Genomic DNA, 72,089 nt, shown 5'->3' on the forward strand with positions numbered 1-72,089 from the left:
CCGGGGGATTGCCTGCAATAGAAAAAATGTAAAAAGAGAAACATGGGAGAGACAACAGTATTAAAACATTAAACATTTCCTTGCTGCGTGGAAGCTTTCCACTCTTTCGTTCTGCGTGGAAACTTTCCACTCTTTCGTTCTGCGTGGAAACTTTCCACTCTTTCGTTCTGCGTGGAAACTTTCCACTCTTTCGTTCTGTGTGGAAACTTTCCACTCTTTCGTTCTGTGTGGAAACTTTCCACTCTTTCGTTCTGCGTGGAAACTTTCCACTCTTTCGTTCTGCGTGGAACTTTCCACTCTTTCGTTCTGCGTGGAAACTTTCCACTCTTTCGTACTGTGTTGGAAACTTTCCACTTTTTCGTACTGTGTTGGAAACGTTCCACTCTTTCGTACTGTGTTGGAAACTTTCCACTCTTTCGTACTGTGTTGGAAACTTTCCACTCTTTCGTACTGTGTTGGAAACTTTCCACTCTTTCGTACTGTGTTGGAAACTTTCCACTGTTTCGTACTGTGTTGGAAACTTTCCACTCTTTCGTACTGTGTTGGAAACTTTCCACTCTTTCGTACTGTGTTGGAAACTTTCCACTCTTTCGTACTGTGTTGGAAACTTTCCACTCTTTCGTACTGTGTTGGAAACTTTCCACTCTTTCGTACTGTGTTGGAAACTTTCCACTCTTTCGTACTGTGTTGGAAACTTTCCACTCTTTCGTACTGTGTTGGAAACTTTCCACTCTTTCGTACTGTGTTGGAAACTTTCCACTCTTTCGTACTGTGTTGGAAACTTTCCACTCTTTCGTACTGTGTTGGAAACTTTCCACTCTTTCGTACTGCGAGGAACTTCCTCTCTTTCGTACTGCGTGGAAACTTTCCACTCTTTCATACTGCGAGGAACTTCCTCTCTTTCGTACTGCGTGGAAACTTTCCACTCTTTCGTACTACGTGGAAACTTTCCACTCTTTCGTACTACGTGGAAACTTTCCACTCTTTCGTACTACGTGGAAACTTTCCACTCTTTCGTACTACGTGGAAACTTTCCACTCTTTCATACGACGAGGAACTTCCTCTCTTTCATACTGCGTGGAAACTTTCCACTCTTTCATACTGCGAGGAACTTCCTCTATTTCATACTGCGTGGAAACTTTCCACTCTTTCATACTGCGAGGAACTTCCTCTCTTTCATACTGCGAGGAACTTCCTCTCTTTCATACTGCGTGGAAACTTTCCACTCTTTCATACTGCGTGGAAACTTTCCACTCTTTCATACTGCGAGGAACTTCCTCTCTTTCATACTGCGAGGAACTTCCTCTCTTTCATACTGCGAGGAACTTCCTCTCTTTCGTACTGCGAGGAACTTCCTCTCTTACGTACTGCGAGGAACTTCCTCTCTTACGTACTGCGTGGAACTTCCACTCTTTCATATGGCGTGGAAATGTTCCACTCTTTCAAGCTGTGAGGAACTTCCCCCTGTGCTGCGTCCATGGAATTTTTGATGTGGAATCGATTGGTCCTGATATAGCTTTGGAAAGCGTCAGAAGACCATCTCCCGAGAGCTTGGATCTGCTGTTGGGAGAGGCCTTTTTGAGCTGCTGAGGTTGTTACCCCAATACGGAAGGAGTGGCTTGAAAAGTTCTTTGCTGAGCCCCTGATAGTTGGAGAACGGATTTGAGGTGTTTCTTTGAGGATACCAGCGTTATAGGTTGTCTGGTGTCGGGACGGGTGGGCTGGGATCTTTAAATCCCTTTGATCAGAGAGGGTTTGGTGAATTGTTTATTTCGGGGGAGGAACCGCCGTACATCAATTGTGGAAAACTGGATGCAGCTCAAGTAACCTTTGATGTATTAAGGTAGAAAATAAATGAGGTGATAGAAAGGAGAGAAAAATCATGGAACGGTATGTTTATAAGAGAAGTGAAATGCTTTGAACATCTCCAGGCCGTCATGTAGGATTGAGGTTTCTGGGAAAGAACATCACTGCTTTGGCAGTGGAGAAAATTAGCCAGAGAAACTGAACTCCTGGGAAAGCAGAGGGAACATCACTGCTGTAGTAGTGGAGAAAATTAGCCGGAGAAACTGAGCTCCTGTGAGAGCAGAGAAAAATGGCACTGCTGATGCAGTGGAGAAAATTAGCTAGAGAAACTGAGCTCCTTTGGGAGCAGAGTGAACAGCACTGCTGTAGTAGGAGAAAATTAGCCAGAGAAACTGAACTCCTGTGGGAGCAGAGGGAACAGCACTGCTGTAGTAGGAGAAAATTAGCCAGAGAAACTGGACTCCTGTGGGAGCCAAGGGAACAGCACTGCTGTAGTAGGAGAAAATTAGCCAGAGAAACTGAACTCCTGTGGGAGCAGAGGGAACAGCACTGCTGTAGTAGGAGAAAATTAGCCAGAGAAACTGAACTCCTGTGGGAGCAGAGGGAACAGCACTGCTGTAGTAGGAGAAAATTAGCCGGAGAAACTGAACTCCTGTGGGAGCAGAGGGAACAGCACTGCTGTAGTAGGAGAAAATTAGCCGGAGAAACTGAACTCCTGTGGGAGCAGAGGGAACAGCACTGCTGTAGTAGGAGAAAATTAGCCGGAGAAACTGAACTCCTGTGGGAGCAGAGGGAACAGCACTGCTGTAGTAGGAGAAAATTAGCCAGAGAAACTGGACTCCTGTGGGAGCCAAGGGAACAGCACTGCTGTAGTAGGAGAAAATTAGCCGGAGAAACTGGACTCCTGTGGGAGCCGAGGGAACAGCACTGCTGTAGATAGGAGAAAATTAGCCGGAGAAACTGGACTCCTGTGGGAGCCGGGAACAGCACTGCTGTAGTGGGAGAAAATTAGCTAGAGAAACGAAGCTCCTGTGGGAGCCAAGGGAACAGCACTGCTGTGGCAGTGGAGAAAATTAGCCAGGGAAACTGAACTCCTGTGGGAGCCGAGGGAACAGCACTGCTGTAGTAGGAGAAAATTAGCCGGAGAAACTCAGCTCCTGTGGGAGCAGAGGGAACAGCACTGCTGTAGTGGGAGAAATTAGCTAGAGAAACAAAGCTCCTGTGGGAGCAGGGGGAACAGCACTGCTGTAGTGGGAGAAAATTAGCTAGAGAAACAAAGCTCCTGTGGGAGCCGAGGGAACAGCACTGCTGTAGTGGGAGAAAATTAGCTAGAGAAACAAAGCTACTGTGGGAGCCGAGGGAACAGCACTGCTGTAGTGGGAGAAAATTAGCTAGAGAAACAAAGCTCCTGTGGGAGCCGAGGGAACAGCACTGCTGTGGCAGTGGAGAATTAGCCAGAGAAAACTGAGCTCCTGTGGGAAAAAAGGAGAAAAAGTTAGACGGACAAATGGAGAAACGCATTGTGTAACCGAAAGGACTCTTATTTTGAAATGTTTATGCCTTATTATTGCGGGATGCTCATTCAAATTCATATGAGATAAAACAACAACAACCTTTATATCTATAGCACGTTTAAAAACGACATGAGTTGACCAAAGTGCTTTACGCTCTCAACGGTACTAATAAAGCATTGACAAAACACCCCTACATCAACACACAAAACACAAACACACATCTCAAACTCCCAGTCCTTATGGGCAGTTTTAAGCATGAGAGAAGAGATGCGTTTTCAACACAGATTTAAACCGTCCTAACAAGTCACAAGATCTGATACGCCGAGGGAGGCTATTCAAGAGGCGTGGCGCAGCCACAGAGAAAATACAGCCTTACAACTGTATACACCGTTTTCTTTACAGTGATTTATCGTAATATGTTGTCGTTGATACAAATTCGCTTTGCATAAATGTATGCTATTCATTGATTGTGAAATGCTCTGAACTCGAGCATTGTTCAATCCAGTAGAACGCACAATGGTGCCACATTCAGGTTTTGAAACGTGATCGCTCACGTTAATTCAGTGAAATCATAGCCTTTAAATTTCTTCTGTTTCATAATAAGATGGTAGGCTATAACAATCATTGATATGCTTGTTATACGATAGCCTGCCCTACTATAAAGGTATATTGATGTTACATTTAAGAAAGCGGGTGCTCCCAAATACATTGTTCAGTTCGCACACGTCTATTTATAGTCACAAGAGCGAGTATGGTCGCACTGTGTTGAGCCCTGTGTGCCCGAGCTTATGTGAGCGTCAAGTTGAGAAGTATTGAATCAAGGCGGTGATTATCAGCTGAGTCCAACTGGTAGCTGATTGTTTGGCGTAATATGCCCTGTTGCATTGACAGCATTTTAGTGATTTAGCCTCACAATACGTTCGCTCGCTTTACCAGCTGCAAGTAAATTGATCGTTCATCACCACGGCGACCGCGTGCACGTACATGATGAACGCACTTTTCCTGTGTGAAAAGTATCTGTCTGAACTGTAGTACACAGAGGCGGAAAGATCGCAAGAAAAAGTAAAAGAGTTGTAATACTTTATCTTAAGACAGGAACTGTTGTAGTTCTCCCTGTTGCAAGTCTGTGCTGTGTGCACTCCTTTACATTGTCCGAGCACTGCTCTTGCGGTTGGCTCGTGAATGCTTATGGAAGCGGCCGAAAGGGGTTTTTTAGATAGCTTATAACTTTGTAAGGAAAAAGTATTGAAGTATTGTAGAGTTGCTTCGAGCCGTGTAGACAGCGTGGGCGGGCGGGGCGAACTGCCGTCCGTGCTAGAAAACTTTCAATGAATGGAGGTAAGACTGCTGCGTGTATATATACCTCTTACTGTTGATTAGCTGAGTGCTCTCCACCTGTGTCAATTATCTGAACGTCCTCCTCCCGAACTTTGTTTATAAAACATCATTTAATTGTGAAGTCAGTCAGGAAATGTGCAAAAATGTAAAGTGAGGAAAAGAAACAGAAGACCTTAACAATACATTTAGGAATTGTAATTTAATTACAAGCCCACAGTGTACTTTGATTCAAAAGTAGGTCTTAAAAACAGTATGTGCTACAGGCAGCAAAATCCAAGTTGTATTAGAACACATACATCAAATGTACTGGTAAATCGTGTGTTTTATCAGAACAAGTCTGTGTATCAGTTGGAACAATCAACACTTACATTTCAGTGTTTATAATATTAAGAACTTTTTTTAAACATCTCTCAGTCTAAAAAAAAGGTTATATGATAAAAAGAAATATCCCTGGATTTTGATGTCGTAAAAGGCTTATGCTAAACACGGGAGATTGTACTACCCCACAAGACCAAAGCAAAAGAAGCCACGAAACAGAACATAGAGTGTACAGTTCAGCACCTTTAAAGCATCATAAACCAGCCGATTCGGTGATTACATCCCACATGCGTTGCTGGGAATAACAAAATGATATCAAAATACTCATCAGTAGTATGTGCACTGAGAGCATGCACATCATGCATGTGCATATGAGAGGCATCTGGAGCTGCCGTTGTTGATTAAAGTACACTTCTACAACAATAAAAGCTATGAAACATGAATAATAAATAAATATGTACATTAAAGAAACGTATGCATAAAATAAAGCTCCTTTTATGGATGGTGAAAAGGGTATAGACTTTGGAAATCATAAGACAATTAACTTCAGTCAATACTGAGGGAAGTTTATAAAATTACAGAGTGCAATATTATTAGCTATTCATGGCATTGTACTTATTAACTTATAAGTCACCATTATAATGGTTATATAAGTTTTGCATATTGATAAAAAAAAAAAAAAATCAACAAGCATTTAAAGTTAAGCTTTCTATGAGATTTTGGAATCCTACCGCACAACTTGTGCTGCAACTTTGGCGATAATGCATATAATCAGCATCCAAGTTTCCTTAGAGGTGAAAATTTGATAAATATGCAGGTTTCTACCCAAACTTCCCTCAGACATAACCAACATCGCCCTCCGCGATTTGTATCTTGATGAAAAAATAAATATCCCGGTAATGCAAGAAAAACGATAGCCAGATTGAAGCAAGACACCGGAGTTGGCTTCAAGTCAAAATCTGTGGAAAAAACAACAACTAGAAAGCCAAGTTGTGGAGCTTTTGGAGTTTGATTAAGGTAACACAGTGAATGTACTGACAATGCAATAAGAAGAACCTGTAATTCCTTTCATAGGTCAGGGTGCTTGGAATTATGGGTTCGCTGTCAGTCTGTTCTCATTTACCAAAAATGGTTTTGAGGGCTGCAGTGATATATGGCTTCAGCAAGTACACAAGCAGCTCAAAGCCCACTGTAGCTGGCCTGAAAAATCTATGTATTTATTTCTTTAAACGAATGCCACAATGAGTTAAAAACAGACCCCAAACCTCACATCAAAATGAAACCGAGGTGACCAATGCAGTAGAAGAACTGGGGAGTGAAAAAAGAAAGCATGTCTTTTTCTAAAAACATCAGAATATGTTGTAGTTGATCAGAGTTTCATGTGTTAAAATAAAGATGATATACCTAAGTTAAAAAAAAAAAAAAGTTGTATTTATTAAGTGGTTCACTGCCTCCTTTCGGAGAGCAGAAGATGAGCAGTGCACATTTGGTTCAGATAGGAAGTATGTCACTCTTCGTTCTCCTCGTATGTGGTCTCGTCAAAGGGCCGGTCCAATGAGGGAAGAACTTTACGCCGTGAATACTTCAGCTGCAGCAGATCGCCTACTTCACTGATCACATCCAGCGCCTGAAAACAATCAACACGCTCCATTACTTTCAGGGCTACACATGTAAGTCATAACATGCTAATGCTGAGAAACAGCTGCCACCTACCATGCAGTCCTTTAAAAGCTTGATCTAATATAGTCATGGTGGTGCTAGTTGCATTATTTCTAGTTCAAGTTACCATGAAACATCATAAAAAGTAAATTATTAAAGAAACCTGTTTATTTTAAAAGAAATTTAAGACTATGCACTAGGGCGGATCAACATTTTCTATATTCATGGTACATTCACAATGATTAACTGAACAACACTGAAAACTAAAATGATTTTAAATGCACTTTTTAGACGAATTTCAAGATCATTTTTGTCTTGCGACACATGAGAGCATTTTAGACATTAATAGGGTCTCTGACTTAAACATCTGTTGGAAAAACAGCATTAGAGTTGGTAGGTTTGATTCAGGATAAACGGTTCTAAACTTTGATTCAACGTTTGCATCATCATAAATGTTTATAAGTCTTTGCTTGACATCTGTCATATATTGCCAGTGTTGGGGAAAGTTGCTTTTAAAAGTAATGCATTGCAATGTTGTGTTACTCCCTAAGAAAGTAACTAATTGTATTAGTTACTTTTTATGGAAAGTAATCCATTATGTTAGCCTGACAGCCAGACCCTCACCATTGGCAGGGCTTAAAAACGCTTGTCTTTCAAATTCCCTCTGCACGCAATAGGATAGCGCTACAACCAACCAGAGCAAGGAAGGTGAAGCAGAGCTAGTTGATAGATTAAACTTTCGACGTATCCGGTCGGCAAAACTCCGAACACATCTTCCTTTCTTAAGAATGACTTCAGTGCCGTTCTCTGTTCTTTTATCAAAGAAAAGCAGTTTCGAAAGACCACTGTTCACCAGCTTCTTTGTTTACAAGTAGCACACGGAACCGCCGCAACTCTGCCGTCATTATGTTAAGCCCGCCCACCGACTCTATACACGATGTGATTGGCCTGACCAGAGTTTGGTTTTTACAGCTCGCAAGCCAAAGGAGAGTTGCTAGACTACCCTGGGCCGCTAGGGTGCGTCTAGATTTCTAGGCTAGCATTATGTTACTTTTGCATTACTTTTACTTTCATCTGGTACACTTTTCACCTGACAGCAGTTATTTAATAACAAATAAAAAAAGTTCTCTTTTTTTTGGCAAATGTAAAGGCCCTTTCACACCAAGGGCCAGATTTACTAACAGCTTGCGCCAGCGCAAACCCTCTTTTAGCGTTAAAAAACTGCTGTCAGGATTTACTAGACACGCAGCGATAAATTAGCGATGAAAAGGCGTGGACAGAGTTATTTTTGCGACTGACCTTATTGCATATGCATTTGTAGGAGTTTTCCTTTCAGATGCAAAATGTATGGGAGGAGACGATTTACATGTGCTGTGTGTATGAATAGCTATGTTTCCATCCACCTATTTTTATGCGCATTTTGGGATATCGCATTAAATAATGCTGAATGGAAACACCAAGATGCGCATCAATTCTAAAAATGCGCATAAAAAACATATGCGCTCGTTTGAGTAGGATACATTTTTTATCCGATACGAAAACATGCGCATAAACTACGATGGAAATGCATTATCAAATAAATTCCTTGATGCGCATAAAAAAAAAATCATGTGACTTTCGCGATGAAACAGCATAACTGTAGTAACCAGGGGAAAAATCTTGTTTGCAAAACATCTTAAATGTTGTTTTGGTCATTCAGAAGTCTGTTGTCAAAGATGCTCGGTATATTTCCCTCCTAGAACTGCTTTCTAGTTTCTCTGAGAGGCAAATAATTTATTATATACGAAAATTATTATATATGGTGGCTTCTCCTATGTTTCTTAGTGATTTTTAGCGGTAGTTTATCAGGAAGTGACGATTATGTTCCCTTCGACTCACTGGATGGAAACGGTGCTTTATTCGCAAATGTTTTGTGCGATATTGCATTTTTGCGCATAAATTACATTCGCAACTTTGGATAGAAATATAGCTAATGACAGCTAGTGGTTGAAATGGGTACTGGGTACATAGTTTTGTACGCACCCAAATATGTGAATTGTGTGACATTTTCCACCTGCTGATCCCTGACAATGATGTTCCCAATATTGGTTCAGCTACCCAGGTGTAGGCCCAGGTGGGAAGCCTCCAACTCGAGATGCTCAAGGGATATTGCCAGTTTTGATGTAGACTCATCTAACAATGCGACATCATCCGCTTAATCAAGATAAGTGAAGTAGTGTTCTGGCAGCCTAATACCATTCCGTGATGCTATTCGCTCGAAGATCTAGTCCGTAGCTCTGCAGAAATGTGCCGGAGCCAGAATGCAGCCCTGCCTGACTTGTAATGACTTGGCTGTAATCTCCTCGGAGAGTGTATCCTCACTTCCATTGATTCAAACGCAGCCTTAAGGTCGACCGTAGTAGTGTTCATTTCGTCAGACGAGACGAGACTAAATATGTTCATTAACAACCTTTTTTTCCATGACGAAGACGAGACGATGACGAGACTGCACCAATGTCCAAAAACACTGACTAAGACTAAATTAACATGCATTATTGTTGATGAAAAAGGACGAGACTAAAATGTTTTGCATAAAATAAAAACTAAGATAAAATCTCTCTTCATTTTCGTCTACAATTGTCTCTACTTTTACATCATGAGATGAATATTCAGCTGTTCAAAATATTCAGAAAGAGTTCCCGCTGTTGCTGGAGTACAGGTCTCTCTCAGACTCCGCCTGTCATCTCGCGGCCGCGCGAGTGTGGTCACGTGGTTCCCGGAGCGCTCAATACCTCTAGCGCTGTGTCAGTATATTTGAATGGCTTAAGCCGCGCAAGTTACACAACAGCTTCACTTTACAGGTGTTTGCAGCAATTTTTGGTAAACAGTACAGCATAGTGTGCGTCAGCCACATTTACAGTATCATTTTATTATGGAGTGGTAGAGATCAACATTGTTAACATTAATATTAATGTTTTTCTTGTTTTTAGCCCTCATGTATTCCTTACTAATTAAGTCACACTTGTACTCATTGATGATCAAATGTGACACCTTAACCATTCACCTTAACTATTTCAAAAATAAATAGCCTATATTTTAATTCAATAATATTTATTGAATATTTTGAGGAGATCTTTTGGTACTAAATACTATTTGTGCAATACTTATGGTCCATTAATGATCACTTAAAATATTTTTCTTCTAATATTTTTATTATTTATATTACAATTAGTGTATTAATTAAGGTTAAAATAGAGAATTCCACTGCAAAGAGGCAAATTAGAGACATTTTGTGGCTGGAAAAATAAAAAAATTCACTTGTAATGCCATTACCCACTGGGTGCCTGTATGGCTCTTTAATACATACACAGATCATAACTGGTTACTTATTTGTGAAATTTTGAAATGTTAATAATAGTGAATAGTAAAGAATGCAAGCAAATATAATATAACCCCAAAAAAGTGTAAAAAACATATTTTCCCTTATACTATGTACAGTCGGCTATATACATATGAATTCATACTGAATCAAGATCGAACTCGATATTTGTGCCCATCGTATCATAAGCTAATGCTGATCTACGCTGTAAATCAACCAGTTAGCTATGGTGTTGTGGCACAAACATTATGCAGGTTATATGTACTTTATGTAACTTATTTTGCCACAAAATATATTGAGTTTTCCTTTGACTAAAGCTAGACTAAAATGACTAGACTTTTGGTCGACTAAAACTTGACTAAGATACCTTGAGTTGTCTTTTGACTAAAACTAGACTAAAATGACGATACTTTTAGTCGACTAAAACTTGACTAACAAAAAAAGATATGTGAATGACTAAATATGACTAAAACTAACAAGGACATTTGGCACAAGACTTAGACTAAGACTAAATTAAAAATAGGTGACAAAATTAACACTACGACATAGGTTATAAGTGGATGGTTAAACTCGCAGTGTATTTCTGACAGAAGCCTGAGAGCGAGGATGGCGTCTGCTGTAGATCTGCCTGGGGTAAAACCTGATTGTTGAGGGTGGCGCCGAGACCAGGGAGAGGTTGAATCCTTGCTAACAGGATGTGAGCAAACACCTTTCCCGGAACCGACAAAAGTTTAATGGGTCTATAACTGAAACATTCAGTCCTTGGCCCCTTGCCCTTGTACAGCAGCATTATGATTTCTTCTTTCCACTGAGTGGGAATGCGTGTCAGAAGACCACACCCACAAAAAGAGTTAGTGGAGAGCTTTGTTGACAGGGCTTATGGTGCATTTCAACCTCTCCCCGGTCTCGGCACCACCCTCACCTACATTATACCTCGCATCAGGTACGCTTTTTCTATAAGTTGAATACGGAAGGCGGTCTGGCGGAAGCTAGATATTTTACTTTGTAAGAAATCTCATCGATTCACTTCAGAAGGCCTTTATTAATCCCCCGGAGCCGTGTGGAGTAAGTTTATGATGGATGGATGCACTTTTTCCGTTCACTGCCATTATAAAGCTTGCAAACATCGGGGTATTTTTTTATATAAATACGATTGTGTTCATCAGAAAGAAAGTCATATACACCTAGGAGGGCTTGAGGGTATGTAAATCACAGAGTAATTTTCATTTTAAAGTGAATACATTTTTTAAACACTGGCATAAATTTAACTAAACTTGTCAAAATGTTAGCTTGAAATAATGGTCCCTCTAATTAAAAGTATAAATTATAAAATAAAAAAAAAGGAGGACAAATACATAACATCAAGATATACAGTAAATAGAACCTTCAAACTTTTGTTATGCACTTCGAACAATCTTAAGTCATTCCGAAATGAAAGAAATGCAAGAAAACATGTCAGAAGGACACTTAAAAATGTGTTGACGTGATAACCGGTCACATCAAAGTACATGATGTTTTCTTAAGCACGGGGAAGGGGGCCGGCGGCCGGTGTGCTTTTCACCATAGTTAAATCAAAGTGTCCTTGGGGAGGCAGATTAAGATGCTCTTTGATCTCCTGCCAGTGCAGACCCCTGTGGCAGGCGCTGCTTATGTAAACGGCCTCAGCCGAGACCTGTATTAATTTATAGCACAGGACAGTTTGAGGAGGAGCCTGGAATTCTTTAGACAGCGATTCTTTTCAAACATAAAGGGTGTGTATCAAGTTTGAGATACTAGATTTCAGAAGATTGATGGACAGGGGTTTGAACTTGACATACAGAGACCACAGACTCATCTGGTCTAATTCCTGCTGAAAGTCATCCTTTCATCCATCTTATTTGAAATACAAAGCATATTTCAACCAAACTCACCGTATGGGGCTCTATACTTCGACTTTAACATCAGTATGTCATCAAAGCTCACAGCTTTTTCCATCAAGTCAACATATTCCATTGTAAACACCAAAATTTATGGCATGAGAAACAAAGGCCAATAAAAAGGGCATAATGCTGCTTTGAAGTAATCTAAATTATTGGATGTATTCACTGTGGTGAGAAAATGAGTAGTTACCCTGTCCAGCATTTCCTTGGAGTGGGCCGCAGAGATACAGAAGCGGGCTCTGGACTCTATGATCGGCGTGGCTGGGAAGCCCACCACCACTACGCCAATGTTTCTCTTCAACATCTCCCGACCAAACGCCCTGGAAACACACACACAGCCTCATCAATTTTCAAGAAGTTCTTTCCAAACTAAGCTTTCCCCTGTTTCTGTTCTATTATGAGGAACTATTATGACTCTATTACGAGTGTAATACATATACATTTGGATTTATTTGGACAGTTATAGACCTGAAATCTCGCTAAACAAGAAATTTGTCATCAATAATATTGCTTTAAAGAGATGGTTCGCCCAAAAATGAAAATTCTGTCATTAGTTAATCACTCTCATGTCATTTTAAACCAGTATACTGTTTTGGGTTTTTTTGGTAATTAAAATAAAGCTGAATTAAAATAGAAATATTAGATGAAAAAAAGAAAAGAAATACTAATTACAACTATATGGAAATAAAACTGACAAAAGCACAAAACTACATAAACATAAACTAACTACAGACATAAACTAAAATTAAAACAAAGTATAAAAATAAAAGCTAATTCAAAATATGAATAAATACTATAATGGTATTTAATACTAAAATAACATTGAAACTCAAAGGATGAATGCTGAAAAGGATGAAAAAAAAAGTACTATAAAAGTAGTCCATACAACAAAACACTATACAAGTCTTTGGAAGACTTGAAGACAGAATGAAATAAAAAACTAATTACTTTCCCTTTTAATAATACTTCACTTTTGGCTTGTTCATCACACAAAGCTATCATGAGGCTTTAAAACACTTGTAATACAATGTATAATAAGTTGTATAGACAGCTTTTATTATGATTGTATGACCTTTTTAGAGCATTTTAGGAAAACAAGAGTCGAAAATTATTCAAAATGTCTCCTTTTGTGTTCCTTTGAACAAAATACCAGGATATGGGTTTGGAACGACATGAGTGTGAAGAATTGTTTTGTGAACTATTCCTTTAATAGTGTGTAGAATTATACTGAGAGATTGGAGAGAGACTGAGAGGAAGACTAACCCGATTTTGGCGGGCATGTAGAGCATCATGGGTACCACAGGTGAGTCATTGTTGCCATAGATGATGAATCCCATCTCCCGCAGTCTCCTACGGAAATAGACTGTGTTTTCAGCCAACCGCTGGATACGAGAACGGCCTGAAAACAAGAAACGCAACCAAAACATTAAGCTGAAGTTTTCAGAGGAAAAAAGTAAGATTCTGTCTTCTGGCACTCCACATCTTTTTCCACAGCCTTTCATGCGATCAGACAATTAAAATTTACCAAGCCACACAACTCATTACTTCAGATACTAGGAAAGTCGGCCACCTGAGCTATAAACTTAATACTTTAAGCCTCCATGATCGGTAGATCTGAAACTGTTCAAGAAGAAATCTTTAAAACCTGCTGATTTTAAACCACAGCTTAACTCTCCCCCACGATATCAAGGCACAGAAAAAGTATCATATGTTTACCATGTCTGTTTCCAAAGTGTTTTTTTTATCACAATTCAGATCCATCAAAGCTTGATATCTAATGCCCGAGAGTTTTTAATCAGCTGGATAAACAAAGCCCTGGTGCTGCAGGTTACAAGAACATGCAATGATCCAATGCGTGATTGATGCGGAAGAAGAATACAGTAATGAGACTTGTACTGCAAACAATCTTCCGGAATGGTTCCAATAATCTTGACAAAAACAGGAAAATTAGTGTCTTGATTTTTCATCAGCTCCCACTTGAAGTGGGACATATGTTCCCTGGGGGAGGATTGCTTAGCGATCCACGTCAATGGAGCTCTTAAAACACTTAGTCCACCGCAGTGATCTGAGAGCCATGCTAAAGGTTTTACGTTTCCGAAAGCCTTGGTTCTGCTTCGTCAAACATTCCACGCATGCTAAAAGCTTGAACAGAGGAATTTCCTACTCTGTGACAATGTCTCACCCCGGTGTCATCCAGACGCCTAAAATCCAGCAATTGCTGTGCTGTGCCGTGCCTACAAGATACTAAAAATTTGCTTTGCTGTGGTGTTTTAGCATTCTGTCTGGTCTTGTAAAATTCTGCTTTTTAGTGGGTTTGCAAAACAAGGGTTATAAAGACAAAAACGGTTGAACAATTTGGCCTGGTCTATAATATGACGGGGCTATTGAGGTTCTATCTGATGAGCTCTTGTGAAAGGAGACTTGACTGACTGTGAAACTGGACTCCTTCCTCAATCCCCCAATGTAAATTGGCCACTGACAGATAAAGCAGGTTCCACGAGTCATGACCGGGTCAGCCGCTCTGTGGTAAGGAAATTAAGCCAGGCCATGTGTAATGCTAAACACTCTGGAAGCCCAATTTCGCTCCTGGTGATTCCTCCAATTGGTTCCTCGGCCGAATAAAGTAGCGCTATGATCTTTGGAAGTGGTTCTCATTTTTCAAATCAAATATTTTAGTAGCAGCTAGTTCACCCAAAATTAGAAATGTCATAATTTACTCATCCTTATGTCACTCAAAGCATGACTTTCTTTCCATTGTGGGACACAGATATTTTGAAGAATGTTTCAACTGTTTTTGTCCGTACAATGAAAGTCACCGAGATTCAAAACAACACTAACTTTCATTAGTTATTCAAAATATCTTCTTTTGGATTTCACAGAAGGTTAATTTCATTCATATCAATATTCCTGTAGTTCCAGTCCAATTGAATTATGTTGAAAACTATTTTGAATATTGTCATCCAATTCAAACATTAATATTCAAAAGAATAAAAAAACACAGTACCGTTCAAAAGTTTAGAGTCAGTGCTTTCTGTAAATGTTATACTTTTATTCATAAAGAATGTGTTAAAGTGACTATAAATACATTTATATTGTTAAACCAATTCTGTTCTCTTGAACTTTCTACTAAAAGAATCCTAAAAAAAAAAGTACCACATTTTCTACAAAAGAATATTAAGCATCACAACTATTTTTATAAGGAATGTTAAGAAAAGCATATTAGAATGATTTCTGAAGGGTCATGTGACACTGAAGACTGGAGTAATGATGCTGAAAATTCAGCGGTCATCACAGGAATATATTATATTTTAAGATACATTGCCATAGAAAACAGTTCAATTGTATTATTATTTCAGTAACACTTTACAATAAGTTTCCATTAGTTAACATTAATGAACTACTTTAATTAACATGAACTAAGAATGAATAATACTTCTACAGCATTTATTAATTTTAGTTAATGTTAACTTCAACATTTATGAATACATTAAGGAAATCAAAAGTTATTTGTTAACACAAGTGAACTAACATGAACAAACAATGAACGGCTGGATTTTAAATCACCCAATCTAACTTCATGTTAGTTAACTTAATACATTGAAGTAATGTTAACAAATGAGACCTTATTGTAAAGTGTAACCAATATTTCACAATATTACTGTTTTTACTGTATTTTTTATCAAATAAATGCAGCTTAAGAGACTTTTCAAAAAAAACTTTTGAATGGTAGTTGGAGCAATTTATTCAATATTAAACCTTACTCTTTCTGTTAAGAAGCTTTTGAACGTCTCTAGTTTAATTTTTGAAATGATGCTCAAACTGAGCATTGAGATATTTAAAATTTTTTTTATCAGATATTCAAAACAAAACAATATTTTAAATAGGTATCAGGAACCTGAACAGGAACAGGAAGACAAGAGTTAAATTGTGGCTATTATGTTTGACAGCCCTAACAATTGAGAATCCAGTGGAGGTTCTAATGAATGGCTAAAGAGAATTGATCAGCTACGCAAATAGCTCAGGTGAACAACTCTATGAAAATGAGCATCTGAAAGCAATAGCCATTAATGGAAGTTCAAGCTGCCCAACATTGGGCCGGTGAGATAGCAAGGGCCAGAGGGCATTGGGGGAGGGAGGGCGAGTGCACCGAGGTGGAGCACAAGTCTCCAAAGTAAATCTTTCTGGGGTACCTTTTCAACAGCTAGTTTCACAACGCACACCCCCACTAACTTCTTCCAGACCCAGGGCTGGAGGATCTGAAGCGAGAGAGGCAGCGAAAGGGACCAAAAGAGCTTCCAGATGTGGGGACTGTTTCCCTTTTTTGAAACGCCAGTTCCTTCTCACTTCCTTTTCATCTGAAGGGAGGAGATAAGTAAAAGCACCAGTATGGAGTTGAGAGGCGGCTGACGTGCCGAAAGCCTCCTCGCCCCTTACGAGGACCTCTCAGGAGAAGGGCAACAGGAAGCACAGCAGCTCCTTCCAGGCTCAAATCTGTGGCCTCAATCATTCATGGGCTATGATGGTGATCCCTAGCTAGCAGCTGTCCCCGATGCTGATGTCGCCATCCAAGTCAGAGGAAAGGGAATGGTGATTTTGCACACTTTCACAGGTTGATTCTTTTCACAGCCATGCACATTTCACTCCTCTGATCAAAGTAACATCACTCTTTCTGTAAATTTAAGAGACGTTTTACATTTACATTACTGTTGAAAAGTTTGGGGTCGGTAAGATTCAGTTTTGTTTTGAAAGAAATGAAGCAAGAATGCCTTACAATGATCAAAGTAAAGTGACAGTCAAGACATTTATAATGTTAAAAAAGATTTTTATTTCAAATAAATGCTGTTCTTTTTTAACTTTCTATTAATCAAAGAATCTTGAAAAAAAATGTAATACAGTTTTCAAGCTGAAAAACAGTTTTTAACACTGATAATAAGAAATGTTTCTTGTGTGCCAGCAATTATGTGACACTAAAGAATAAAGTCAGCTTTGCTATCACAGGAATAAATTATTTTACAAGGATTCATTTTAAAATATATAAAAATAGAAAATATTACGTTTTTTTTAACTGTATTTCTGATTATAAATGCATAAATGGTAAAATAAAATATTTCTGATAAAAATCAGCCTTGGTGAAATGAAGAGATTTCTATCAAAAACTTAACAGTGTAGATCCTATAAAATTATATTATATTCATAAAAATACTTTAATTTGCTATTATTTACATGCAGGATTTCAATTACATGTTTTGGACATTATTCTTTCTTTCCGTTGCAGTGCGTTTGCAGTATGTATGTATTTGTACTCTTTTAGAGAAGTTTGACTCTAGTAACCTGCCAAGCATATGCTTTGTTGCAAAAATTAAATGCATGAATGAATTTTTAACATCTGCAAATACAAATATAACCGGCAAGCGTCATTTTTGTGCAGGGAAAAAAACCCTCTCAAGTGACCAGATTTCTCATGGTTGACCACAGGACGGGATATGGGTAGAGTTTAGGAAAATTTAGGAAAGAAGAAATACAGGACAAAACATGATTTTTTTTCATAATAAGCCAGGGCACTAAAAATAGAGCTGAAATATGGGACTGTCCCGAGAAAAAACGGATGCCTGGCCACCCTATCAAAGAACCTTTTTCAAATATAAAGAAACTTTTGTGGAATGGAGAGATTCCATGGTTCTTTGTGAAATCATCGATGCCAAAGAGTTTCTGTTCTATCAATTCTATTGTCGATTATTTTCATTAGCGATTGCAGCTCTAGTGGTCAATGGATGCTAGATAGGGTAGGTCTGTAATACTTGCACAACAATGCAAGTTGTGAAAGAAACAGAAGCACATCATAACATCTGGAAAAACAATCCATTACCCTGCTCTAAGGGGGGTGTGGGTAAACACATTCTTACACCTTAAACATGTGTATCTGCACCCTCTCGCCGAGCAAGTCAACACCTCAAGACAAAGATGAATGTCCAGTGTTTGTCGAGTCCGCCTGTGTGTACAGAGAAGTAGTCAGGCTTAACAATGAGATCAGGTATGCCAATCACCACGGCAAGATAAAAATGCCAACTTAGGTAACAACTGTGATTTACGAGGAAGAGTCTTCAGAATTATCTCTGTGCTCATTTTCTCCGGAGAACAAACAAGACAAGGCATATTTCTTAACTGCATGTTTGTGTGGGGACGCCAGGAGTTTTGGATGGATTGAAAGCCAGATCTGATCGAAAGAACTTTATTTCCCTCAGGCCAGGGACACGTCGGACTGTGAAACCACTAGACCGTGAAAGCATCTGCATCTGTATTCAGAAACAATAAATGAATTGAAAATTTAGGCCAGCCCAGGACAAACTGCCTCATTAAACTGCAAAAAACATTTTTTAATTGACTTGTTTTCCAGTAAAAATATTTAAAGTCCTTAAAACAAGATAAAATTATTCGAGAAGTAACAATGCATAAGATTTTAAGACTTGTTTTCATTATCTTGAATATAATAAAATATTCTGTCTTACTGCTCGGACTTTCACTTGTTTTTAACAAGTTTATACTTAAAGTGGGGAAAAAATCTGCCAGAGCAATTAGATAAAATACAATTATATTGAATTTAAAAAAGATATGCTATCTAAATCTTAGGGCCAGATTTACTAACAGCTTGCGCCAGTGTAAACCCTCTTTTGACGTTGGAAAACTACTGTCAGGATTTACTAAAGACACGCAGTGATAAATTAGCACTGAAAAGGCGTGGACAGAGTTATTTTTGCGGCTGACCTTATTGCATATCCATTTGTAAGAATTTCCCTTTCAGACACAAAATTTATGGGAGGAGACTATTTAAATGAATCACGCAATGTGATTTACTAAAGTTTGCCCGTGTCAATGTACTGTATGTTTGCGCCATTATTTACCCCCCCAAAAAAGCACATCTTAAATCAGATGCTAATTGGTAGATTGTGTTGGTCATTGTGAAAATGATCCGTCACGCGCAGAACTTTCCACTCCCATCTGCGCTTTTTTAGAATTGCGCTCATGCTAATTTGTCCTGTTTAGTAAATCTGGCCCTTACAGTGTTGCTTCACAGCTAAACTGATCTTTTTTCAAAGATTATTCGATATTTTAACTGGAAAATAAGACAAAAATACGCCTTGCGAATAGGATTTTGCATTGTGCATGGAGGGAAGGACAAACGCAAATGAATAACTAGAACAAATGCACACTAACTCTCATCTCAGTCCTCCTGATGATGAAATAACCGCATTGACTAAAATTAGAGAGTACAGTGAACCTCCAAGTATGACATCCAAAACAAACTTGGCATATGAATTAAGTAGGTGTCAAATTGTCTTCAAGAACTATTGAAACAATTAAATATTGCATAAGCTATAAAAGTTATTGGGATCTTTGTTTTAACAAAAGTGAAATGAAATGGCACGCTATGAAATAATATAAACTGTAAGCCTGGCAGCAAATGAGTGCTGGAGGCAATTTGTTCACACTGAAGTCACTTGTCAGATCCATACAGTGCTGCAGGCTTCAAATCAAACATGACCGCCACTGACTTATGGGTAAAACGGAACAGAACAAGTGCGGCCGGAGTAGGTCACAGAAAGCGAGAATAAAAGGACCAAAGAAAGAGGGGACGAAAAGGTTTCAGTTCCCATGAGGATACACAGGATGTCTCCCAGTTGACCTTTGCTTGATTAGTTTTCTTTGTGCATCAACCCCCAACAAACCCACACAAACACTCTGATTGTTTGGGTCCACCTTTGTTCTCACTCTTGCATACTCCAATATCAGTTAATCTACAATAAATGTCATCGGTTAATCGGTAACCTGTTATTACCGTGTGCACCTAAAAGCCCCAAATGCATTTAAATAATGTTGCACAGCAGTTCTTTGAAGTTCTGGATAAATTCAGAATTTATTAAATAGAAGGGTGTATAAAGAATGTAAAAAAGAATGATTGGTTCTCTGTTCCAAGCGCTAAAAATTATCCCCATAAATTCTTAATGCACTAATTTAAAATAATGGAGGGAAAATTAGTCTGGAAAGCACTGGGAGGCTATATTATATATATACTATATAATATAATCAATATAGTATAGTATAGTATAGTATAGTATATATATATATATATATATATATATACATATTGTAATTGAATGTAATGGAATGTTATGAGATATATATATATATATACACACACACACACACGTTTTGTTGACTTGTATTTCCAAGAATGTTTAAATCCAGAGAAATAAGCCATTTTAACCAGGACACGTACTGTGTCTGCGCGTCTTATATCAATTACATCATACCCGCGCGATTTCCTCTATTTTTTTTATTTTGTAGAAACCATAGAACAACATAGACACTTTAATATACTACGTGTTTTATTAGACAGGTGAGCAACTGTTTGGATGCATTCATCGGTAGAAAACTAATCATTGTTATATAGCTCAACACAGTTAGTCTTATTGTTTAAATGTTGTTTTCTTAACATTACCGTGCATACCATGTTTTACCATGCCTAATATCGATCTAGCTTACAGGCGAACACACAGAGTAGCATTATAACATAACTTTCAACACACGCAAATGTATCTAATATGATAAAACAGGGCTGCGTTACCCCACATACACATGACCGGAAGAAGCGGAAGCAACCGTCTGTGGCATAATAAAAGCTCTTTTGCTGTCGAGCCGTGTCGCACTTGTCTCTCATTAGCAATCGCTCCAGAGGAATCGTTCCGCTTCAACGGCTCTCGGCCCCACTTCATACTACAGTAACGTTAATAAATCTTTAATACATGCTCAGCCATGAATATGATTTCTGCCCGAGTCCCGTCGGATTTTTTTCCACTGGCTGTAGAGGTGAAGACAACAACTTCCATGACTCCGTGAAATCAAGGCATCATCAAGCTACGCCTGTTTTGAATAAAAATTACATATTGTGCCTTTAAAATACTTAAAAGTGTTTTAAAACATAGAAATAATTATATAACTGAAAACGCCTTACTAATGCCAGAAAGAGCATATCTCAGAAGTCAACATTCTATAGAGTTTTTTTGCATCAATGTGGGATGCTGGTGAAAGTCAGGAAGTCCATCAGCAGGTGAATGAGAAGAGAAAAGTCACTGGGAGACAGATATTCTCAGGAGACTTCTTCAAGGATGATGGGAACAATAAGTCTTTGTTGGGAGATGAAAATAGCCCTCGGCCAAGCAAAGTTATACTCATATTAGTCATACTGAGCACTTCACCTGGGCCCGAGCCTGTTTGTTGTAGCTGCCAGCGTTGATTGAGTGGCAGGGAAGAAAAGAGGCAGTTTGGTGGGTCTAACCATAGGGCCAGATCACACTAGTTACATGGGTAATTGTTAACACATTTCTGAGGTTTAAACTTTGAGCTAAATATTTTACCTGGACGGAGTTTGTGTACAGCTGTTGAACTAATCAGTCTCATTTTATGAGCACTGGGAAATTGTATGAAGAAAAATCTCACATCGACAGATCTTGCCCACCACCCCCCCTCGTCTCACTTCAAAGTGATCCTCGAGAAACACTTATTTCAATTTCTGGGCCAAGTTTATCCAGAGCGCACAGAGCAAACAAACCTAAAGATTGTATTTTCACAGTGAAATAAAACAGTCGATAAAGCAAAGACGAGAACAATAAAGTTGACAAAGTAAAGGGATGCTTTTCCGTCAATGATGTGCAGATGTACTAAACATGAGAACAGGAAATTACACGAGGAGGAAAGGGTATGCGTTTACTACACGACTGATTGCTGGAAGAAGAAAAAAAATGCATATTGGTGATTGAAGGCAGCAGGGCTGATTTTGCTAAGGAACAGGACAAATGACTCTTGATCTGTAGTGTCTTAGTGACACATTCCTGTGATGTCATATCTGGCATCTTGATTTGTATCTGTGCCACATTAATTATTTGTTGCAATATGCAAGTTCTAGCATGGCACTTTGATGGTGTAAAAAAAAAATTATAATTATTTTTTAAAAATCTGCCAAGTAAATAAATATTCAAATGTAATGTAAAGCAGCTTCAAAAGGATGACGACCATACATGGTACATCCTTGCAAGCTGATTAGCTATTTTTGGGTCAATCCTGCCATCTTGTGGTGCACCCAACAACACACAGTTGACATATATAATGGACTTAAAGACAACTTAAACAACTTCAATTTCAGTCTGTTCCTCACAAAAAGGTATCGTCATGTGGGCCACTTTTATGTAACTTTTAAAGCTCCATTTTAAAGCTTGAAAGCTTCAACTGACATTAACATTAATATGGGAAAAAAACAGCCGTTATATTACTCAACATTTCTTTTGTGTTCCATGGAAGAAATAAAATCACATGGGATTGGAACGACATGAGGGTGAGTAAATTATGATATTGATAATATTTATTTTTGGGTGCCTCAGATTCTTAAAAGAAAACATGACTAAAGTGAAGAAAAATGAGTAAAACTCACCTATTGTTGTTCCATCCTCTCCCATAATGCACTTCATAGAAGTGATGATTTGCTCCACGACAGGAGGTGACATGGAGGTGGCGTAAATTGCACTGTGAGAGTGAGTTCGCAGGTAGTCTATCAAATCCTAAAGGATGAAAAAGCAAAACGCTTCTGTCAGGGTGTGGCTGTAATGAAGCGCACGACGAAGGAGTTGAAAACAAAAACATTCTTTAATATTCACTTCAACAGGATCACAGGAATAAACTAGAAACACAACCAAAATAAATATAGATGACACTGAACAAAGAACTAAGGGGTTAAAAATGTGCCAAATCAACATAATAAAGAAAAGGTGTGTAAACTAAGGGCCGTTTACACAACACTATTTTCAACTAAAAATGGTAAACTTATGCATTTTGGCCATTCATTTACATGACAACAGCGTTTTGGGGCCCTGAAAAACAGGTTTCAAAGTCCAAATTTTTGAAAATGATACCATCATCAAAAACGTGAATTTGTAAAAACCGTGACGTCATGCGCATGCGTATTACGTGTCTTATAGGCGCGTTGTGATTCTTTACAAAGTGACATCGCCAACTAATGGCCTGGCATGCATAATACAGCGGTTTTCATCATTTTCATTGATCCATGTGAACGGGGATCTTTTTGACGTTGCCGTCAGCACACGAAAAACAGAAAAAGAAACAATTTACAAAAATTTACATATCATTGATGTAGATGTAAACGTACCCTAAAACAATGAAACCAAACAACCCTTACAGTTTCATCATGTCTAAATATTTTGTTGCCTTGTATATACTGTAAGCTAATTCTAACTACGAGTTTTACAAAAGACTATAAGTCAAATATACACTTCCATTCAAAAGTTTGAGGTTAGTACGTTTTTTTTCTTAAAGGAATTAATAGTTCCCTTTCAGTCGGTCACTACGACGTACGTCGGTAATAACCGACGAATTGGGATCACTTCAGAGAGCCCCTATCAGCTTCGAGAACTTAAGAACAGGCCAATGAACAATTGGCGTGCGAGATTTGCATCTCGCGCTCCGCCCCGCGCCGCGGGTATAAACAGGAAGCGAGAGCATCGCACTGACGTCATTCACTTCGGAGCCTAACCGGCGTTTGAAGTTTGCAGACTGCTTCCTGACTATTCAGCGAAGATTACTAAACAAGAACAGAGAGAAGAGGATCGTGTGTGTTGGTGTGACGGCGCTTTCCAGCGGGACCGCGAACTCGAAGCTGCAAGGAACAACTGCTGTTATCACAGCAAAAACAGCTTGTTGGTATCAGTGGGCGTTCCTTTTGAGTGCAAACACAGGCTGCACTATCCCCTGTGTGTTGCCGCGGTTTCCCTGGGTGCTTCAGCACTCTCTTAAAAGAGCGATTTCCTCACAAAAAGAGCAACACGGGTGTGACACTGCGTCTTTTTCAAGATGTCATTCCACCCGTGCGTTTCTGGATGCGGTCGTTCCCTCTCGCCCGCTGACGGCCACACACACTGCATCACGTGCCTGGGCTTACAGCACGCTGAGGCAGCGTTTGTGAATAGCTCGTGTTCTCACTGCGGGAACATGACTATTGCGGTGCTTAGGTCGAGACTCTCCTACCTTCGGGAAGGCGGAGTCCCCCTCCCCATACCTCGATCTAGACCTATCCCTAACCAGGATAGACCTACTTCGACGGATGGCCGGGGTGATCTGAGGATTACGTTCAGGCCAAACCCGCCTAGTGTCCAAGCTACGCAGGTCCCTGAACCCTCTCAAGCACCGCTGCCGGTGGCGCCACCGGAAGAGATCGCTGGTCCCGCCCACGGGCGCCCAGTCATCTCTTTCGGAGCGCCCGCGGACGAGCAGATGTCGATCGCAGCATCGGAGGGGGAGTTCCAGTCCTCAGAGGATGAGGATTCAGCTGTGCTGCCTCCCTCTGGGAGAGTGGCAACGGCTGAGTCGGACCCTGAGTTGACGGCTATGCTTTCCCGGGCCGCCGAAAAGGTCGGGCTTGTGTGGAACCCTCCACCACGTCCCGAACCTTCTAGGTTGGATGATTGGTTCCTGGGGGGGGGTCGCGCTGGTTCTCAGCGTCCCGCCCCAGTGCCATTCTTCCCGGAGGTGCATGAGGAGCTTTCCAGGTCGTGGACGACACCCTTCAGTGCCAGAAACAGACCTGGAGGCTCCTCCCTCCTCACTACCCTTGATGGTGGACAGGCCAAGGGTTACGAGAGGATCCCGCCAGTCGAACGCGCCGTCGCGATGCAGCTGCGTCCGGCGACCGCCTCCGAGTGGCGTGGTGATCCTCGTCTCCCGTCCAAAGCCTGTAGGTTTTCGTCCAGTCTAACTGCGAAGGCCTACAGGTCCTGCGGACAGGCCGCGTCTGCCTTGCATGCCTTGGCGTTGCTTCAGGTGCACCAAGCCCAGGCACTCATGGACATGCACGAGGGTAGGTCTGACCCAGAGCTCCTCCGGGAGCTCCGGGCGGCGACGGACCTCGCCCTCCGGGCGACGAAAGTTACCGCCCGTTCCGTGGGTCAGGCGATGTCCACCTTAGTGGTCCAGGAACGGCATCTCTGGCTCAACCTGGCCGACATGAGGGAGACTGACAAGAACCGGTTCCTGGACTCCCCCATATCGTCGGCCGGGTTGTTCGGCGACGCGGTCGAGAATTTCGCCCAGCAGTTCTCGGCCGCCCAGAAGCAGACGGAGGCCATCAAGCATATCCTGCACCGGCGGCCCGCTGCTGCCTCCACCCAGCCGCCGGCTGCAGCGCCTCCGCCTGCCCGTCGCCGAGGACGTCCTCCTGCGGCCGCCCCCGCTCCCGCCCCAGCCCAGCAGCAGCCTTCCACCGGTCGTGGGCGTGGAGCCGGTCGCGGGAAGAACGTCCAGCCCGCTCAGGCCGCTGCCAAGCCAGGTGGCAAGCGCCATCGGAAGAGACCCTGAGACGGGCCGCCCAGAGATGGAGGAAACTGCTCTTCGGGAGATGGCTGCAGCACCACTCCTTCCCCCGGTGGAGGGCCGGGGGAACCCCATTTTATTTTCTGTTCCGCCACTGGCCCCAGTGCCAGTGGCACCCAAATTTTCAATAAAAGAGCAGTTTCTAACATCTCTGGGTGCCAAGAGAGCGCGTCTGACGGTATGCGACGCTACCATGCCTCGTACCCCTCAGACACCTCTCTCCTCGCCAACAGGGGGCGTCGGTTGTGCCTCCCCACGCTCGCCCGTCCCCTCAGCGGATGCAGGTCGTGTGTCAGACCCAGACCCCTGCACGGACCACTCCCATGTCGTCCTGGGGCCCCTGCGTTCCGCTGCGCTGCCCCGCTCCGGGTACGTCCGTGGTGCCGATGGTCCCGCTTGCTCGGTCTCTGGGGGCCTGGCTAGCGCTCCCCGACCCGTCTCGCTGGATCATCCGCACCATCAGACTCGGCTATGCGATTCAGTTCGCCCGGCGTCCCCCGAAGTTCAGGGGTGTCCACTTCACTTCTATACCGAAGGAGGGCGCCCCTGTGCTTCAGGCGGAGATCGCTGTCCTATTGGCGAAGGACGCGATAGAGCCGGTCCCTCCAGCCGATATGAAGTCCGGGTTCTACAGCCCGTACTTCATTGTACCCAAGAAAGGTGGCGGGTTACGACCGATCCTGGACCTGCGTTACCTGAACCGCTCCCTCCACAGGATGCCGTTCCGAATGTTAACCCAGAAACGCATCTTCAGATGCATCCGTCCCCAGGATTGGTTTGCAGCGATCGACCTGAAGGACGCGTACTTTCATGTCTCGATTCTCCCTCGACACAGACCGTTTCTACGCTTTGCTTTCGACGGACGGGCATACCAGTACAAAGTCCTACCCTTCGGGTTGTCCCTGTCGCCCCGTGTCTTCACGAAAGTCGCGGAGGCGGCCATTGCTCCCATGAGAGAGCGTGGTGTTCGCATCCTCAACTATCTCGACGACTGGCTGATTCTTGCCCAGTCGCGGGAGCAGTTGTGCGAACACAGGGACATGGTGCTCCGGCACCTCAGCCAGTTGGGTCTTCGGGTCAACTGGGAGAAGAGCAAACTCTGTCCCGTACAGAGGATCTCTTTTCTCGGGATGGAGATCGACTCGGTCGCCATGACTGCGCGCCTCACAGAGGAGCGCGTCCAGTCGGTGCTGAGCTGCTTGAGTACGCTCAAACGCAGTACAGCGGTTCCACTGAAACATTTTCAGAGGCTCCTGGGGCATATGGCAGCAGCAGCCGCAGTAACGCCGCTAGGGCTGCTCCATATGAGACCGCTTCAGCACTGGCTACACGACCGAGTCCCGAGATGGGCGTGGCACAGCGGGTCCCTCCGTGTCCAAGTGACGCCGAGATGCCGCCAAACCCTCACCCCGTGGTCGGACCCTTCGTTTCTACGGGCAGGAGTGCCTCTAGAACAAGTGTCCAGGCATCATGTTGTCTCCACGGATGCCTCACCCACGGGGTGGGGTGCCACGTACAACGGGCTTGCAGTATCGGGTCTGTGGACGGGGCCCCAACTGCAATGGCATATCAATTGCCTAGAGTTGCTGGCAGTTCGTCTTGCTCTCAGCCGCCTCAAAGGGCCGCTCAAAGACAAGCACGTTCTGGTCCGGACGGACAGCACGACGGCCGTTGCGTACATCAACAAACAGGGTGGTCTACGCTCCCGCCGTTTGTCCCAACTCGCCCGCCATCTCCTCCTGTGGAGTCAGAAGCATCTGAGGTCCCTTCGTGCTATCCACATTCCGGGCCTGCTCAACCGTGCGGCCGACGAGCTGTCACGGTTGCCAGTGCTTCCCGGAGAGTGGCGACTCCACCCCCAGGTGGTCCAGCTGATTTGGAGTCGCTTTGGGGCCGCACAGATCGATCTGTTTGCCGCCCACGACACGACCCACTGCCAGTTGTTCTATTCCCTGTCCGAGGGGACCCTCGGCACGGATGCACTGGCACACAGCTGGCCCCGGGCTCTGCGCAAATATGCGTTTCCCCCAGTGAGCCTTCTTGCACAGACACTGTGCAAGGTCAGGGAGGACGAGGAGCAACTCCTCTTGGTAGCTCCGTACTGGCCCAACAGGACGTGGTTCCCGGAACTAGTGCTCCTCGCGACAGCACCTCCTTGGCCCATTCCTCTGAGGCAGGACCTTCTGTCTCAGAGACGGGGCACCCTATGGCACCCGCGTCCAGACCTCTGGAAACTCCATGTCTGGTCCCTGGACGGGACGCGGAGGTTCTAGGTGACCTACCGCAAGCGGTAGTCGACACCATCGCTTCCGCCAGAGCCCCCTCTACGAGACGGCTTTATGCGTTGAAGTGGAACCTGTTCGTCGACTGGTGCTCTTCTCGCCGAGAAGACCCCCGGAAATGTTCGATCGGATCTGTGCTATCTTTTCTTCAAGACGGGTTGGAGAGAAGGCTGTCTCCCTCCACCCTCAAGGTATATGTTGCCGCCATCGCCGCAAGCCATGACCTCGTTAATGGTGAGTCCTTAGGCAAGCATGATCTGATCGTCAGGTTCCTAAGGGGAGCGAGGAGATTAAATCCTCCTCGCCCTTCTTCTATACCCTCTTGGGACTTGACTCTGGTGCTGACCGCACTTCAGAGGGCGCCCTTCGAGCCTTTACAGTCAGTGGAGCTTAAGATCTTGTCTCTAAAGACAGTACTCCTGATTGCATTGGCCTCAGTTAAGAGGGTAGGGGACCTGCAGGCATTTTCGGTCGACGATTCGTGCCTGGAATTCGGGCCGGGTGATTCTCAGGTAACCCTGAGACCCCGGCCTGGATATGTGCCCAAGGTTCCCACTACTCCCTTCCGGGACCAAGTGGTGAGCCTGCAAGCGCTGCCTTCGGAGGAGGCAGACCCAGCCCTAGCTTTGCTCTGTCCCGTCCGTGCTCTCCGGACTTACGTGGACAGAACGCAAAGCTTCAGGACCTCAGAGCAGCTCTTCGTCTGTTACGGAGGACAGCAGAAGGGAAAGGCTGTCTCCAAGCAGAGGATGGCCCACTGGATAGTGGATGCCATCGTCTTGGCGTATGAATCCCAAGACGTGCCCTGCCCGCTCGGGGTTAGAGCTCACTCCACCAGGGGTGTTGCTTCTTCCTGGGCGCTGGCTCGTGGCGCCTCGCTGACAGACATTTGTAGAGCTGCGGGCTGGGCGACACCCAACACGTTCGCTAGGTTTTATAGCCTGCGTGTAGAGCCGGTGGCTTCTCGTGTGCTCGCTTCCCATAGTCAGCTTCACTGAAGTGCCCGTTCTAGTGTCGGCTTGCTGCGCCATTCCCTTCCCCTGGAACGGATACGTGCGCTTATTTTCTCCAATCGAGTTCCCCAGGATTGGCGAACCCTGTTGAGTCCTCCGCACCCCTCGGCAGTCGGATGTTGCGGAGCGTCCGACGCCAGGTCTGGCACTCGTATGCATTGGTGGAACTTGTGTCAGGCTGGGTTCCGTATGTCGTGACCCCTACGGCGGTCCCATACGTGTATCTCCACGGTTCAGCTCCCTACGGCGAGCTCGTGTCTTTCCCTTGGCAGAGTTCTCTGCCGTCTCAGTACGGTGTCGTCCCCCGCCTGCATTAGGCCGGGGCCTCCCCTGGGACTTCCGTATGTTGTGCTGCCCACGGCCAGCCCATACGTATTCTTCCACATGGTAACTCCCTCCGGGCATGATGTGGCTCCCGCAGCGTCCTTCGGGCACGCTTTCCCAGCGTTATCCAATCAAGTCTGCTGAATGGGTCTTGCGGAACAGCAGTATGACTCTTCTGGCGTGAATCTTCCCGCCCGCTTCAGAACGGGGTCTGAGGGGCTCTCGCTGGGCGCTGGAAGTGGTAGTAACTGTGGCGTTTTCCATAGGGATCCCAATTCGTCGGTTATTACCGACGTACGTCGTAGTGACCGACTGAAAGGGAACGTCTCGGTTACGTATGGTAACCCTCGTTCCCTGAAGGAACAGTTCCTTCCATCACTGCCTGGCCGGTCTCTGGTTAGGCTCCTCAGTGAAAAACGTCAGTGCGATGCTCTCGCTTCCTGTTTATACCCGCGGCGCGGGGCGGAGCGCGAGATGCAAATCTCGCACGCCAATTGTTCATTGGCCTGTTCTTAAGTTCTCGAAGCTGATAGGGGCTCTCTGAAGTGATCCCAATTCGTCGGTTATTACCGACGTACGTCTCCGTTCCCTCCTTCAGGGAACGAGGGTTACCATACGTAACCGAGACGTTTTATTCAGCAATAATGTACTGAATTGATAAGAAGTGTCAGAAGAAGAAAATAAATGTATGTAAAGAGAAAGATTTTATTTCCACAATAATATTAGGAAGCACAACTGTTTTCAAAACATTTATAATGATTAGAAGTGTTTCTTGAGCACCAAATCACAATATTAAAAAGATTTCTGAAGGATCTTGTGACACTGAAGAATGGAGTAATGATGCTGAAAAAATATATTTCAAATTGCAATAATAATAATTCACAATATTATAATATTTCTTTTAAAAATTGTATTGACCACCAACTTTTTAATGGTAGTGTATATTTGCTAAACATTTTTTCCCTTTTCACAATCTTTTTAATATATCAAATTATATAAGCAAGTTGTTGTTTGCGCTTCTGCTATTGGTCAGAAAATGGTTGTAATTACATATTGGCACTTGAACTTCATACCTTCCTCCCTCCTATGTATCCACCAGCAGCACCGAAGCTCTTTGTGAAGGTGCCCATCATGATGTCTACATCTTTGGGGTCCAGTCCAAAATACTCCACCACCCCTCGACCACTCGGTCCTAATGCCCCAATACTATGGGCCTCATCCAGGTAAAGGTAGGCCTTGTACTTCTTTTTCAGGGCTATAACTTCTGGCAGTCGTATAATGGAGCCCTCCATACTAAGTAAAGGACCGGTTAGAGTGGATTAAAATTTGAAATGTGTGGCAATTCATTCAATGGTTAACATTGGTTAAACAGCGCAGCAGTTTACATGTGATAACATGTTCTACACCTGAGAAAACCGCAGGAGTACAAAACTGCACATTTGGATGCATGAGATGAACTCCAGGAAAGTGAGAGTGTTTAAATCACCTATAGATGCCCTCAACAAGAATGAGGATTTTCTTCCAGGGTCGATGTGTTCTGGGCTGGCCATTAACGATAGCATCTCTGAGCAACTTCTCCAGGCTCTGCATATCTGGTGCGAAACAAATAAAATAAGCAGTTAATAACTGTAATATGACCAAGGCTGCATTTATTTGATCAAAAACACAGTAAAAAACAGTAATATTGCAAAATATTCTTACAATTTAAAGTTTTCTTTTTTGATACATTTCAAAAGGGAATACATTTTTGTCTTCAGTGTCACATGATCCTTCAGAAATAATCTTAATATGCTGATTTTAAATTCTTATTATTATTAATGTTGAACACAGTTGTGCTGCTTAATATTTTTGAGGAAACTTTTAATACCTTTTTCAGGATTCTTTGAACAGAAAGAAAAAACAACATTTATTGCTATTTTTGATCAATTTAACACAACCTTGCGCATGTGTGTATATGTGTGTGTGTGTGTGTGTGTGTGTGCGTGTGCGATTTTTCCGGAACCACTGAATATCTAGCTCTAGATAATAATAATTAATAATAATACATTTACCATTATACCTTAGAAAAAGAATAAATGAATAAAATAAATAAATAATTTTTTATTTTACTTTATGGATAGATTATCCATGATTCCAACAGTATAAAAATGAGATCACACATAAAATCACACTCCAGTAAAATAGCTACATAGACCACTTTAAATGTATGCAAGGTGTGTTTTCATAGCATATAAAAGATCAGTTGGTGACAATTGGTGATATTGGTGACATAAGCTACTGGAAAAAGAGTTTTGTTCATTGGTCATTTTAGAACTACATGGTTTTCTGGGGTCGTAGAGTATTCAAATGTTGTCTGTGTCCTTGGTCATAATTTAAGGAACCACAACACATAAATTCATTACAAACTGTCAGTGAGAGAAGTGTTCTGGGCTGCATTTCCCGAAACCTTCTTAACACTACGTCGTTCTTAAGTTATACCTTAAGGTGTACCTTAACGTTAATACGTGTTTCCCGAAACTATCTTAGTTAAGAATACCTTCTGTAAGTATTACTTTCGTAAGGTTGGTCTGAACCACTCTTAGCTATACCTTATCACTATTGACAGTTAATTCCACTAGTGGCCACCACTGTGCAAAAAGCGTCTTTACATGTCAGTCTATACGAATATAATTCTGAAGTTGTAATATACACCTAATGTTCAATCAGGCTAATTTTTTTTAATGAAAGGATTACAATTGTCATTACACTAATGTTTGTTAGATTTTTAATTATATTATCCAAAGGTACATCAGCTGGCAAACCATTAGACAGGAAAAGTTTAGGAGCCTATTTAAAGGGAATGATTGTGGAGGGGAGTTGGGTCAAACTATGGCAGCGAGACAGCGAATAGTTGTGCTAAATCAAAGACGGCGCCGTCCGCGGAGCCATTTAGTGTATATGCACTATTTCATACGTGAAAACTTTAGTCCCCTGGCTACCATGTCAGAAGCCGCTATTCCAAATAAATTTCGCCTGCCACGACAGCAAATTGAGCAGCTTTTAGATCTTGTTGGTCCAACTTTGTCGAGACAAACTGGACGGAGCTACCCTCTCAGCCCTGAAATCCAGCTGCTGGCGGCTCTCCGTTTTTATGCCGTGGGGAGTTTTCTGGAGGTGGTTGGGGATGGATATGGGCTGAGTAACACCTCGGGGTGGCGGTGCATTCATTCAGTAACAGAAATTAGTTATTTACACAATAATGTAATGCAGCTGCTGGGCAATCATCCCTGATTGTGGAGTAAATTAACACACTATGGAAAATATATTGTAATAATATAAACGACTCTTTCAAATGCCAGTGAAGGCATACTGCCAGTTAGTGTAGCGGGTTGACGCATGATGCGGTTGAGCATGAAATTGCTGGTTCGCGTACTCATGTCAGAATTATATAAAATTTAGTTTGCAAGTTCAACTATTTCTGAAGTGCTTCTTTTATAAAAAAAATAAAATATAAAAAATTCGCATAAAGCAGTGAAACAACCCCTGCATAGAGTAAATAATCGATTCTTGAGCTATCGATATAAGCCACTTCAGCACCGCCGCCACGGACAGCACCTGCTAACGTCGCACTTAAGAAGGTTTACCTTAAGTAACCTCCTAAGGTATAGTTCGAGGAACACACCTAGAAATGGTATACCTTTAGTTAAGTTATACCTTTAGAGTCTTCGTAGCGCGCTAAGAGACAACGTTATCGGGAAATGCAGCCCTGAGCACTTCAGTAATAAGTAATCAGAGTGCTTCTGAAGTTTTCCCAAGCCTCTACAATCTGACTCAAGGGTTTCAAGGATCATTACATATTCACCTCAAGTTACTTTATCAGTTTAGAAGCTCATTTATTAATCACTGACAGTCATCTGTCCAAATTGCCTATTTAAACGATTTATTTAAAATAAGAGAGCTGACCTTTCCAGTGATAGCATTTGTATTCATAGGGTTTGACTGGACATTAACCAAATTGGCATTCAGAAACAAGTCTAAAAACAATCCAGACTACAAATAAGGAACCTCATAAAACTTAAACCTTACTTGAAGATTTTAACACGGGTCAAGTTCTGTTAATCTTCCACTCACTCAAGCAGATGCATGTCGTGGGTTATGCACATTGGAGCTTCACCAAAAAGTTCATTCTTTACCTTGTGCTGTTAACAGCTGTGAACCACGAGTGAGGGTGTGTTTATATGTAAATATGGTAAGATAAGAGATGTGCCTGTGAGTGTAAACTTACTATTGTGCTTAAAGACCCGGATGGTGGAGCAAGACAGCCGGGCTCCCAGTACCAGAGAGGCATGGTTCAACTCGTCGCTTAGAATCAGACATCCCTACAAACAGCAAAAAAATGTGTCAGGTCACTGTAAGAAAATGGCCATTGAGTAGATACAACAGATACTGTAGTAATAAATATATATGTGACCCTGGACCACAAAACCAGTCATAAGTCGCACAGGAACATTTGTGGCAATAGCCAACAATACATTGTATGGGTCAAAATTATTAGTATATTAAGTAAGGATCATGTTCCATGAGGATATTTTGTAAATTTCCTACCGTAAATATACAACAAACCATACATCAATGGAAAGCTTATTTCAATAAATGTATAAATCTCAATTAAAAAAGAATGGACCCTTATGACAGGTTTTGTGGTCCATGGTCACATATGTCAATATGTAATGACAGTAACAATACATTTTTATTTGTACTATTTGTATAACACCTTTCACACATAAAAAGCAGTAGAAAAGGTATAACATCAAAACTCATTTTAAAAAAGATATGGAAATGAGGGACACACACAATTGTTCAAAAGTTTAAGTTTAAATGTTTTAGTTTCTCATGTCCTACGCTTTTTAAAATGTGACTTAAAGCCTCTTTGTTGCTGCTTTTATCTTGTTGTTTCAATATAAATCAGGGAAGTTAGAAATGAATGGCGTTTCAGTGCTAAATCTCTAGACCTCTCCTAGCCTGTAACAGGAAGTGAGGTTGGGAAATCTCTCTGCTTTACTTGCGGCAAAGCACATTTCCTGTGGTCATTTTGTGCCTCATCAAGCACATTCCATTGTGTGAGCTACACAAACTGTTTGAGTTGGAACCATTGGTCTATCTGCACTATTACAGTAATCTCCTCCCTCTGCACTAGCGATGTTACATCCACGATTGAACCAACAAAGGAAAACATTCACACACACTAGAAGCGTTTGTATCATTTAAACAAGCACTGACAGGTCAAGGTGGGATCCGCCTGTGCTGACACTCCTTCGAATTTTAGGAGTTGCCTGGATACATCATCACAGCAAGAGATAGGAAGAGAGAAGTTGGCAAACTGGAAAATAGAGAGTGAATAAAAAAAATAAAAAAACTGTCTAGAGCTTCAAACCTTGCCGGCTATCGCAGGAATGTTCATAGAATTGGTTGCAAAGCCCATGCCAAAAGCCATAGCCGACTCCACTCCCAGGAATGACGCCACTAGTTTCTCCAACTCTTCATGTCTGTCAAGGTTGCCTAAGCAAATCACACAAATAAATCAGCTAATGCAAGCAAACACTCACCTATTATAAACAGTGCTAGAGAACCGACACCTGTGTATAAAGCAAAGTCATCCTAGTAAGCTCCTACATAAGACTACATAATAACTAACTAGATTTAAAGTCGGCATGAAATAAAAACTCACCCTATTTTCTAAATACGTGATATTGATCTCACTATGAACAAGTCTTCCATGTACGTTTCATTTATTTAAAAAAAAAAAAAGACCACATTAAAATGTCAAAACTGGATCTTCCGGTGAAAACAACCCTGTCGAGCTGTTTTTGAATGCAAGACGTTACACTGTGTCTACACCAGGCGCGAGTGGCGTGATGCGACGTGACAAAAGAAATAGAACCCATTATAATCAGTGATGCTGTCTACACTGAATGCAGCGTGGCGTGACGCAACACTAAAAAACCTGACGGTAAAATGATGCCCCGTTCTATTTCTGATGTACTTTGATACGAAGGACAGATGGATTTGCTTCGCTTGCTTTGTCACGTCCGGTTTGGACGGTTTCTAGCTGTTGTGCCATGATGCAACCCGTGTAGACATGGTAATAGATAAACAGTAAGCTAGCCTTATAATAGAGGACATTCACAAAGAATGTGTTTTTGCATTCCTCTGTGCTAGTTTTCCATTGTTTTTCTAGGTAAACATGCAGTAGATGGACACGTTTCACCATTGCGCGTGCGTCTCGCACTTTGCATTTTGTGTATAGAGCTTTTTAAACATAATAACACATTCTGTGTAAATGGCCCCATAGTCCTCCAGTGTGTTCTGGGTGGATTTTAGGTGGTTGCTTATTGGGCAAAGTCAAATAAATTAAAAGCACACTTTTTCGCAGTAATCTACACAATTGAGCTTTCATTAATGTCAGCAGTGCAAATAGTATGGCATGACGTGTCTATGTTATCAATGCTTGCAATGGTGCAAGCACAAATAATAAACGCCCATTAAGAACATTTATGTCCCTATATTTTCTAAAAAGCAAACCAATGAGCACTCACCCATTTCCTGTCTGGTGCTGGCCACGCCCACCCCAACTTTCACCGTCTCATCTCCAGCAGCTGTGGCACAGAAGCCTGTGTTCTCTGCAAAGCCCAGATAATTATACGAGCCCAGGTTTATCACATTTTTCACCACTCGCCCAGTGTATCTGAAAGAGCACAATACAATTGCGTTAAATGACTTTTGAGCAAACGCTAATCCTTGACAACCGTAAACTGGATTAAGTTTCATACAACCTCAGTCAGCTCATATTTCAGGTTATGCTTTAAATAGCCTTACTTTTGAAGGTTTATTGTACATGGGCTTGTAAATGACCTTGATATTAGCATCAGAATTCAGCTCTCATCTTGGGAGGTGTGGGGGTTTTGTTCGTGTTCAGGTTCAAGACAGCCTACTTACTTAAAGGTCCAGTTGTAATCATTGGAACTCCGCTCAACAAGGTCAAACTTGGCCCCAGGAACACTGGAAATGGGTCTGTTCCAGCTGTCCCGAATCCTCATGTATAAATTCCTTGTGTAGAAATTCTCAAAGTCTTGATAAAGTGGAACAAAGTCCTTGGGGAGAAAAAAGTAACAGGAACCGTCACATACTTGACATTTTTGTTTCACCAATAGAAAACAACTCCATACATTTCGGTGACTAAGTGATCTTGGATCCAATATTTTAGGAAAAACAACATCCATACAAAAGCATGCAGCAAAACAAAGCGTAACCTTTCAGTGCCCTAAAGTTCCTTACAGTAACGGTAAATTGCACAATATCCTTCCTCTGACACAATGTTCTCTTCCTCTCAAACTTGCACCAATTAATGACCAATGAATTGATTTTAATTCGTTGTACAATCACAGTAAATTACTCTCAAAATCTTTTCTGCCATATGAATTTTCAGAAGTAATCATTTCAAATAAAACAATATTTCATATTTTATCATTGTAATTTAATCTTTAACAGTTTTCCTTCTAACATGAAACATGCAGTAAACCACTTGGTTGTTGATAATAAGAAGTTTCCATCTTAACATCAAAACTCGTACATTAGTAAACCTACGTTTAAAACAATAATATTGTGAAATATTACAATTTAAAATAACTTTTCTATTTTAACATTTTAAAAGGCAATTTCATTGATGTCAAAGCTGAATTTTCAGCGTCTTCAGTGTCACAAGATCCTTCAGAAACCTAATATGCTGATTTGCTTCTCAAGAAACATTTCTTGTTATTGTTTAAGTCCACCTGTAGTCAATCATTTTATCTCTTAAAACTTATATTTGATCAAATAGCTTCAATGTAACTACACCCTTGCTTCATGTACATGCGGATCCATGAATATGCAAACAAACCCTGCCTCCATTCACTCATACAGGGTCATCTATAAGCCGATGTATCATAATGGTAATGTGTTTTATGTAATCGCTCTCTACAATGGACACATAGCGGCAATTAATATGATTAGCCTTTGGCTTGACTACGGTATCAAACAGGTAATAATGTGTTGCTAATGTCACACAAACCATGTTCCCGTTCGCCTTCTCAGAGTCAGACCGCTGCCTTAGACACTCTTTGAACAACTTAGAACGTCAGTGGTAATATATATATATTTTAAAATTGAACATTTTGAAATAGAAAATTAAAATGGGCTAAAATTATGAAGAAGAGTCCTCATTCAACTTCAGCCATTTATTGATGCAAAGGAGATCTGTGAAGTGTTTCAATCGGGTTTTTAAAAAAACATCACTATTTTTGTTTTTAATGATATTTTTCTTGAGACCTACCATGGCAATTTCACTGTACTACTTCTCCTAGATCTGACGGAAGCATTTGACACGATTGACCATCATATTCTTATATCTCGTCTTGAAATGTGTGGGTATTTGTGGAAATGCCCTCAGATGGATAAAGTCATACTTTCAAAATAGGAGTTTCTCTGTCTACATGGGAGAGTTTGCGTTGGCCTCTGCACCCCTAGCATGTGGTATCCCGCAAGGTTCGATCTCTTTATATGCTATCGTTAGGATTGATTTGGGGTAAATACGTTGTGTCATTACATTTCATTCTTACACCGATGATAATCAATTGTATTTGTCTTTTAACCCAAACTCTTCCATTGCATTGGGGCACTTGTTGGCCTATGTAGATGATGTGGATAGATGGCGGCAAACTTCTTAATGAAGACTTAAAGGGGTGGTTGCATGCGATTTCACTTTTTTAACTTTAGTTAGTGTGTAATGTTGCTGCTTGTGCATAAACAGTATCTGCAAAGTTACAGCGCTGAAAGTTCAATGCAAACGGAGATATTGTCTTTTAAAGTTATGGCAGTTTATTGCCTACAAAAACAGCCGGTTTGGACTACAACAAGCTTCTTCCCGGGTTGGTGACATCATAAACCCTTGCTATTAACATAAACACTGCCCCCGCGAACACGCAACAAAGTGGGCGAGGCCACGTCGAAAAAGAGAGAGAGAGCTGTTGCAGAACTACAAACTACATTTGGCCATCTAACCAATCTAAGACCATTGCGTTTACGGAGGGATGGGCTTCACAGAAGCAGGAAGCAAACGAGCCGTTCAAAGGACAGTGGAGACAGCGGTGTGGAATAAAGGTAAAATATAAGAAAAATACAGCGTTTTAAAAAAAAAGAAGTATTAAGACTTGTTATACTGCGCCCCATAAACACAACCAAGCCTAGAAAAAAAACACGGAACCACCCCTTTAATGAATCGAAAACAGAGGTGATTATTTTTGGTCCCTCTGAAATGAGTGATACAGCGGGAATCAACCTGGGTACATTGAGCCGTTTTAGGAAACATTTAGTAAAATATTTGGGTGTGATCTGTGACAGTGCCTTCAAATTTAACTCTCAATTAAGTGAAGTTGTCAAACAGGGTTTATGCAGGTTTTATGAAAGTAAATGTAAGACCTTTTTAAGACCAATTATAAGAAAATTTAAGGAAATGGAAAGGAGCATAACACGTCAATTTGTTGTCTAAATGTAAATGTCTAGGAAGCACAGAATAAGTTGTATTAGCAACACTTCAAAGTTTGAAAATACAATTTACAACATATCTTTATTACTTTTTAATTCATTTTACAAAAAAATTGCTTAAAGTCAGAATAGCTCTGCTCCCAAACACTAGAATATGGAAGTAACTTTTACCGTACCTTCTGATCACACTGTAACAAAAAGTGATGTTCTTTTTTAAGTAGTTTTGTCTTGTTTTCCAGTGCAAATATCTATAAGATTCTTAAATCAAGATACCTTTACTTGAGAAGCAAAATGACAGAAGATAAGAAATCTTGTGATCTTGTGAAAGTGATTTTATGATTAAAACAAGAACAAATATCTGCCAGTGGGTCCAGAAAAATCAACAATTCAAATGAAAGTAATTTTCATAACCATTGACAGATACTTGTTCTGGTTTTAAGCATAAACTCACAAAAACAAGACTTAATTTCTTAATTTTGCTTCTTAAGTAAATGTATCTTGATTTAAGGATGTTTAGATATTTGTACAGGAAAACTATTTTTTTTTTTTTTTTTTTTTGCAGTGCATGCAATTTAATTTTTGAATTTAATTTAGAGCCCTATTACATCTTTGGGTAAACTAGTAACAAATTTTTGGGTGAACTTTCGTTTTAAGTTTACCGTCCCATCCTACTTTTGATTTATTCATCCAAAAGTTGACAAATTCCGTGACATTCCACATTATATAGGAAATTCCGTTTTTATGAATGGATTCTGCGATTCTGTACACGTTTTCCGCATCGCGGAAATCATAGGGCCCTAGTTTAATGCCATGATATTTAATTTAAGACTTCTTAAGACTTGCTCCAATTAAAGACATTAAATTGAAGATGGTCAAATGAAGACTTTTTAAGACCCGCGGAAACCCTGGTAGTTTTTATCAACTAAGAATGATTGCTAAGATTAAGCCTTTCTTAGACTTAGAGAAGATCATTCATGTTTTTACTTTCTCTCGATTCGATTATTGTAACTAGCTTTATTATGGTTCTCAAACAAAACTTTTGGACAGATTACAGATGGTCCAAAATGCAGCCGCAAGATTACTGACAGGAACTCGAAAAATATGGCCATATTACGCATGTCCTGAGATCATTGCTTTGGTTACCCAATGGTTTTATTGGTTAAAAAATTTTTTTTTTACATTTTGATCAGGTATGAGTGTTGAGGTATTGTCGCTGTAGCTACCCGTCTGAGTTAGTCTTGAACGGTGTGTGTTGATGTTTTTTCGTGGTTATTAATTATTGTAATTCTCTCTCTTTTTATTTTTTATTTAATTTCATTGTACAGTACAGTGGTCAACTATGTTGTTTTATTATGTGCTTTATAAAGAAAGTTGGATAAGATTGGATCATAATATTTTAATATTCATTATATACATACAGTAATTCACCTGCTATATTGCTAAATGTACCCAATTGTTCATATCAACAAAAAAATATGCCGGTATAACCTGGCTTCTCTTGAGACTCCCCTGCTTTACAGCATAGATATACTAAAGCCTGCTCGCCCACATGTTGATGTGATTAGTAACAAGATTTGGTTCACTGCAGTTTTAAAGAGAAACTACTGAATGAATTTGCACATGGTTTGTCTTAAAGTATATATAAAAACTCCACATAGACATGTAAACAACATTAAAATTTTAAAAACAGTTGTGCTGCCTAATATATTGAAACCTTGGCATTATTTTCATGATTCTTCGATGAACAGAAAGTACAAAAGAACATTTATTTGAAATAGAAATAAGATGAAACTGTTTTTACTGTCACTTTTTGATCAATTTAATGCATCCTTGTAAAACGGTACTTTAAACGGTAGTGTATATATTTACTTTTTCCACCAAGCACACATGCCAATGTTTACCTTCTGCTCCTCCCTTTCTCTGGCTATGTGGCATTTCTCTATTTTCCACTCCCTCATGAAATCCCGCAGATATCCAAAGATCGTGAGGATGCCGTAGCCCATGTATGTGAGCACGGCAACCAGCATGGGAGTTTCCTCGAAGGACTCAACGTAAGGCCTGCTGTAAAGTTCTCCATTGCATGCAGCATGGTAAACCTGTAAAGCAAAGCCCATCAAAACACTGTAGTCATGGTACCATCACATCGTGGTTACTGATTACAAGTTGTGTAAATTTCCTGTGCAATGCAAACGTTTGCAGAACAACGGATCCCTTTTCGGTTCATTTAAAAGTTTAGTACAGAAACAGTGTAAAAAGCTTTATTCATCGATAATTTGGAAAAGTCAGATTAACTTAAACAATTCTTTTAAACAAAAGTTTGGTCTCCCATTGTCAAGAGCTCGGTTACTCATGGTGACCAAATGATCACATTCAAGTTTTGGTCCAAACAGATTAAGCAGTCCATTCAAAACCCTGTGATTTGCAGGCACATGTGACTAGTCATGCCCCGCTAACAAATACCACGGAGTCTAGCAACAGTGACATCCACGTGAGCCGCCACCAGCTCTAAGACAGCAGCACGACTTAGTACTCAACTGCAAGACTGAAAGTGTCTTCCAGGAAAAATGAGCGATAACATATTTACAAAAGTTAGATACCTTTAAAGGCTGTTGCTGATCATTACAATGCAGAGTGAATCAGAGCAAGACGTTTTTAGTTGGATAAAGAAAGGAGAAGTGACAATAATAAAGTAGAAAACATCTTGGAATAGATTACCTTGACCAAATCACCCACTCAAAACACTTACAGGAGGCACATGACGGAAATTCCTAGAGCTTTAACTTGAATCATGAGTTGCTTCCAAAACACAAGATCTTGACTTGCCTTGCCATTTGGCTACTTAGCTATTAGATCCATTGACTGATTTATTATCAACAAACTTAAATTAAATATAGAATATAGATGTAAATATGAATAAAAATAAGATTTACATATGTGTAATGTATTATGTTATATAATATATGTATGTTACTAAAACCAACAACATATTTAATACAGGGACTATTCAAATATAGAAGTAGAATTGTATTACCAATATATAGATCTATTTTCTATCATTTATATGAAACATAAATGGAAAGATTCACAAAAACTACAATTCTAAAGTATATTACTAAAACCTAGTGTTTTTATACAGAGTAATTGAATATAAACCTAACATATTATATTAAATAATTCTCAGGGTTGGTTCATATTTAAAAGTCCCTTAAGCTTTGGGTACAAAAAAGACACCAAGCTAGGCTTGTCTTTCTCAATGTATTTGACTTACAAATGCAAAGAAAGCATGAGCTTGCACATATTAACTTCTGGTTCGACAAACAGTCTCCACTTATGGCACATCATCATGTTTCAGATGTTACGATGGCCAGGGCTCATAAAAATATATTATGAGGAGAAAGTCTACATCTCATCTGGCTGTCAAACTTTACTTTTTCCACATGTGATCATGCCATAAACAGCGAAAGTGCATGTCATGCACTAACTGAACACTATAGCCAGGCAGCCACCTCATTGGGAGCAGCTGTTGTGTTGCCATGCATCATCATAATCGGCGACAAAATGCATATATGAAATATTAGACATGCATTATTCGAAGCTCTGAAGGCATGATGTGGCCTCACCTTCTCCTGCTTTTGATACTGATGATGGTGATGATGGTTCTTCACCATGCCATTTCTTCCTGGTTTCACACCATTCGCTGCATGACAATCCTCTTTTTTATTCCCCGCGCTCTCAGTCATACTTATCCAAGACTAAACACATACGATCAAATGCATGAAAACGTAAAGATGGTAATGAGTCGGTGATCAGGGAGACGCGCGTCCCCGCTACGCTACCCCGAGACCCACAAGAGGGAAACCTGAAATTCCAGCCTCCGCTCACCGGAAACCAACGCCCCGTTAGTCGCGCCAGCCAATCAGAACGCAGAGCTCAGATATTGGGCGTGGTTTGTATTACAAAGGGCGTGTTCCTTCTCGCGCTTCTCCTCCTGGGAGAATTGAACTCGAATAACCTCTGTGTGTTTCACCTGTCTGTTCATACTCAAATACTTGTATGATGCTTGTGGTTGCAAATTAAATCAGATCATCTATAAAATATGAACAATCTTAATCTCGGAAACAAGCAGTAAGGAAGCAAAATGCCTACCTACGATTGCATCCCTTCGCCCGAGTGATATGCATTTTCTCTATTACAGTTTTTCTCAGTCGCTTTGGTACATTTCTCAGATCAGAATTGAAATTCTCAAAGCTACCTGTTCAATCTTCACATCATTGTGTCACTTGTGCACATCAAAAAAGCAGTTTCTCATTTCTTTGAACAAGTTGCAAATGCTTGTGTACATCCATGCAAATGATTATGTACAATTATCTGCTGTTTCCTACATTATCAGTTGCTTATGTCATGTTGATGAAAATGTATTATAATGGGTCTCTGTTGAATAGTCTCGCCCCACACAACATTTAGGCATTAGTTCATAGCATAAGTCTTTACATGCAAAATGGTTGAACAAGTTGTCATAAAATGTCAAGCATATTTCTATTCATTTCCGTTAGACGTTCACATTTCTACTTTTGTTTTTCTGGGGGGTTTTTTCTTTGCGCTATGCAGTGCTGTCTTTTCCTTTCTGTATCGCAATGACATGGTCTGTCAACAAATTACAGTACAAACAGTAAAAGCGTAAATGTGAATCTTGTCCAGTCTCTTGCATTCAAACTCCCACATACACTAAGGTGTAACCTACACTTTACAATAATTGTCATCAAATTTTAGCCATATTTACATCAGAACATCCCTCCAGAGTACAGTTATATTGACAATATGACTGACTAAGCAATTTGACTGTGTTATTCATACACAATGACACAAGGACTTGTCATTCTGATGGCACAGTCATGTTCATTGACACAGATATTTACTTTTGAGAGATGAACTAAGGATTTTGAGCAAGAGACTGGCTTTTGCAGGTAGTCCATGGTGTTTTGCTATTTGTACAAATTGTTTTGAGAAATGCACTTGCTGTTTTGCAAATGTCGAGGATGATTCGAGAAATGTACCAAAGCGACTGAGAAAAACTGTAAGATATCATTTTACAAATATTTCCAATATGAGTTCCATTCAGGTGAAAGATGAAAAAAATATGTTTTATACTGTGTATTTTATCATCAATATTAGCAATTACATCCCTTTAAGGATTGTATATATTCTTATTTATATAGTACATGTTATAATAATTTGAATACAAATAATAATAATAATCAATTATAATGTATAGGCTGTTGCTTGTTGCCACTTTGACCAATAGCAGGGCATGTTGTAGATAGACAGACAGACAGACAGACAGACAGACAGAGAGACAGACAGATAGATAGATAGATAGACAGACAGACAGACAGACAGACAGACAGACAGACAGACAGACAGACAGACAGACAGACAGACAGAGAGACAGACAGATAGATAGATAGATAGATAGATAGATAGATAGATAGATAGATAGATAGATAGATAGATAGATAGATAGATAGATAGATAGATAGATAGATAGATAGATAGATAGATAGATAGATAGATAGATAGACAGACGGACGGACGGACGGACGGACGGACGGACGGACGGACGGACGGACGGACGGACGGACGGACGGACGGACGGACGGACGGACAGACAGAACAGTCGACAGACAGACAGACAGACAGAGAGACAGATAGACAGACAGACAGACAGAGATAGATAGATAGATAGATAGATAGATAGATAGATAGATAGATAGATAGATAGATAGATAGATAGATAGATAGATAGATAGATAGATAGATAGATAGATAGATAGATAGATAGATAGATAGATAGATAGATAGATAGATAGATAGATAGATAGATAGATAGATAGATAGATAGATAGATAGATAGATAGATAGATAGATAGAACATTCGACAGACAGACAGACAGAGACAGACAGACAGACAGAGACAGACAGACAGACAGAGACAGACAGACAGACAGACAGACAGATATAGTTTATTTATTTACCAGACGGTTTTATCCAAGGCAACTTGAGAATGGAGTAAACACTGTGGGCCAGTTGGTGTCTCTCTTACATCACCAGTCGCACAGTTTGTCTAGGAACTATGGGATTTTGCCCGATTCAGCGCATTGCACTGCTCAGACTACACCCTGTGTCTTCTGCTGAGAGAAAAGCTTGTGAACGCCCTCTCTCAACCACATTTAAGACATAAACAATTCTTTAAATTTATCAGCCCAAGAAGGCCCTTCCCCCTGTTTTCCACACAATGACATCATTGTCGCCTTGAACATGCTCGAAACGTGAAAGGCCTGGAAATAAATAAACATATAAATGAATGAATAAAAACACACAATCTCATGCTGTCCAAGCAAGATAAGACTGTACTGTTCATTTAGCACACATTAAACAATAGCTGCCACTTTCTGTTTCTTTTCAAAAACAAGATTGTAAAAGACATTAACCCCCTGCATGAGAGTGATACATGGGCTATGATATGAAGAGTGAAATATCAGATAAAAAATGTGCGCAGAAGTTCAGTAAAGCCTCAGGGGTAGTCTAACTGGATCATGGACTGGAGTCATTACTCTGCGATAAAACATCTGTGAGATTCAATGAACAGCAGGCAGAGCTGTTATCACCATTGACATTGAGCGGGACACACTGCCTCAAATACTCACATTAGTGTAAACAGATATGTACATCCCTGTTATATTATATATCCTGAATATGCTGTTACATCCTTGACAACAGGCATTTAAGTAAACAATGCTATATTATGTGGGCCTATTTTATCTGTTACATGGAGCTTAAAGGGTTAACCACTTAACTGTCACTATCCCGCTGGCGGGACACCTGGCACTCTTTTTTTGATCGCCTTTTTTCGGAGTAATTATCATAAATTAGGTATCATTCGAAAGCTTACGGACTCAAAATTCATCCTTTGAAATCCGTTTTGAAATTGGACGTTGCATTACCTTGGAAAGGGTACTTTAAATTCTTCTAGCGGGCTTCTCCCCTAGTGGGCGGTGTCATGTTTCATATTACAACATTTATTTTTAACTACTTTATAATCAAAATCTTTTCTAATCTTTACAAAACACATATCGTCGGAAAGGCATGAGTCAAAACATTCCATATTTGGTGAACGTTTTGTGATGGAAGTGACATTTGGACAGAAATTTACAGGAAAATGCAGAAAAAACAAAAAACAAAACAATCAATGGAATTTCAATGACACCCGGTGGCTATTTGTGGTACAGCGCCAAAACAAAATGTCATGGGAACTTACATTTTTGTGATATCAACTTCAAATTTGGAACACAACTTGGTTAGACATATGGCTTTGATTTTATAGTAATTTTAGATTAAAACATTTTTGTTCAATATATATTTTATATAAAATAACAAATATTTTTAATTTACAGTAAATTTAAACTTCCATAACTTTTTCATACTTTCATATTTTGAATTGCTTTCACTTCAGCAATAATCAGCTGAGTGTCTGCTTTAAAACAAGAGGCCTATTATTCTAAAGCATTCTTGAATTACAGCCCTTTAAGTTTGGATAGTGCATTTTCGTGTGTATTCTCAAAAAGCGGGGTGACAGTTTGTAGTAACTCTAACTGTAACCATGGTATTGTGGCAGAAATTGTCAGATGTTTTTTCTAGCACTTCAAAGCCCTAAATATTATCCAATTTAAATGTTATTTTTTAATGTGATGACTAAAAACATTATTTGTTCATCCTTCAAAGATTGTCCCCATTTATAAAACTAAAAGTTTCAAGATGTAGGAAAACTAACTTGTGGCACTTCTCCACTGAATGGTACAGCTTTGTACGCCTCGGCTCGCTTAGCTTTCCACTGCGGGGTATGACTCGGCTCGCTTTGGCTCAGTTTGCTTTTCCAATGCAGTTAGTACCTCTTCAAAGTGGGTGGACTTATAGAATGATTGCTATAGTTGCGCCACCTCTACTGCCGAGACATTATCGTAAACGCAACACAGACAAGCGTGCAACACACAAACAAACGCACAACACAGGAGCAATGGAGCATATTGATTGATTCCGGATCACCCCATCCAGCTCTCGCTGGATCCGCTCCTTAGCTACCAACCAAAGGAATGTCTGCACCTTGTCCACTGACCACGATTCAACCATTTCTTTTTTCAAGTATGTTTTTAAGCAAGTCTTTTTAAAACCATGCAGTGCCATGCAGTGAAAAAGCACCAAAAAGTGAGCCGTACCGCGCCGTACCATGCAGTGGAAAAGCGCCTTGGGTGGCAAACAAACACTTTTATTTAAAAATAAAAAAAATATTAACCACTATAGCCAGTAGATGGCAGCAGAGGAGCACTTATTGGCTTATACATTATAAAAATAACTATTCTAAAACATCAAACCATCAAGTTTTCTTCAAATTGCGACTGAATTTATACCGAAAGCAAGCAAATAGCGCTCCTTTTATAATCAATGAAGCTTTTGTCAGTTCAGTATGAGATATAGAAGAACAATGGTATATATATTTTATATTTTATCTGCATCTCAACTCACAACCTCACAATGATATGTTAAATATCTAAAAAGAAAGAAAGAAAGAAAGAAAGAAAGAAAGAAAGAAAGAAAGAAAGAAAGAAAGAAAGAAAGAAAGAAAGAAAGAAAGAAAGAAAGAAAGAAAGAAAGAAAGAAAGAAAGAAAGAAAGAAAGAAAGAAAGAAAGAAAGAATGTACACACAAAAAATATATATATATTTTAGGGGAATCAGATCCAATGCATAGAGAGAATTGTTATTTTTGCTACCCAGAAGCTGTCAAACCAAACCAGCATTCTGCGAATCAATTTTATACAAATACTCTCTTATGTTCTTATGTTTCAGCATACTATCTTGACTCTCCCCTTCTGGGCAGAATATGATTTTTTTTTCAGCTCCACCAAGAAATCTTTGCCAGAAACATCATACACAAGCCCTTTATCTCCTCTCTCCCTTCTTTTCCACACAAGCCGCTCTGTGTTTAATTAAGAAAAAAGAAACAATAAGGGAAGTGTAGGAAAGCGTTTGCCCCAAGCCTTTAAGAGCTCTAAATGCTCGTTTCCCACCCCCCAACTTCATCTTCTTGCTGCATTGACTTTTCACACACTGATCCTGGACTGTGGTTTATATAACCGAATGTCACTCAAGGAGATTGGTGTCAGCCCTGATAACGTACCAAAGTGATCGGAGACCGAGATCTCGCCACCTAATTATGGAGCCTCTTGCCCGACGTGCATCTGGAAGGGAGTGATAAGAGGAATGCAGCTGATGGGAATAAAGCGTTTCTGAGGAGGGGGGTTGCAGAGGCAGGCAGGGGTACCACAGCGTTCTGAGCTCCCTCTATATCTCTCTCCGCCTGCTTAGATTCATGTTTGCTACTGGCTCCAAATGCATTGGAGTTGGAAAGTGAGTGGGAGAGCGAAAAGGAGGGAAGGAGAGAAAGGGAAACTGAGTAAAGGTAGCCATTTTCTTAAGCCACGTCTCAGTGCAGATGAGGATATCAAAATGGGGTGTGTTTATATGAACAACTTCAGGTTTATCACCTGTCAAACTCATCAAAGCGGCAGTGGTGTACTGAGCTAGGTCACCCTTCAACATGCTCATCTCATGTCGGGTACATCTGATGCAATAGACATAGCTTTCACTCTTATGCCTGCTAGACTGTGAGATTACGGCAATCCTAAAATCCCACACTAACACTTTAGAACTGTCCCGTCATTAATGAACTACACAGGAACAAATTAATAACACACTATTCTAGTAACTACTATTAATTAACACTAAACTCTGATTAACGAATTAGTAAATAATATAGTGCTCAGTTGAATGAGGTAGCCAATCAGGAACTATTTTTCTCATACCTCCCAGAGGACTACTAAGAACTAAAGGTTCAAAATTAATGTAAATCATGCCTGATGTATAATGAATTCTAAAGTGAAGATAATGGTAGCTCACGAGTAATGACTCAAGTATTACCAAATAATTCAGAAGGAATTTCTATTTATTTGGATCAGTGTTCTAAAGTTAAAAACATGACAGCTCTTTAGTATTGACTGATGTCATTGTAAGCTTTTGTAAACAGCAAGGCTTAAGAACATTTTTCAAAGTTCAAATATAAAAAATAAAAATAAATATTTAAATCTTCAACTGGGTGAATGCAAATTTTATTTATTTTAAATAAATACCTCATTTCTATTAAATATATATTTTTAAAAATGCCCAGAAATATTTGAGGGATATATATATGTATATATATATATATATATATATATATATATATATATATATATATATATATATATATATATATATATATATATATATATATATATATATATATATATATATATATATATATATATATATATATATATATATATATATATATATATATATATATATATATATATATATATATATATATATATATATATTAGAATACACACACATACATGTATTTATTTAAGAAATATTTGCATGTATACTGTATATATATTTTTTATCAATTATATTATATATACATATACATATTTTATATGTAAATATAAATAAAACTTAAATATATACATGCATGTGTGTGTATTTATACACACTAAAAATGCTGGGTTGTTTTGGACAAACCCAACTGTTGGGTTAAAAACTGAATTGGTTCATAGACTTGGTCTGCATTACTGGGAACGCCCAAAAAAACGTCATATTCGCCATATGCCGTGGGGGAAAACAAGCCGTTAGAATGAATGCACGTAGACCTTGTTAGACGCTTTATCTTTACTCTAAAACTTCAGATAAATTACTTGAGGTGCAAAACACCACATGGCAACTTTTCGGGACGGCACCAAGCAAAAATAAATCGTTATTATTACAAAGAGTAAAGATAAAGGTATACATGCATCCATTCTAATGGCTTGTTTTTCCCCACGGCATATGGCGAATATGAAGTTTTTGTGGGCGTTCCCAGTAATGCCGACCAAGTCTATGGCCCTGTCCCAAATGGCACCCTCACGGTCTTCCTCCGAGTCCGCACTTTCACGACGTAATGCTGCTTTGACTGCCGGGTAGAAGTCCTCTGCGTAACTCGCAAACTTGCGGGCTCAGCTGAAGTGCGCATCGAGGGCACATAGCAGCCGCAAAGGGGTCGCTCACGAGCACCCTTCTTTAAGCTTAAATGACAAATGGGACACCCTATGGTCCTGTGGACTTAACGGACACGCGCACGCAGCGGCCATTGTAAGTCCACAAGTCCAAAAGTGCACATGAAGTGTGCCATTTGGGACTGGGCCAATATTGTCAGTGATCAGCCAGGCTCCACCATCACCCAATCACAGTGTTCGATGTCACCGGAGTCCTAATCACACACACCTGCGTTGACTCATATAAGCACAGACCTCACACAGTCACTATGGCACTGTCCCAAATGGCACCCTAAACCCTCGCGGTCTTCCTCTGAGTCCGCACTTTCACGACGTAATGCCGCTTTGACTGCCGGGAAGAAGTCCGGTGCGTAACCCGCACCAGTGCGGGCTCGGCAGAAGTGTGCATCGAGGGCGCATATCGAACTCAAAGGGGGCGCTCGCGAGCACCATTCTGAGACCTAAAATGACAAATGGGACACCCTGCGGTCTCGTGGACTTAACGGACAAGACCGAAAGTGCACATGAAGTGTGCCATTTGGGACAGGGCCTTTGTCTGGTCATGTTTTGAGTAAGGACTTACCTTCCTGGTTCCACTTACCTGATTCCAGTGAATGTTACTTGTCTCTGTTGTATCTCCTGATTCTCCGTGTCTCCGTCGTATTCCTGGTCCTCCGTGTCTGCAGTTTGTCTCCATTTCCAAGTCCCCTTCCAGTCATCAGTTCCTTCACCGAGGTGTGTGCTCCAGCTTCCATCTTGTTTGCCATCCACGATCTCCTCATCCATCTTCAGAGAGAAAGACTGTCAGTATTCCTATTCTCCATTCATCTGCTTAACATATCCTCAGATTGCATTGTACTTGTACATGTGTAATGACAATAAACTTGAATCTCATCTCTCATCTCATATACTCACCACCCCGCCTTCATATTCTTCTACTGTCAAATAAACTCTTTTATTTTTAACATCATACTTGTTGTGAGTCTCTGTTCCATAACACATATTTGACCCAAATTTGGGTTAAAACAACCCAGCATTATTTAGAGTGTGTATACAGTACATTCTAAAAAGAATGCTGGGTTAAAAACAAACCACGTTGGGTTGAAAATGGACTAACCCAGTGAATGGTTTGTTTTAACCCAGCAATTGGGTAGTTTTAACCCAGTGAGTGGGTCGTTTTAACCAAGCGGTTGGGTTAAATGTTTGCTTAAAACAACCCAATTGCTGGGTTAAAACAACCCAATTGCTGGATTTTTTTAGAGTGTACACACTATATACTATGTAAGAGAAGTAATAGCACAGTACTTTTCGACAAGCTGCACTTATGATTCATGTCTGTTGCAGACATTGGCCAGGGCAAGTTATGCATCTTATATTTAATGCTTTGTATTAAGGGTTTATTTAAAGCCATAATCTTATATGAGCAACTATGATGTTTGATTTGGCAAGTGCCACTAATAACTAAGCCCCTATAGAGGATGGCTGTTGATTTATGTTGTGTGTAGTTACACATTCCTGTTACATAAATGTGGAGATAGGCTGTTCCATGCGACGACGTCGAATGCCAGAAACATGTCATATGGATGATGAGTATTCAGGACACGTGGAAAACCCCCGTTATCAGCCCCCTCACTGCTGCTCTCTGGGATAACACACGACACCAGAAAAAAGGGCTACCTATTACACCAAACGGAGAATTCACTGAAGTGAACAGGCAGAAAGGAAGGATCCTAAACAGTCGAGCTCATCCAATTGGATACTCCCCTCTCCCAACCTCCAGATCCTTCTTTTCTTCTTACAGGAAGGAAAAGCTGGAATAGCATTAGCCAGCACAACATTGGAGCTCCTGCTGAACTACTGGAAGTGTTTTGGATTCCCCAATACATACTTTCCAGCTTTCATTTCCTCTGGCTTTCCTGTTTGCTTTAGAACATTTGGAAGGGAACTTCTCTCTTCCTGGCCCCCTTTATCAGATGATGACACAAGGGGCTTTGGAAAAACAAATGCAAATGAGCCTCTAGACTGCAAAAAAAAAAAAAAAAGGATTTTTTTGTTTTGTTAAATTACAAGATAAATGAAAAACACAGCATTTTTAAAACAAATCCTTCGAAGTAACACATTTGTGTGAGTAGGATTGAAAATCCTAAGATATCTGATATTTGAAATTGAACAAAAACATTTGCTTTACTGACAAGCAGGTTGTCACGTTGGTTATGTTGACGGAAGTTAGCCTATTTTCAGGCGCTGTGTAATATCATTGCACCACTGCACTCATGGTACGGCCCAAAGTTCATTGATTATTACGCAGGAATGAGAGAATAGTTCCTAGCCATATTGGTCTAGAAAATCACACATTTTTATTTTCCGTCGGTCTTAGTACACGATGTAACTATACACATCACAGCATGTAAATAGGAAAATGTTGGCGTTATTTTGTCACTTATTGAGCAGTAGGCTAGCTGGAGCCGTTTACCTCCAGTCTTTGTGCTAAGCTAGGCTAGCGGTGGGTGCGTCAGACAGAGTTATGGCACGCACAGAGATGAGAATGGTATGTATGGATTTATCTAACTCTGGGGGATACGGTGAATAAGCTAAAGTCCCAAAAAGTCGGCGTGTTCTCCTTTAACAGAAGGGCAATTTGGAAAGACAAAGAGATGCTGAAGGCCTATCGGCCAGATTTTGTCACACCTTTAGTAAAGTGGGGGAAGTTGTAATTACCTGATTGGTCAGTTTGAATGTCTCACATTAGGGTTTCAGTCACATGGTCAAGGAAGAGATAAAAAGAAAATTGTAACTGTTGCTCTGGGTCTTTATCCTCTGGCTCTCTTGTTTCTTTTTCTCTTCCTTTCACTGGGGCTTCTTTGCTCTGGCTATTTCTATTTTCTATTTTCTAAAGCCTCTCTCTCTCTCGAAAATGATTTTTGCAGTATGCCCAAGTTTTATTCATGTTATATAGATGCATGATGTTTAAGAGCTGAGAATTAGATTTTACATTTGCATAAATATTTCTTAACCTTTATGAAATGGTGTTTACAGAAAACAATTATCACATACTATGCGGAGCAATATTTTAGGACTAATTTTGATTGGAAATGCCAACTGCAAAAAACTGTATAAAATCTGCATGTGTAGAGCAAATCACAGATCTTGAAAGTATCTTGTCTCATTAAAGTTGTAATTCTTTAACAGCGTTCTCTGACTTTCAGATTCTGAAGCATGTGTGTAAGCTAGTTTTGCTTAAACTGGTTGTTCTCAGGGCACAATCGAGCTCAGACGTCCAATGAGAGCACCTGCTTTGCTTCAAATGTCCTTTAGGGGGCGCTAATGGACCACAGCAATCAGCACAGACAAAACTGACAAAATCAGTGCAGTGCAGTCAGCATGGCTGGAAATATATATATATATATATATATATATATATATATATATATATATATATATATATATATATATATATATATATATATATATATATATATATATATATATATATATATATATATATATATATATATATATATATATGAAGATATAAAAATGTTTTTATCACCATTTAAACTATAAAAAATGTAATAAAGAAATAGATCAAATAAAAGGATGCAACTTCAAAACATAAAGAAACGGCAAATGGTAGGATTTGCTGTAAGTCCATAGGCCTACTTTTGAACTCTTTTCTCCCACAACATCTTCAGTAAAATTCTTAATAAAACAGACTTAACAGTAAATGGAGCAAAACATACTGTATACAATTATCTGCCAAATATTGGCAAGTAACCTAGAAAATGTGTTTTGTGTGATAATATCTAAATTGGTTTTATTTAAGTGCAAAATATTATTCAGTATGACCATCATATCATAATAGATGCATATGTTTTGTACATAACACATGGTTTCTATCACAGGAGCTATACAAACCTTTTCTTCTTTATTTTAGAGCCTTTTATCAAAAGAGCTGTCGTGTGTTATGACCTAAATAATGTGAAAGGTGACATAGTCACATCAAAGCCAACACTGCCATCCACGCTGCATCCAGCGAGCATCTATAATGTTCCTGGCGCACTACATTACTCTCTGCATCTAACCTGGACCCAATTACAGGGGCCCTGGAACAATTTCACAGAGCTTGTGTGGCTACTCAGCAGATAGAGTTGCCATGGGAGCCAGTGTGATTGAAAAAGAAAAATTACAGGCTGCCAAAAGGGAAAGAGACAGAGACAGAAAACACAAAGCATTTTGCTCTCCTCAACATGCAAAATATTAGATAAAATGTAAACAATTGTCTTTTCACCTTCAGCTAGTCTGAAATATCACAGTTAAGTACATGCCCAAACAATCCAAATCCTAAGACACAGACATGCGAAATTCAGAAGAACTTAAAATCTCCCTGTAGTCAATAATTGTATCCCTTAAAACTTGTCTTTGATACCCAAAATTACATATTTAAAGTTTATTCCTGTGGGGAAAAAAAATCTTTGTGCTTTAAAATAGCTTGAATGTAACTCTACACCCTTTCTTCACCCCCGCCTCCACTCACTCACAAGAGCTCAGAGACCCACTCGCTCAACTTTACTCAACTTACTGAGGTAAACACTGCATAACAGTATCGCTCTTTACAACGTCGGACACATAACGGTAATTAATATGATTAGCCTCGGGCTTGACTGCATTATCAAACAGCTAATATTGTGTTGCTTGCTAATGTTACACAAACCATGTTCCCGTTCGCCATCTCAGTCTGCCTTCTAAAAATCAGCATCCTTAGAAACGCTTTGAACATCATAGAACATAAGTGGATCATGAAGTGCATTATAACATCGTAATATACATCATATAAATAATTCACCCGCTAAATTGCTAAATGTACCCGTTTTTCCATATCAACAGAAAAATAAGCCCACCCGCATGTTGACGTGATTGGTTACAAGGTAGTTTGTGACGTAATAAACACCAGCGATTTCAAACCGTGTTTTTGGTTCACTGCAGTTTCAAGGAGAAAATATTCAGCAATGGTGTTGACTTATGAATTTGCATATGGTTTGTCTTAAAGCATATTAAATGATTGTGTAATGATATTGTATTGTAGACTAGAAATAGATTTTTTTTTGTGCAAAATCTAGTTTATATTATTTATATCAATCGAGATAATCTTTTATTTGACAGTTGAGTAACTTATAACAAAAATGTAAAACTTTTTACCATTTCTGACACATTTTTCTAACCTTCGCCTATTGATCATGTACCATTTACCATGATTTTTGGATATTTACCATTGTAGTACTATTATATTTTGGAAGTACATTGGAATACCATGTACATTCCATTATCCGTTAATTTCAGCCTAACTGTATATTTTAAAGTACCATAGTATTACCATGTGATACTATGGTTAAAAACATGTTAATACCATAGTACTTTCTGGAATGTAATTAAACTGTAAGTATCATAGTATATGTCATATGTCTGTCTTGTGTAAGCACATGTCTTGTATTTGTCATTTCTGGCTATGTGCTTGTGTTTGTCATGTCTCTTGTCTATTGTCCTGACCCCGCCCCTCTTGTTACCTGATTATTGATTGATTTGCCCCACCTGTTCTCCCTCATCATCCTGCCTTGTTTGTTCCCTTTATAGTCTCCTTGTGTTTGCAGTCCTATGCTGTTGTTTTTTTTTTTTTTTACCAAAGGGAAGTTAGATTGTAAAACTGGAATCTGATTCACACTCCGGAGTAGAAGGTGGCGGTAATGCAACAAAAGCTGGATGCCAACCGCCGTTAAATAAGAAGAAGAAGAAGAAGAAGAAGTCCTATGCTGGATCGTTGTCTTCTGTTCCCTGTCATGCTTCATGTTCCTGCTCCTTGTGTTTAGTTTATGTCAAGTTTGGTTTTCCCCCTCGTGGGTGTTTTGTTTGTGTTTGTTTTATTTTGTTACTTAATAAAACCACCATATTCTTCCTGCAATTGAGTCCACGCTCCCTTTTCTCCCAACCGTTCCTGACAGTATATACATTTCCAAGTAGATGCAATCTTAAAAATAATGGTTCTTTATTGGCATCGATGGTTCCGTGAAGACCTTTTAACATCCATAGAATCTTTCTATTGCACAAACGGTTCTAAAAAAGTTCTTTAGAAAACCTTCTTTTGAAACCTTAATTTTTAAGTGTACTTATACCATAGTACTTTTATGGTACATATGGTAGTACCATGGTACTTTTTTGTAAGTGACATTAATCTGTGATTCTGAGTGATTATCATTTTCTGAAAGAATGATTAGCATGTATTAACATATTAATATTCTGTAGGCTACTATAGTACTACATGATACTGAGGAATATTAAGTGAAAATTCGAACTTGAATCTGAGCGAACTGAAATTTTGAGGTTGGCTAAGGTCACTGTGCTTGAACATTAATAGAATGTAGTACATTTGACTAACGGGAGCTTTGATGTTAATGGATACCTTTGCACTGAGAGCAACAGCAGGCAAGTACACACACACACACACACACACACACACACACCTCAGACACACCTCATTCCTCACCGCTAACCAAAACATCGAAATATGTGACCAGTAAACAAACAGCACAAGACCCCAGCCCCTCAAAATCATTGCTCCATCCACGTTGCCATGGCAACGGGTGCAGGCCGATTAAAAACAATGTCTGCGCAAATAACATAATGGGCCATAATCAACACACCGGGAAGCCAGGGGCTCTGCCTGCTGAAAGTGCACATCACCATAACAACAGCAGCTGGTACTCCTCAGAGTGTCTGAACATTTGCTCACCTAATCTGTGATTTTATGACAGAAAGAAGGAGAGATATGAAAAGAGAGTGACAGTGAGAGAAAGACAGTGAGAGAGACAGAAAGTAATTTGACTGCTGACCTGAACAAGGTCTACTGTAATCACAACCATTGCGGAGATTTAAAAAAAACTCTTCTCTCAAAAAATGGAGAATATGTACACTATAAAAATATCCCATTAAATTTATGTTAAGAAAAACTGGCAGTGGTTGCCAGAAAATCACCATAAAAATACTGTGACAGTGTTTCCAGTTTTACAGGAGGCCTGCATTCTTACAACCATAACCAAATATTTCATTTAAGTGATATAATGTTAATATTCCTGCTTTAACTACCAAACTCTGCCTTTTACCTTTAAATGTGATAACCACCTCAATAATACAGGTGGCACAATAGAAAGTCACATGATGAATCAGAGTTCATCATAAGCAGCTTGTTCGTAAAACATGGTCAATACTCGTATATAGACGGCACACAGGGTCATACACAGATAAAACACCATCATGGTAACACACATAACACAAAAATAATGCAATAAACATTTACTATGTAACATAAGATTTAACACAAAGCACACTAATACTGACAAAAATAAGAAGAACATTGTTGGTTGTTCTGTTCGTGTTTTTGTCTAGTCTAGAGTTGTCTGAGTATTTTGTTATTTTTGAGTTTGCGTTTAGTAAAATAACTGCTGCTCCCTCGAGAGACACACGGAGGAATTTTTAGACCTTTTTCATCTAGTACACTACAATGAAGATAGCCTCAATATCGAGACGAGAGCGTGCCTGCCTGGAGACGGGCCTCAAGGGAGCTTCCAGGAGTTTGTGCACTGGGTCCTGTTACACTGTGGTTCCCCTATTACCGGTGAGCTGGAGGAGGATCACACATGTGCTACCTGCCACCACCATCCCAAGGGAGAGAAAGCCAGAGCCCACCGCAGACAGAGCCTGCTGCGATGCCAGAGCAGACGCCTGAGCCATATATCGCCCCGGAGCCCGAGCCTAACACGTTTGACCAGGTGCATGAGCCGGCAACATCGTCGGCCACCAAGGGAATAGTGGTGGAATATGTTATTAATGTCTTTGGTGTTCCAGCCTTGCCTCCAACTTCCACCTCGTCTGCCAGTTCAAAGTCAGCCAAGACAGCTGTACCTGAGAATTCTGCCTGATTTGCGCCGGACAAGGAGGCCGTTCCTAAGATGTCTGTCCGTTCCTCCCTAGCTCCAGTGGTCACCCCTTATGCCTGCTCTGTATCCCCCACTTAAGCCCTTTCATGCCCTCCTCTATTGGACTATTTGTCATTTTTAATAGTTAATAAGGCACGAGTTAGCCCCCTCTTGATAGGGGGATATGTTAAGTGTATTCTGTGTTTGATTCTGTTTTGGGTGGGTTTGATTTGTTTCAGTTCAGTTTACTGTGTCTCAGTTTCTATGGTTTCTCTTTGATTTGATTATCATGTGCAACTGTTATTCATTTTGTCTGTTCTTGTCGGATATTGTTGGTTGTTCTGTTCTTGTTTTTCTAATCCAGAGTTTTCTGAGTATTTAGTTATTTTTGTGTTGGAGTTTTAAAAAAAGCTGAGTGGAGCATGAAAATACTGTAAAAATCTACAGTAAAAAGATGTTCATTGGTTAACTGTTGACAGCGGTGGTTGCAAGAAAGGTGGAAAAAAAAGTCAGAATCAAACCAGCACCCCTGTGAGCACAACTACTCAAAATGTTGACAGATAAACCACTGTGCCACATCAATGACTATGCAATATCTTTACAGATGATAGTTTCACAAAACAACTCTATAAGATACTCTAGAGGCAAGCTGTGATTTATGCATTAGCAAACAAAACAGTATTTATGGCCTCTCCTGCCTCAGCATTCAAGAGTTCGGGTATATTTTACTTTGTACTTTGACATTATCAATGTGTTGCTCGTGAAGGCAGGAAATAAAAAAGAAATACATGTCTCCTAGCTACAGCCATCAGCGTCGCTCATGAGAGAACACAAGCGCGGAGCTCACTGAGTTACTCTGGCACGACGGGAGAAGAGTTTGTGTGATGAGACAAAACCGTACTCATCTGTCATTGCCCTCACAACTATAAGCGAAAGAAAAAAAGAAAAACAAAAGAAACAAATTCACAGAATGCACAGGCCATTGAATAGAGTGACCTTTGAAAGGCTTAAATTGTGTTGGAAAGTATAGCACTCAGTGACATTTCAAACACTCGGTTGAGTGTGAAGTGTCTGAAAGCTTAAACTACAAAGTAGAGCTATACACTACAGTAGCTGAACAAAGAGAGACAGGCGTTTAAAAAAACGGAGAGTTGAGAGAAATAGGTTGGAAAAATCAAGATACATAATGGTCTATATATATATATATATATATATATATATATATATATATATACACACACACACACACACACACACACACACACACACACACACACACACACACACACACACACACACACACACACACACACACACACACACACACACACACACACACACACATAATATAGATCTTACGCCGTTGTCTAAAAGTAATTAGAATATGCAAATGCTGCATTATCAATACTAAATGATTTTACAGTTGTGGACTTACAATCTATTAAAAATGTCACTCTTAATATAAATGACTACACAAAGATGCATACTTGGAAAATCAGCACACATTTGCTCTCATAAAACTATGGAACATCACATAAATTGACAGAACCATTTCGATTTCATTGCCCTCTTAATTTTCCTCATTTAAGTTTGAATGAATTGTGCATTCAGCATCTAATTATTTTGCTAATGAATAGCTAATAAATAAATAGGCTGCACAGCATTTTACTTTGTGAAATGGAACATCTAAAATCCCACTTCCATTATGACAGACACTTGGTATTCCGGCGCTGTCGTTCCGGACTATCCACAATGGCGAAATGTTGTCTCTGATCAGCTCATCATCTCACAGGACTCTAAGCAGCTGTTCTGACAAGCTCTGGGTGCTCTTTAAACCACAAAGAAAGGGCAAAAGCTAAGCATGCTAATGGTGTGGAAAACCCACACCATCAGTCAGTAAAGGTAGACAAGATGACTCACATTGCAGTCAATGAGAAGCTCAGCAACTTAATTCAGATGAAAGCGTAAAAGGAAATCAAGTAAGAAAGGAGCACTGGCCTGACTGCTGTGCTCAATGTTTAGGAACAGTGTTGATTTTGGTTAAATGATCATGTTTGGAGACACTAGGGGGAGTGTTTTGCTAAGGGAATGAGGGTACAAGCCTGTTCCCAGAGCCACTGTCCTGCATCTTAATGCGACTGCTGCAGTAATTATTGGTAATGGTAGTGATTATAAAAATGACACAGCAAACGCAATTTTGCCCCAATTTGCAAAGCTAATGTTCTTTAATTAGCTCCCAAAATGAGGGCTTTTGAAGGTAAACCCACATTTTCTCTTTGACTTGAGAATAAATTGTTGTACTCAAGCACATTTTAGCACCTATAGGTGCACAGATGTGAATGTGATAGTGTTGCCATACCCCCCACCCTCCCCCTTCCCCTCCCCCTTCCCCTCCCCCTCAAAAAGGGCTGTGGTGGTACTATTGATGCATTATGGATACAAAACATATCCTTCCATGGAACTGCTGTTTCTTTTGACATTTACAGTGGTAGTAGCATAGTATTCTCGATTTTCGAAATTATTAGCTTCTGAAAACATCACTGTGCTCACTGTACCATGGTAACACTACCACCAGCAAAATAAATAAATACATATGTTAAAATGTCTTATTTATCTACATGAAATAATAAATGTACAGATACCAAACCCATTTGTCACAAGTTCAAGTTCTTAAAATTATTACCCTAACAAAACCTCAAATAAGCCCAAGTACAGCAAAACAGTCAAATAAAATAAAGCTAAAGTTTAACTTTATCAAAAATAAAAATAAAGGTCGAATATACTATTTGGGTTGACCTATACAATATTATATTTATGAATAAAAATATGAAACTTTAAATAAATAAATAGTATTTAGTTCAGGACATGTTATGACTAAATATAAAAATACACAATAAAACAGAAATTACTGTAAAATTTTATAATATTTATATAAACATATCTTATACAATATTGTATTATTATATTGTTTGGAATATGAAGCTTGAAATGAATTCTTGCATTCAGTATGGTTGTATACAACTATTTAAATGTGGTAGATTTTTCCCCCCTGGTATGTCTGTGCAGAAAATATATAATAAAGAAAAATTATCATAATATTATATAACATTTAAATATATATTTTCTACATTTTTGTTTTATAAAAACACTTAATTGTATTATATTGCAATAATATTAGATAAACTAAGCTACCTATATAAATATAATTTTATATTTACTGCACATACCTGCAAATAAATCTACCACACTCAAACAATAGTATACAACTACTGAATTCAGGAATTTACTTCAAGCTTCATATTTCTGTCATAGCTCACCTTGTAAGATAAACACTGCAGGAAAAGCTCTCACAATAGATAAAAGGTTTCATGCAAATGGACTACATTGTAATCTAATGCGATGCTTCATCTTCCTCGGTGATGGATGTGTGACTGACTTTGCTGTAAATTTTGTGTTGCATGGAGTCAACGCACAACTTGATCGTTCTGTCTGCTGATTTAAGACAGAGCCGTAGAGGGCCGAGCAGGTCTCGCACTCTTGCACCTGCCGCCGGTTCCTGCCAGTGACTGGTAATGACAGAGTAATGGGAGGGATGCGGGAAAACGGGAGGGCAACAGGGCAGAAACATGGTGCCAGCAGGAAGAGCAGATAAAGTGGCAGCAATAAAAATTATATGACTACATACATCATCCTGACAGCGTATAATTTTATCTGAGAGGGCAGGGCCTTTCTGCTTACTTTGAAATGGATGTGGTACCTAGAACCGGTCTGGCATGCGTGGCGGTGCTAGAAGAGGAAAGCCTCCTCATCTTCACTCGCAGATAGCTCTTTCTACATACTTGATGCTTCTCCGGGGGCTGTGGGTGTTTAATAGCATTTTACATAATGCTATGTTCAATGACCTTTTGACTTCTGTAGGAAACTTGAGAATTTCACTTTTTGGGCACTTATAGAACAGGGAGCTAATTCTTCAGGGAGTAAGGGAATAATTTGGTTTCAGACAATTGAATTGAAATGCATTCTCATTTGATGTAATTATACAGGAACTTGCGTGAACCCAAAAAAAATAGGATAATCACCATCACGCCATTGGTGGAACTGTCTCAGCGGAATGTTCTTGGGTAAGTGACAATTGCTTTGGTTAATGGAGAGGTGTTTGTGTGGCTTTCTTAAATGGCCGGCAGAAAGGCCTTTCGCAAAAACCAATTACCTCTTCTTTCTATGCAGCCTCCCTCAGTCACACAATAAGCAAAAACAGGAGGTAATTAATCCAGCACTGTACTCGCAAGACAGCCGCGGCGTCTCAGAAGGACAGCTGGATTAATAATAAAGGAATTATTGCTTTACAAAGCCCTGAAAATCACATGCAGGGAAATACACTAAAAATTGGGATTAAACAGCATTGAACAAACTGTAGTGTTTTTACTCGCAAAGTGACCATGGGTCTTTAAGTCAATATAGGCCTACTATCGTCTCTTACCAGGGCTTCATTTATTTGATCAAAAAATACAGTAAAAACAGTAATATTGCGAAATATTATCAAATAACCGTTTTACATTTGAAAATATTTTCCTGTGATGGCAAAGCTAAATTGTCAGTTGCATTACTCATGTCCTGAGTGTCACATATTCATCAGGTTATCAAGTGTTGAAGCCAAAAATGATCCTTATAATTTGTTATATGTAAAACGCAGTGCAGCTGCACAGTAGATCCAAACAGAGCATACTAGCGTGCTGATTGGCTGTGCTGCGGCAACTGCACAAACCTATGGTGAGACGGCTGAGGCGCACAAACCAATCAGGGTGCTTCGCGCCCTAGCGTGTCAGTGCCCGCCAAAATGGCCGTGGCCTATGGCATAAAAGCCCCCCTTACGCCATAGGATTCAGGTTTAAATCGACTGAAGCGATCCCCTGATCTAAACACAATAGCACGGCGGGTTAAGCAATACTCGTTCCCTCCTCTCAGGGCACTGAGCTTTGTGGTACTCCATATTGAACTTGTGAGCGGTATATCTCTTAATTTACTGCTACAAACTGATATAGGTCAGATAAGTATGATTTAAAGCATGCAATTGCACTAATGCCAACATAATTTTCGAGTCTATTCAAAAGAATGTTGTGGTCGATAGTATCGAATGCAGCGCTAAGATCAAGTAACACTAATAGAGAGATACAACCACGACCGAATGATAAGATCAAATCATTTGTAACTCTAATGAGAACAGTCTCAGTACTGTGATGCGGTCTAAATCCTGACTGGGAATCCTCACAGATACCATTTCTTTCTAAAAAGGAACATAGTTGTGAGGATACTGCCTTTTCTAGTATTTTTGAGAGAAAGGGTAGATTTGAGATTGGCCTGTAACTGACTAGTTCTGTAGGATCAAGTTGCGTTTTTTTTAATAAGAGGTTTGAGAGGTTTAATAATAGCCAGCTTAAAGGTTTTCAGTACATATCCTAATGACAAGGATGAATTAATGATATTAAGAAGATAATCTAGGACCTCTGGAAGCATCTCTGTTAGTAGTTTAGTCGGTATAGGGTCTAACATACATGTTGTTGATTTAGATGATTTAACGATTTTAGGCAATTATTCCTCTCCTATAGCAGTGAATGAGTGGATTTTTTTTTTCAGAGCAGACGAGCGAGCCCACGCCGGAGCACTCACCACGTGTCTTGCTCTCAGAATCCCCTTCACCGGTCTTGTTCACCCAGGATGACCAGCGCCCCTCTCAGTTAGCGGCCGGTCCTATTTCTTTCAGCGGACCAGAAGCGGAGGAAGATGAGGATGACAGCCTTTCACTCGCTGCATCCCGAAGTGAGAAATGGTCAGGCTCCATCGCTGACCCTGTACCTTTTATTTAAGCCAGCACCAGTGGTGTCAGAGCCAGCCTCGATGCTGAGCCCATTCGCTTGCTGACCAGGGCCATCGGAGACCTCGGGCTCGATTGGTCTCATCCTGAAGATCTCATCCTGCCCCCTTCTTCCTGGAAGTTCACGACGAGCTGACGAAATCGTGTAATCGTGTGAAGGAAAAAGGTTACAAGAGTCTCCCCCTTCTTGAGGAAAAGGACGCTGCACATCTTTGCCCGCCCTCCGCTAGGGGATGTTAGGCAAAAGTGACGCACCTGCCGCACTACGTCAGCTCTTACTGGTCGAGCATACGCCTCCGCCAGCCAGGCGGCTTTGGCTCTACATACGATGGCTGTTCTTCAAGTGTTTCAGGCCAAACTTCTCCGTTCTCTGGATGAGTCTGGCCCTGATCCTGAGGCATTCAAAGACCTGCACAGCGCCTCTGACCTAGCCTTGCACGCGACGAAAACCACCACCGAGACGGGCGTGTGCTAAATGTAGATTGCGCACCCACTACACAGTGCACACCACTACACATAAGTGCTGTCCTTACAGTGTCACAAGCAAAAAAAGGCAGGGCGACCGGGTCCCTATTACATTTACATATTAAGCGGCCAATCCCCAGACTTAATTCAACCCCTTGCCTGGGAGGCCATCCCCGGTATATCAGAGTGGGTGTTGAACATAATAAAACAAGGTTACTCGCTAGAGTTTGTTCGCAGACCCCCGCGCTTTTGCACTGTGGTCGAGACATCGGTGAGAAGCGACGTGAGTCACATGCTTCGTACCGAAGTGTCGAAATTGTTAGTAAAACGGGCTGTAGAAACTGTCCCCTTAGCAATAAGAGAAGCAGGCTTTTACAGTTGCTACTTCCTCATTCCAAAGAAGGATGGCGGTTTCAGACCCATCCTAGATCTCAGACATCTGAACAAAGCGCTTATCACATGTTCGTTCAGAATGCTGACAACAAAACAAGTCCTTGTGCAATTTCGCCCAGGGGACTGTTTTTCACATTGGATCTGAAAGATGCTTACTTTCACATTCAGATAACACCCCGCCACAGACCATTCTTGAGATTCACCTTCGAGGGCAGGCTTATCAATACAGTCCTACCATTCAGTGTATCCCTAGCACCCCGTACATTTACGAAGGGCATGGATGCGGCCCTCACTCCCCTGAGACTACGGGGAGTGCGAATACTGAACTACCTCGACGATTGGCTGGTTATAGCCCAATCAGAGGCGCAGTTAATAACTCACAGGTTCTGGCTCCTCAGCCATCTAGAATGTCTGGGTCTCAGGATCAACACTGCCACTGTCTCCCAGCCATAATATTTCCTTTCTGGGAACAGTCTTGGACTCAATACGAATGAGAGTGCGGCTTACGTCACAGCACATGCTCACCATCCAGCGCCTAGTGGCGTCGTTCAAAGCTGGCAATTACACTCCTCTCAAACGTTTTCAGAGGATGTTAGGCCTCAGCATCAGCAGTACTCAAACTGGGCCTACTGTATATGCGTCCCCTCTAGCACTTGCTTTCAATGCAAAATGCTGAACAGTTAGTTCACGCGTTCATGATCTCAAGGTTAGATTATTGTAATACCCTACTGGGTGGTCGCCCTGCTCGCTTAATTAATAAGCTACAGCTGGTCCAAAATGCAGCAGCTAGAGTTCTTACTAGAACCAGGAAGTATGACCATATTAGCCCGGTTCTGTCAACACTGAACTGGCTCCCTATTAAACATTGTATACATTTTAAAATCTTGCTAATTACTTACAAAGCACTAAATGGTTTAGCTCCCCAGTACTTGAATGAGCTCTTTTCCTATTTAGCACCTAAACTTGCTAGCACTGTTCGGGAAGCAGACACACTGTCAGTTTAAATCTAGACTAAAACACATCTCTTTACTATGGCATACACATAGAACATTATTAATTTATATTATTCTAATCAGTTAAATGATTGTTTAGGCTGCATTAATTAGGTCTGCCGGAACCGGGGACACTTCCAATAACACCTGATGTTACATCATAAAATGAATGGCATCTACGCTAATATTAGTCTCTCTGTTTATCCCGAGGTTTACTGTTGTCAGCCAGATCCGGGCCAGACAGCCCTGAAGTTTCAGCAGAGGCCGTGTCAACTAGACTCTCCCCTGTGATGGCCTCATCGACATCAACAAGCCCGTCTCCTGCTTGATGACTCCGATCTTCAACCAGATGGAACTGGACAACTACTCTGAATGTTCCAATCTAATATGACTTCTGATTTGTAATGTTGCCTGAATCATAATCATACACTGTTTGTTCGTTTGGCCAGAGGAGAACTGGCACCCCGACTGAGCCTGGTTTCTCTCAAGGTTTTTTTCTCCATTATGTCACCTGATGGAGTTTTGGTTCCTTGCCACTGTTGCCTTTGGCTTGCTCAGTTGGGGACACTAAATATTTAACTATAATACTTTCTATTAAATTCTGTTGCATTATTTTCCTGTTACCATTGTGAAGCTGCTTTGAAACAATCTGCATTGCAAAAAGCGGTATATAAATAAAGGTGACATGACTTGACTTTGGTATTCTCTGTTAGCGGCGCTTCTTTCTGCACGGCCCGAGCGAGAGAAGAGGGAAAGCGGAGGTGGCAGGGTCCTCATTGAAGCTGGCGAGTCGAGCCCACAGGGTCGACAGCGCCATTTCATCGCACTCCGGGCAGCCGTGCTTAGAGAGTGCAGCTTCAGCGTGGTCACGGCTTAAACCCGCAGTGCAAAGGATGTGACGATCCCTGCCGTAGAGGGGGCCTCTGCACGAGGCACATGATACATGAGAAATTTGAAACAATGCCTGCTCTTTTTGTGAGTGTGTCAGTTGCAACAACGAACACATACACAGCTTAAAAAAGGATATATGTAGCATGCCGGATGGCGCAGCTGAAACAGTGGGCTGAAGGCGGAGTCCAGTGAAGACAGGAAACCGGCATCCTCAGAACTGCAAAGCAGGTGGCTCGTTTCACTGAAGGCCTTTTCGATGGCGGCGACTTCTCAATCCGGAGGTCAGTGAAGGGAACTAAACTGAAGGAGATTAAATCTGAATCCTATGGCATAAGGGGGGCTTTTATAGCCGTAGGTCATGCCCATTTTGGGAAAGGGACCTGATTGGTTTGCGCGTCCTTGCCATAGGTTCGTGCATCGTGGACTGGGATATGGACTGTGATGATACCATGGTATTCTTTGAAGTACCATGTAAATACTATGGTACATGAATATGGTTAACATCCTGTATGGTAGCCAATATACCACAATACCAGTCTTCCTTTTTTTTATACTGTGGTAAAATTACATTTATTTGGACAAGTAGCATGGTAAAACCATATTATTCTTACCATTCTCAAGTGTTCATCCCAAGAGGTACCTTGGCATATTGTAAGTACATGAATACCACAGTAGCCTATATCAAAGTACCATGGTTTTACCATGTTTTTCAGGCATGTAACCCACCCCAGCCTCAGGATGTGGCAAACCAGGTGACATCTCGCATCAACTCAAACTACCATGACAACAAAAGACAGACAGGTAAACACTGCAGAGCATTTATGTTTTTACAGCATGTAAAAGACCAGAAACATTAATCTTACAAATCTCACATGCTGACATGAACTTTTGATAGTGTTTCACAAGAGGCAGACGCAGTGTCAGAAGTGTTTATTCACCATGGTAACACAGGACCCCAGAGTTTTCAGTGACAATGGCAATGTCAACCTGGGTCCCTTGGGGAACTTGTCATAGGCAATCTCACACTGGCTTTGACATGTCGTGACACCGCTTGACCAGATTAAAAAGATTATACGCAGTCTCCCTGGTTTTCCTCTGAAGGTCAGGTCTGTTTAGTGTTACAGCCTTGGGTGAGCAAACATGGCAACCAGCCTTAAATCAACAGACCTGTGCCTGGCAAATTGTCACGACTCACCACAGACTGGACTGAATGTCACTGCTGTTCTACAGACTGAGAAGCATTGTGTGTGAAGTTGGTCATGACAGGGTAAAATGAAGGACTTCGCTTTAAGCCGAGCTGACTTGACGTGGCACATAAGCAGTTGCGCATTTTCAACACCTGCTCTGGAACGAAGAGTCATTATCTTGGAAGAGATCACAATAATAATACATTTATTTGCAGTCATATGTACAATTTTTAATACCAGGTGCATTTTAAATAAATAAAACATCGATCCCATCCCAAAAAAAAAAAGACATGTTAAGCATCACGCTCATAGCCTGATTTGGTTTTCCTCTTCTTATTTTTTTGAGTTTCTTCCTCTGATTCCTCACAGCTTGATAAATGTGACGCCTGTGGACTCTGGAAGTCCTGACCGGAACCGAGTACTTGTCGAACGGTCACATTTACCCGAGACGTCTGCAAGTACCAGGAGCAAACCTCCCAATCCTCCACTGACACGCTTTGGATGATGTCATCATCCTGCGCCTCTGCTTCTAGTCTCTGGGCCAGGCAGGGTGGCAGCACATTTTCAGCAGGGGCGGGGACAATGCAGGGTACTGCATGATAGAGTAGGCGGCTGGGTCCTGACATCACCATTATGTCTCCGCTGTGCATGAACATGGCTGTGGGACAGTCTTCTCTCTTAGTCCCACCCAACAGGAAAACGGAAGTCTGTCCAAAACTAACATCAAAAGAAAAAAGTGTTTATGAATGCATTTCTTATGCTGTATGGATAAAACGCTACATGCACTTAATTTTGTTTTCTGAAATACCCAAGTAATATTGGACACAAACAATGTTTACATGTGCACTAATAAGATGTTATGATAAGATACACATGACTTGAGCAAACCTCTTCAGTCTCATTTACATGAAATGGGGTTATGAATTTCTTATATTAATAAATATTCCTCACCTGAAAGACAACAAAGGTCGGGTATGGTCGAGCTCTGATTCGTCAACATGGATTCCAAGCGACGAATCCGATCGATAGTAGTTGAGAATGCCCGCCTCAGCGTTAAAACCATGAAAGCCACAGGCTGCTGCCACTTTGTGAGAAAGCGAGTCAAGTTCCTTGGGGAAGGGAGTGTAGTGATCTGGGGAGTAAGTCTGCGGAATAAAAGTATGTCAGAATAGTAGTAATAGTAATCATAGTGCAATAGAGTAAAAATGCCTCTCGTTATAAGAGGTAAGCAGGCAGTCATTTAGCAAATGCTTTTATTCAAAGCGACATCTCTTCACTGATGACGTGTATAGCAAACCACAATTATCCAGCGATCCAATCAATTCTCCATGGACAAAATCAAGTCCCATCCTACATTTTTTCTTGTTTGAGAAGCCCTTTCACTCGGATATACGTCACTATAGAAGGACGAGTCTATAACAACTTCCTTCATGCCGCCCTTATCAATGATTGACATAACTGATAAAAGAGCATTTGCAGCGTTCTTTCTGCTCTGTAGCTTTCACAGTGGGTCATTGTCAGCAGTTATACATGGAAGTCTAATCAATGGACAATCATATGAGCACAGCCTCTCCAAAGAGCTGAATTAGCTCTGATCCGAGCGGAGTGAGCGCCTCAGCCTTCAGTTCTACTTAAAGGGAGGTGGAAAGAGTCTGCTTAAAATTCACTGATTGCCGTCAGACGTTTGGCGGTGTCAAACTAACATCAGAGCTAATGAATCCGGTGTGCACCTCCTGACTGATTTAATAGGACAGAAGACTAAACACTTTTATGTAATTAGCATATAAATGAGACAGGCAGACATCAGGCCTGTACAATTAGAGATGAAATGTCCTGAAAGGAGCAAATAATGATAATACGATTCTGGACAATACGATTTTTACGATTTTCTCCCTCCCACTCCAGGAAAAAAAACAATGCCACAATAGGCACAGGGAAATATTTATTTTGGCTGAAAAAACAAAATGATTATATTATAAATATTTTTTTATGATTATAAAATCAAATCAAATAAAAATAATTTCAGTATTAGTACATACGGGTAATGTTTGGACGCTTATGTTTAAGTCTCTTAAGCTCACCAAGGCTGCATTTATTTGATTACAAAATTCTGTAAAAACAGTAATATTGTGAAATATTATTACAATTTGAAATGTTTTCTATTGTAATGCATTTAAAATGTAATTTATTCCTGTGATGGCAGAGCTGAATTTTCAGCATCATTACTACCAGTCTTCAGTCACATTATCCTTCAGAAATCATTCTAATATACTGATTTACTGCTCAAGAAACAATTATTATTATTATCAATGTTGAAAACAGCATTTTTGAAGAAATACTAAGCAGCACAAACTTTAATGAGTAGAAAGTTTAAAAGAACAGCATCTATTTGAATTTTTGCAACAACGTAAAAGTGGTTACGGTCACCTTTGATCAATTTATTGCATCCTATTTCTGCCAAATAAATGAATACATTTTTGTCACAAAACAAATCTTACTGACTTCAAACGTTTGAACGGTAGTGTACACAAGTTAAATAAATAAAAAATCTCTTTTTTTTTTAACATTATTTTAGGAGTTGCCTAGCTTGACGTCATCATACTCAATTCTAGTCAGAATATGAGGCTGTGATTAAGGGGAATTTCAACCGAATCAGAAAAGAAAATGTCTCTGCACTCAATTGGATAGACCTCCAACCAATCAGAGTAAGTGGCGTATGTTGAGCGATGCATAGTTGTCAACAGAACTCAACTGCACGCTGGAAGTAGTAGAAGAAGAAGAAGATGAGTGTAAATGATCTTTGTTGGTGTTGTAAAAAAGAGTTTAAGTATAGACGGAGTACTTACCAACATGATCATAATTTTTAAGAGAAATAGGTATGGATGAATCCATATACGAACAAGTTCTCCGTTTAGGATTAGAACAAATTCAACCCAAGCGCTCTTTGGTGATGTGCATGGTTACGTTACTGTTGAGCATCTGTCCATCATCGTATGAAGCCCGCACTGACAATTTGATTGGTCCGAACAGCTCTGGTTCGAGCATAGTTGCTCCATAACCGATCAAGTCCAGAGCGAACTTCCCGACCTCAAATGTTATGGGCGGGGCTAAGTTCGGCTGGCATCCAGGCTAGGAGTTGCCTTTATTGCGATAGGATAGTATAGAGTAGACAGAGTGCAAAGTGGAAGAGAGGGGAGCGATATCGGGAAATGTCCTCGAGCCTGGACTTGAACTCGGGTCACCCGAAGCGCAACTGCACTACATGTCAGAGCGCTGCCAACGAGGCTATCGGCTCCAACATTAAAATAACATTTTGTGTTAGATACACTGCTAAAGCACATAAAAGGTACATTAGAGAGTGAATGTAGTACCTTGGAGTTCCAATCATAGTGGTAACCAAGAGTCACCCAGCGCAGTTTTTCTAGCAGAGTTTTGGGCTCTCTTTTCCCACAGCCTTTCCTCCTGCAATAATACACAGAGCCATTTAGATAAGGAAGAGCATGAGATGGATCAGGTACGGTGCAGTAGCACAAACCATTTACACAATAAAGGGGGTCTAACAAACTGCAATAGAAAAAATAAAACAAAATAAAAAAATAAAAAAAACCTGTCCTGTGTGTTCTGAGCTAGATTAACTGAGACTTGCTACAGCACTTGCATACTGTTGCCCTTGACTGTTCTAGTTGCTTCTTTTGCTCTCATTTGGAAGTCGCTTTGGATAAAAGCGTCTGCTAAATGACTAAATGTAAATGTAAATGCAATACCTCAAATCTCAAAACCCATCTAGGCCACAGTAAAATTACCAGCACAGACCTAGCCACAAGAAAAGTGTCTATGGGGATGTTACGCTCAGTATCAGAGAGTGGAGTTACCCAGCACACCTATATCATATCTATACTCAAATAATTGCCACAGATCCTACAAAATATACAAATATAACATTTGTTTTATTCTAAAAAAAAAAAAAGTACCAAAATAATATACAATAAAATAAGATTCTAAGTTGCCAATGCATGGCAGGATCTTTGACTTACTGAATAACAGCTATGCTTTTTTCCCAGATGTTTTCAGTCTCCACAGATGACATATGCATATCCAGGTTACACACGTTGGGCTTCTGTGGATAGATCTTCAGACACTGCTTTACCCAGTACTGCTGAGAACCCGGCAGGAACGGGTTGGATATAAAGATAAAACCTATATTCCAACAGTGACAATATAGTTCATTTAATCTCATTAAAAGTAAACAGGAAGACTTCCCATAACACCAGCATGTTAAGGAGCAAGATTTAACATGTTTTATAGAGTGTTCTGTGTTATTAACAGGCTACCCTGTATAGGAATTCTGAAAACATTTAACCATCAGAGTGGCGGCAATAATAAATTAAAATCTGTATTATGCAATACAGGAGATTTTGATATAATCGCGTCTTACATATAAGGAATTTAATGATAGGCTTCTGTCACTATATCAAACCCATAAAATCGTTACATTCTGGAGAACATACAGTATGCCAATTATTTCAAACCGTCTAAACCATACCTGGATATCCATGCAAACCAAAAGCTTTCCAGTCTTTTACTGGCCGAAGACCAGCTTTAGAAACATCTTCATCACTTA

The 72,089-nt window shown here is 40.4% G+C and overlaps 2 protein-coding genes across 2 annotated transcripts in view; both read right to left on the minus strand.

The window, feature by feature from the left end:
• Window positions 1–4,756: 4,756 nt before the first annotated feature.
• On the minus strand, window positions 4,757–42,418 carry sptlc2a (serine palmitoyltransferase, long chain base subunit 2a). The gene is made up of 12 exons (XM_079832675.1): window positions 42,141–42,418; window positions 40,422–40,616; window positions 35,938–36,092; window positions 35,538–35,686; window positions 34,376–34,500; window positions 33,227–33,320; window positions 30,449–30,554; window positions 30,036–30,255; window positions 22,396–22,522; window positions 13,176–13,311; window positions 12,103–12,232; window positions 4,757–6,603 (listed from the first exon to the last, which is right to left on the minus strand). The coding sequence occupies exons 1-12, from the start codon at window positions 42,258–42,260 to the stop codon at window positions 6,484–6,486; spliced, it is 1,677 nt and encodes a 558-aa protein (XP_079688801.1). The 5' UTR covers window positions 42,261–42,418; the 3' UTR covers window positions 4,757–6,483.
• A 24,413-nt stretch (window positions 42,419–66,831) lies between these two features.
• alkbh1 (alkB homolog 1, histone H2A dioxygenase) overlaps window positions 66,832–72,089 on the minus strand; it is a 6,120-nt gene continuing 862 nt past the window's right edge. Inside the window, exons 2-6 of the mRNA XM_079832720.1 lie at window positions 72,012–72,089; window positions 71,503–71,665; window positions 70,840–70,930; window positions 68,420–68,613; window positions 66,832–68,185 (exon numbers count right to left, since the gene is read on the minus strand). The exon at window positions 72,012–72,089 is cut by the window's right edge and continues 31 nt beyond it. Of these exons, the coding sequence (XP_079688846.1) occupies window positions 67,762–68,185; window positions 68,420–68,613; window positions 70,840–70,930; window positions 71,503–71,665; window positions 72,012–72,089 (950 nt within the window). The 3' untranslated portion in view covers window positions 66,832–67,761. The remainder of the gene's footprint in view (window positions 68,186–68,419; window positions 68,614–70,839; window positions 70,931–71,502; window positions 71,666–72,011) is intronic.

Source organism: Gobio gobio (assembly GCF_949357685.1).
Source record: "Gobio gobio genome assembly, chromosome: 13".
NCBI classification, from domain to species: domain Eukaryota; kingdom Metazoa; phylum Chordata; class Actinopteri; order Cypriniformes; family Gobionidae; genus Gobio; species Gobio gobio.

Bases quoted from the DNA above. Each gene is read 5' to 3' on its own strand.
- sptlc2a (XM_079832675.1), bottom strand. From the start codon at position 42,260: ATGACTGAGAGCGCGGGGAATAAAAAAGAGGATTGTCATGCAGCGAAT. The intron at 34,501-35,537 runs GTGAGTGCTCAT...TGATTTGCTTAG, and splicing joins CAGCACCAGACAGGAAATGG to GCAACCTTGACAGACATGAA. The intron at 13,312-22,395 runs GTGAGTTTTACT...TCTTGTTTTCAG, and splicing joins AGAGGATGGAACAACAATAG to GCCGTTCTCGTATCCAGCGG.